This window comes from Salarias fasciatus, chromosome 5, assembly GCF_902148845.1.
Source record: "Salarias fasciatus chromosome 5, fSalaFa1.1, whole genome shotgun sequence".
Lineage (NCBI taxonomy): Eukaryota > Metazoa > Chordata > Actinopteri > Blenniiformes > Blenniidae > Salarias > Salarias fasciatus.
Window position 1 is genome coordinate 3,790,828 of NC_043749.1, and position 55,265 is coordinate 3,846,092.

The 55,265-nt window shown below is 42.5% G+C and overlaps 4 protein-coding genes across 6 annotated transcripts in view; 2 read left to right on the forward strand and 2 right to left on the reverse strand.

Moving 5' to 3' along the window:
• Positions 1 to 465: 465 nt before the first annotated feature.
• On the forward strand, positions 466 to 6,245 carry mdfic2 (MyoD family inhibitor domain containing 2). Its single transcript, XM_030090872.1, has 3 exons — positions 466 to 562; positions 2,661 to 2,879; positions 5,841 to 6,245. Exons 1-3 carry the CDS (start codon positions 466 to 468, stop codon positions 6,092 to 6,094), a joined length of 570 nt encoding a protein of 189 aa, XP_029946732.1. The 3' UTR covers positions 6,095 to 6,245.
• Positions 6,246 to 22,529: 16,284 nt separating this feature from the next.
• LOC115388667 (uncharacterized) lies at positions 22,530 to 37,648 on the reverse strand. Its single transcript, XM_030091894.1, has 11 exons — positions 37,524 to 37,648; positions 35,251 to 35,440; positions 35,096 to 35,187; positions 34,762 to 34,994; positions 34,042 to 34,278; positions 33,889 to 33,963; positions 33,567 to 33,783; positions 30,346 to 30,554; positions 28,952 to 29,024; positions 25,539 to 25,656; positions 22,530 to 24,154 (listed from the first exon to the last, which is right to left on the reverse strand). Exons 1-11 carry the CDS (start codon positions 37,537 to 37,539, stop codon positions 23,959 to 23,961), a joined length of 1,656 nt encoding a protein of 551 aa, XP_029947754.1. The 5' UTR covers positions 37,540 to 37,648; the 3' UTR covers positions 22,530 to 23,958.
• An 8,246-nt stretch (positions 37,649 to 45,894) lies between these two features.
• eevs (2-epi-5-epi-valiolone synthase) lies at positions 45,895 to 49,672 on the forward strand. Its single transcript, XM_030092493.1, has 5 exons — positions 45,895 to 46,031; positions 48,198 to 48,831; positions 48,912 to 49,151; positions 49,230 to 49,482; positions 49,575 to 49,672. Exons 1-5 carry the CDS (start codon positions 45,895 to 45,897, stop codon positions 49,670 to 49,672), a joined length of 1,362 nt encoding a protein of 453 aa, XP_029948353.1.
• A 2,229-nt stretch (positions 49,673 to 51,901) lies between these two features.
• The window catches only part of mitfa (melanocyte inducing transcription factor a), a 3,407-nt gene continuing 43 nt past the window's right edge, over positions 51,902 to 55,265 (reverse strand). Inside the window, exons 2-9 of one of the 3 annotated variants that reach the window (XM_030091563.1) lie at positions 54,611 to 54,829; positions 54,431 to 54,526; positions 54,228 to 54,331; positions 53,909 to 54,006; positions 53,651 to 53,707; positions 53,461 to 53,536; positions 53,106 to 53,253; positions 51,902 to 52,300 (exon numbers count right to left, since the gene is read on the reverse strand). In XM_030091563.1, coding sequence (XP_029947423.1) covers positions 51,902 to 52,300; positions 53,106 to 53,253; positions 53,461 to 53,536; positions 53,651 to 53,707; positions 53,909 to 54,006; positions 54,228 to 54,331; positions 54,431 to 54,526; positions 54,611 to 54,829 — 1,197 coding nt within the window. Of the gene's footprint in view, positions 52,301 to 53,105; positions 53,254 to 53,460; positions 53,537 to 53,650; positions 53,708 to 53,908; positions 54,007 to 54,222; positions 54,332 to 54,430; positions 54,527 to 54,610; positions 54,830 to 55,265 lie in introns of all 3 variants that reach the window. The other 2 variants (XM_030091562.1, XM_030091564.1) reach the window with 2 other exon arrangements.

Consider the following 55,265-nt stretch of genomic DNA (forward strand, 5'->3'; position numbering starts at 1 on the left):
TAATGCATTCGGTTGGTTTTATTTTTGTAGTTTTCTTGTGATATTTCCTTTTCTATGGTGTGAAACTTTGCATTGGGCTTCATTACCACTTCATAGAGGGAAATAGACTAATAAAGATGTTGCTGACTTGATGGTGTTGTGAGAGGAGCGCATCTCCAGGGTTTTTTTCTTTTTGCCAACGTCACTGGAACATTGGAGAGGCTTACAGTACAGCGGGCAGCGGGCCAAATGGACCCTGTGCAATGCAAAGGATAAATTGTCCTGGATGCTTTAGCGCTTCAGTTGTGGTAAACAGCCGCCTCCGCAGCCAGGACGGGGAGAGCCCAGTCCCGAGAGCCGGCGAGCCGCGGCAGCACGGCGTCAGGCGTTCAGTCACGTTGGGCCCCGGTCGTGTTCGCAGCCACATATTTTTGGCGTGAGCTAATCAGGTTTGTCACACTAAGTGCATTTTTTATTTGTGATGCAATGGAGCAGATGGCAGATGAAACGACTCTGAGAGCCGACGTGAAAGACAAAGGGAGAGCGAGCGGCGGCGAGGAGAGCTCTACGTGGGCGAGGGAAGGTAAGATGATGTGACTCAGGTCTGGAGAGAAGAAAAAAAGAAGTTCGCCGCTGAGCCTTTATGATTCCTGTAAATCTCTTTCATTGTGAAGCACATGCGTCAGTGCGTCCCGGTGTGAAGACACACGGCTGACGTTTGACTTTCGCAAACACTCGTCGTGAGCCAACAAACTGTTTGCAGTTTTGACGATTCTGTTGTGCTGCAAATCTGAGCTTGCATTTTAATTTTAAAGAGAAGATAAAATTATCCCGGGCGCTCGGAGGATCCTTGGTGTCTAATGAGTGAGCGAGGCTCGGTGGAACAAAACCTGAAAAATGCATAGTATGCCTGCAGGCCTTATTTCTCTATCAGTTAATGGTCATGGGCATGAACCAGCTGCACTTCTTACCTAATTCATTAGATAACCCGGGAGCGCTGCGCCTCCTCCTCGCCTTAAAACACTCACGTAGACGCCACTGATTTGGAAGTTTGTTTTTACTTGTTGTATTTCAAACAGCGATCCCTGTAGTCTTCACTTCTCATTGAATCCAGGAGACATGGCAGACAAAAAAACAATACTAATGAGATATAAAAGGAGGTTGCAAACTGGGAAAAACGGTGCATAAGGTAATTTTGAACTTTGTTATTTTATACATATTTTTTCTGGGTGAAAAAAAAAAAAAATGCTAATAAAATCTTAAAAGTGGCCAATACAGCCCTGAGCAATGTCCACTTGTATCTCTCTTTCAGGACTTTAGGTAAGACAAATACATTTTATTCAACTTTCAAAAATAAATTAAACACAAGGCATTGAATATTTCATGGCACAGAGAAAGCAACGGTGAATATTTCATTCCAGAAAGGTGGTGAAAAAGTAAACAGTGCGCAGCAAAGCACAATACTTCATTAATATCTATTTAAATCAAATGATAACAAAAAAAGACTCTGCCTAATTTTGCCAAATGGCTTCTAAGGCTGCAGTCTGGAAAACACATGCAGGGTTGGTTTGATATGTGTGTCTGATCACACCGATTCAATGGATCAATAGAGTCAAAGTGTCACTTACAGATATCAATCTTATGATTCTCTCAAACACATGAGCTGCATAACGTTTTCATATTCTGACTAAGAGTTGGAAGTGAAGACAAACACTGCTCTGAAGTCTAAACTCTGGAAGAAGTTGGCCTGGATGAGCATCAGTACAAAACCGACTGTGGTTCGGTGTGACTGTCCTTCAGTTCAGCCTGTCAAACCTTCTGAGGGGAGAACACAGATGTTCCACCAAGCTGGACTGCTGCAGCCAAAATGTTGCCGTGAATCAGAAACATAAAAACAAATTTGGGTAACACTTTACTTGAAGCCCCTCTTTATAACACATTATAAGTAGTTATAAACACTAATACATGATCACAATGCTTTATAACTCACTATACAGCAGTATACAGCATAGGATTAAGGTTAGGGTTAGGGTTAGGGTTAGGGTTAGGGTTTGGTCCTGGCATTGTGATCATCTATGAATGTTTATAACTACAGCTACACATGTTATAATGGCATTATAATGCTTTATGAATGTACTTATAATGTGTTATGCAGGGGGGCTTCAAGTAAAGTGTTACCCAAATTTGCTATTTAAACGGTGTCCTAATGAATCCAGCAAGCATCCTGCAGGGATGAAAGTCCTGTTGAGCTATTGCACAGTCAAAAAAAATGAAATGTCAGTGATATTTTAGTCATTATTTACACTCAGAGGTTACAAAGGATTGCTTTGCTGTTGTGTTCCATAGTAAACTTAGTGAAGTTCCTGTGTGTTGCTTTATCTTTTATTCTGTATTGAAATGTAGGATGTCTTGGTATCAGTTCACGCTGGGAAACCAGCGCTGTTAGCAGCTTTATTTATTTATTTTAGGAGAGTTTCTCTTCACTCCAGCAGCAGTGTAGGCAGGAGCAGAGCTGCGGTGAAATTTCCAGCCGTCCAGAAGGTGAACTGAGGACAGAGGAATAAAATATGTGTGTGTATCACTGGACTCAGAGCGTTAGTGATCTTTTGACTGCCCAGCCTTCAACAACTCTCTATATACTATAACCAAATATCACCTTAAATAACTTGTCTCCTGGACAGACAGAGTCCAGACCGAGGCTCAGATCAGCGACTGGAGGCTGGGCGTCTCTACGGAGGCCGAGCCCGGGGAGTCCAGCAGAGACTCGAAGCGGCCCAAGGACCGCGAGAGCGCCGCTTCGCCTTTGTTCTCCCTGAAAATGTACCTGAGGAGAGCGTCGCCTTCCCCGTCTCCCTCCACAGACTCTTCACTGTCTTCGTCTCAGCAGAGCAGCATGGGAGGTCAGTGACACCAGAGCCCAGACACACACTCGTCTGTTGACCACAGCTCCTCGGTAAACACTTTAAAATGACTGAACGGTGGAAACAGAGGCCCGCGTTGAGTCCTCGGTGTGACTGTAATAAAATTAACATTTCATCCGAACACAGCTTCTCCACTGATGAAATAAATGATGATTAATATGCAGAATAATAATGCCAAAGACCACAGACAGAATAGAAAATTTGACAAATTGCAAGCTTTATGCCTCGCCATGCTGTGAGAATGCTTAAATACAGTTCATATAATCAATTATGAAAATGTGTGAATAATTTAGAAACTGAAACTGCAGCAAAAAAGAGAAAGATTAATGCAAAAGGAAAAAAAAAAAATGCCACCAAAGTAGGCTCCCGAGTCTGGATGCAGCAGCAGAAGCGATCACGCCACAGACTGTTTATGTTCACACGCAGTTCTGTCAAGCTGGATATCAAATAAACTCGTAACTTTGTCACAGGCACACATTTTATTCAGATGAATGGCTCTATAAATTAGTCAGTATCTAAATTTGATGACTTTGTTTTCTTTTTTTTAAGAAATGATGAAAGCGATGCCATTTTCAGACTCAAGTGTTTTCATCATATTTGTCTGTTTGAATAAAATATAACGAAACAACAAGTGGCAGGAAGTGTAACTGACAAAACTTTGCAGATGAAATGTCATGTGTTTTATTATGTTAATGTTTTAGTCGTCATGGGTTTTGCATTATTAAGTTTTATACATCTCCAGTTTCCTCCCACAGTCCAAAAACATGCATGGGAGGTTAATTAGTGATCCAAGTTGCCCCTAGGTGAATGTCAGTGTGTTTTTAAAATATAATACGCACAAAAAAGGCATTGGACAAACTGAATTAATCTCCATTTAATCCCCCCCTCCCAAAAAAAAAAAAAATTAGAAGAAATTGCAAATGTTTTCTTTGTCAAAAGTAGATTGTTATAAATGTCAAAGAAAAGTATAAGTTGAATCTACTGAAAAAAATTAGGAAAACTGCCAATTGTTGTTATTTTAAAAGCCCCTGCTGATGTATTATGTGTGAAACAATGAATATGTTCCCCAGTAACACCTTTAGAATAAAAACAAAATTTAAAAATACAGGAGGATGTGAAATCAAGTAACAAACAGCTGATGCGGCAATAGAGTTGCAAATAAAAAATATGCAGGCAGCAATATGTGATCATTATCACAGAATACTGTTTCTCTTAATGTCCTTCAACATCTCCAAAAATTACTTAAAAAAATGTTTCCTTCTGTTTACTTTCCCCCGAACACTGACAGTAATTCCCTTCTTGAAACGGACCTCCTAACTTGTTTTTACCTTTATTAGTGTAACTACAGCCGTCACAATAAATGTAATTCCACCAGCAGATTTCCAGAAGCTCAGCCTTTACTTGCTTTCATAATCTCCCTATAATGTTTTGGATTCAGCCTTTTCCTGTGGTCACCAGGTATGAAGCTGCAGTAGTGGAGTGAAAGCCGGTCCATTTTTCAACTCTCGATGTTTTATTTTGAAAACCACTGCCTTCACATTGCCTATGGTGTGTCCACTTCCTGTTTTCCCCTTGAGACATTCATATCTGGACAATCTTGTCATATCTTCCATGGATGTTAGACAAGCTTTGTTTGGAGCAGGGGTGTTAAACTCACTTTGGGCCTCAAGCAGCATCCTTTCATCTTGAGTGGTCTGGACCAGTAAAAAGCACAATAATAACTTTTCAATTTGAACTTCACAGTTTTTCTATGTTGTGGTGCAGAATATACCGTACATGCAAAACCGTTCATTTAAGACAAAAAGTAATGCTATTTCAACATAGAGCCAATTTTAATGATAACCTATTGTGAAAAATACAGTGAAAAGTAAAAAAAAAAAAAAAAAAACTTCTCTAGCTGCTGCATGGCTTTGAGGCTAGTTAGCTATATTTTCTTTTGGGTTTCAGTGTTGTGTTGTGTCCACTGCTCTTCAGTTTGTTCGGTAGTTTGTCTGGATGTTGACATGCAATAGACAATAAATCTGCACCATATGTTGCAGCCTCAATGTAATCTCTTATAATTCTGTGCATCGGCATCGTAGTGAACCTTTCAATAAACTCAGCCCGGATTGTATTTATCAACTTCCACAGGGCTGTGCACAAATCATACACACACTCATACTTGTTATCGTCATGCTATAAAATGTTCAAATTTATTTCCCCGGTATTCCCACGAATGACATAATACAACCCATAAAAAGATAAATAAATAAAAGAAATTCATTGTTATCAGTGTGGCTTGACAAGAGGAAAGCAAAGAACAGTGATTGCCTACTTAAAAATCTCTCTAGGTACAGATTAGGATCAATACTCGGATCTTTAAATAATAAAAATATTAACTTCAGAGGAGCGGGGAGGCCCAGCTCCTCTGAATCCACGCAGGTCAGGAGGTCGTCCGGTGACACGCCGTCGGTGAGTAACGGTCAGTGTCATCTGATGATCTCACGCTTCATTGCACCCGTGGGGCGAACGTTTGGCAAGGGCTGCTGGGAAGACACACAGCATCGCTCCGGTGCGACCACAGTGCACGTTAGCAGCGCTCCTGGCAAAGTGTACAAGAGAGACTTCTGGTAATTGATTATGTCTCCAAACAGCTTTCTTGCTTGTCTCTCTGCGAGGGAGCGAGGCATGATTTCTTAAATTATGCATGTGTAAAGGAAGGAGAGGGGCTTTTAAAATGTTATAGGATGTAAGTGAGGAGCGGCAGCTCCAGAAGCAGCGGGGCTGATTTATGGCGGAAGACATGGCTGAAGCACTATTCATCACACATCATTTTCAAGGAGGTCACTGGAAAGTGTGAAATGACTGCAACTCTGTTAAAAAAAGACCAAAGAAAATTGATATTGACTCAAAAAACAGAGTTTGTAAAGTGACGGTTGCTGCTGGTGTGTTCCCCCTCAGTGGACTGTGCAGGGATGGTCCTGAACTGCCTCTTCTGCCGCTTCTACGACTTCTTCCACATGCTGCCCGACTCCTGCGAGAAACTGGCCCACCACTGCTGCCCCAGCTACACACACATCCTGTCCAACATGGAGTCCACGCCCAGCGACGACGACTCCTGCATAGACTGGGACTGCGGCCTGTTCAACTCCTGCCAGGACACCAGCGACTGCCTGGAGCTGGCCATGGAGGTCTCTGAGCTCTGCTACCACTAGCTGGACTCCCAGAATGACGGAGAGCGACCGGACGGAGGAGAAACACCGAAGACGCTAAACCAGAGTTAGACGAAGCACAAACGCTATCCGCTCATGTATGCATGTGGTCTTCTGAATGCACTGAAAGAGAGTCTTACTCCCCTGTTTGTATTTCCCGCAGAGAGACGCTCAGCTGTCCTGTTGCACTCTTTTAAATACTGAAGAATTAAATGATGTTTAATATATGCAAGACTTTAATTTCCCTCTTTCTGGGTTTCCTGTCAAATGGAAGAAAATATCATAGAACTGAAGAAGACGCTTCACTGTCAGTCAAACATGATTCTTTCCCTTCATCTGGTCAGATTGTGATCAGGTTGACATCCTGGTTGACATTAATCAAGCATACTGTCCAATTCAGTCCCACAATGCTTTGCACCACTGACGCTGGCTTTTTCTGACAGGCTCCACCTTATCATAGAACCAAACACGACAATATTGAACATGGATGTTGATCAAACTTCCCTTTCTTTTGATTGAACGTTATTCTTAAAGCCACTCTGTATGTGCCTTCACATCCTTCTCTACAGCTAAAATTCATTCCCTTTTTATTTTTAAGTTCTTCTAAATATTTTCACCTTATTCATGAGATTTTGGACTTTCTAGCATTTATCGCCAAAATTACTTTGAGCTGATTACATTTTCAAACTCTTAAAGTCCAAAAACAATAAGTTAGAAAAATGCTTTTCTGGAGAAAGAGAGAAAACACCAACAGGAAACTGAATTAGTCATTAAATATGGTAAATTCTACACTTTAATTTAGGCTGGAATTAGTTTTTGTGCCTTTGAAACACACAAATAAAAAGATATACTGTATTGGTTAACAGCTTGACGCTAGTCACAATCGTGAATTCAATATTTCAGTCACTAAATCGAATGCTGATGATACATTTTAAATAAACATCTCTTGTCCTAATTCAAATCCTTCAACATACCAAACAAGCACTTAAGTTTTAGGATCTGATATGTTTTCTTAAAGAAATGACAGAAGAACAGTGATTACATGAGAAACAACTCAGAGTTTGACCTTTAACCTCCTGTCTTCTGAACCTGACCCGTTTTATTCTGCAACTTCAGGACCTAAAGGAACCACTGGAAGAATTAAAAGAAGAAAAATAAATGTTCAAAATGTGCCAAACACTATGAGTGAGAAAAGTGAATACCTTCACAGCGTGAGTGAAGCACGGAGTGGAATCACAATGCATCGAGGCGGCAGTGTCACCACAAACAATTCACCAGCCTTGAGGCCTGCGAATTCCATCGCTGCCACGCACACACACACACACACACACACACACACACACACACACACACACACACACACACACACACTGACTGACACAAGCACTCCAGCTCCAACGTGATAGTCTTTCTGAAGTGTGAAAAAAAGAGGAATCTTGAAGCCTGTCCCCTGTTGAGCGTGCCTATTTCAGTTCGAGTGCCACTGGAAACACGGGAGCTGTTGGATCTGGCGTTTGTAGGACACTTGTCCTTGTCACTCCCCTCGACCTCCGTTCTCAAAGACAGTTCTCTCGAGTGGGAGATCGCTGTTTGGATCACTTGAATCTGAAATATGTCCTTGTCACATAATGGGGAAATGGACACGGGAGCGGCGCCGCCACGCCGGCGAGGGAACGGTACACAGGACAACATTGTTCTTGAGCATCATCTGTTTCATCCGAGGTCAGCGCCGGTCCAACGCAGCATCGCTGGATTACGCTCAATTACCGTCCCAAACATTTGTTTTCTACCGTTACATATAAAGACTGAGTGTCGTCGCACTCCGCAAACAAAGAGGCTATTATGGCGCACTCGTGTTTTGAAGTTACGGGTGATGGCGCTGCGCTGGTGCAGTCCTGAAACAGCTCCGAGTCGGTACTGTAGACTCACAGCAGTCAGTCCTACAGGCTCATCTATCAGCGACAGATCAAACCGAATGGACATATCAGTCACAGGTTCAACTGATTGACCTGAAATCCATTCTAGTGCTTTTTAATTGTGTCTTAGTAGCTAAATCTGTGTGATTATTATCACTCAGATTGCCCTCTAACAGACTTTTAACCGACTGGAACAACAGAAACAGGCTTCTGAGGAGACGGCCGTTCTGCAGCTGTTTCAGTGTTTGATGGCGCTGATGTTTGTCGGTTCAAGCGACCATCTGAAGTCAGTACTTCAGTAGAATCATGGGTCTGAGATCTCAGTTATTGAAGATGCTATGCATAGCATGACCCTCAGAGAGAAAGGCTCTGAACAGAACGTAATCACTATGTGATCAAGATCAAATCACAGTCATAGAAGGAAAAACCTCAGAATAATGACTTTACATTCCTCTGACTTGAAATATTTTGCTTATTTCCCTAACAAAGCCACCGAGGAACAAGTTACATCACAGTTTCTTTGAAAACTGGCAGCAGATCTTGTCTCGTTGACCACGATATTCACAGAAAGGCCTTGAGGTGGAGGAACAGCGAGTACCAGATTTTAACCGCTATGCTCAGGGTGGGAAAAAGTCCCGGCATCGTTAGAGCGCTGCATCCGTCACGTGAACCGGACGAACCTCATGGACGTCCTCAAAACAGCGTGAGACCAGAAGACGAAGCGCGGTGATCAGGACACGAGAGCAGCAGAGGACGGACCAACATGCGTCAGAAAGAAGCCGGCCGGTGACAAACGTGGTGAGAGACTGAAGAGAATCTTGTCTCTGGTATAAATAAAGCTCATCCTGCAGGCGTCCACAAATACATCAGGACAATGACTCAAAGGCTTCTGGCAGTCTGACAACACATTTTCTTGCTCCCTGGATGTCTCTGCTCTCCAGTGTAGTTTCAGCTGTGGATAATACAGACTGATGTCTGACGATAACAAACGAAAAGGAAGTTCAAATTTTGAGCATTCAAATTCTAACATGGATTTCCATTCACGAGTAATGAACCTCACTGAACATATAGATAACTGGACATACTCATAATATTTGGAAGCTAAAAAGTTCTTTTAAAAGACAGATAGTGGTGAGAGTAAATTCATAATATCTGCCGCAAAGGTAAGTTTCATATAATCCCGGTGATCTAAATTATTCTATAATTAGCCATACCAAGTCATATTTTATCTATTTATTATTTACTGGTCAAATGATAATAAATAAATATAGAATTATTATAAGCTTAACAGTCTTAAGCTAAATTTATGAGTCAATGCTTTACGAGTAGCAGTGTTTCAGGAGTGTTTTTGAAAAGTTCCACCCTGGAGCTGCAGTCATTCTGAGCTTTGTCGGGTAAACAGAGCTTCAAACTATCTAAAAATATCTGAATAACTGAAATCATTGGTGCCAATTAGATATGTAACACAACACGTTTATAACTTTAAAATGTTATGAAAGACTAAATTGTATTGGTTTATTGAATATTCTGCAACAACTGGATCAAGTAATGTCAGCTGAATCATCATTAAAAGATTACAATGTCTGCATTTAAATGTTCAAGGAATATTGACAACTGATATTGGGTTCAAATGTGGGTAAAAAAAACCTCATTTAAGCTTGGTGCATTTTGTTGAATTTGTTGATTTTAAAAGAAAAATGTGAAGACAAATGGCAAAACCTAATTTTTAGCATGAAATACCACATTTAACATCTTATTCAGTCTTTTCTGGAAAAAAGGGGTTGATTATGACAAAATGAACTATGAATCAGCTCATATGCTGCGTGTGAGATTCTAATACGAGATATGAAAGTTAAGTGAAACTTCTCCACTGGGTTCATTCATTTATAAATCTGAATTTGAAAGAGTCTGCAGTGGACCGAACTGGTCATTACTGTGGAAACAGCAGTATTTCACAATAGAAAGTGAGAGTTTCATTTTATATATTTAAATAAGTCCAGGCCAGCTATATAGATAATAAACCAAATCCTCCAAAAAAAGCCAAAAAATTACACTCAAGTGCTCCTAAAAATTATTTTAATTTTGTCCAAATTAAATGCGACAAAAAGATTTAATGCTTTTTTTTTCACATGAAACAATCAGATGTTGCTCATAACTTTGACACTGAGTGAAAGCCTGCAAAATGGAACTTCCTATAAGCGTGATGTGCTGTTTTATAGGCATTGTATAAAGTTAAATGAACAGTGTTGTCGCTGCGTGGGTATTTTCAGTCGGAATGAGCCCTCTGATGTGGTTCCGGCTCTGAAGTGTGGCCATGTTTGACCCGCTGAAAGCCGCACGGGGGCTCAGACAGAGAGCCAGCGCAGACGAATAAAGGTAGATACTGCACATGCTGTGCAAAATTGCATGTTGCGGGTTACACCAACAGGGAGCACTGCTTGTGACCAATTTTCTCATTACCTGGTGCAGCACAATTACAGAGCTGAGTGCTCCGGCTGATACTGCTCCATAAAACCTATTGGAGGTCCTTTGTGGCTTTTCGAACATAAAGTCTGTCTGCATAAACAGATGCCAGTTTTAAAGCAAAAACATCTGCACATCTTAAACTGGCTGGATCTCTTTCAAATTACCTGATGGCTCTGGGAGCAGCGCGAGCTACAGGAACTGTAATGTTTTTTAATAACATCCAAATTGCCTGTCCTATTTTTTTTTTTTTACTGGCCAGGTTCAAGCACTCGTCCCATCCCGGCCCGGCGGATGCGGACAAGGTCAGGCGGTTTTCACTGCCGCGCGGCACATGCGTGCGCCTTAATGGCCGCCGCGAGGACGGCGCTAACCCATTAGCTCGCGCGCGGCTCCTCCGGGCTCCAAAGCCTAATTCAAAACACTCGCGAAGAGGGTCAAAAAAGAAAACGGCAAACTCTGGAATGATTAAAAGTGAAGCGCATTGTTGCTAACAAAACACTTCAAACGCCGCGCTCTGCTGTTGTGTTTGGTGGAGCGGTCCGGTCGCGTGCCGCCGTGTTTACACGCATCTCCCGCTCGCTAATCGGATACAAGGCTTCCTCGCAGAGTTCAGGCCCTGATCGCTTCATTAGCGCGGAGCTGCTTTTCCTCCTGAGCGCACGGCGCTAATGCCGTCTCCCCTCAGACGCAGCGCCGCAGCCCGGAGTGGCCTCCCGAGGAAGCAGCGCCATTAAATATTAATGCCATGTGTTTAGAGGGTTTTTATTTCAGACAGTGGGTTTGTCAGCATCTCACGCGGCGTTCTTCGGGATTACGTCCACGTGGAAAAAGGGGTCCCGGAGCTTCGTGTTGCATTCAGAATAACTTAGGCCTGTATTTTTTTTTCTAATGGTCTTTCTGTGTTAATATTGCTGATTTCCTGAAGTGGACGAGAGTCCTGCTTTCTGCGCCGTGTAGCTGTCACCAGGCGGGGAATGTCTGGGGGCATTCAGCCTGACGTCACTTCAAATATTTGGTGCGTGTGTTTCCCGTGAGTTCCCTTTCTTTTCAGTTGGTGGAGAGATTATAACCTGAGAAGGCCGTAAACATCACAAAACACGATCAAGGTCGCCGCTTTCACTTTCACAGCCGCAGTGTGACGAGTCTACATTTATTGAGGATCCGTCAAGAATTTTGTCATCTGTCCTCGTTTCTTTTGTCATTTCTTCTATTGTCCTAGTTTACATCCCAATCTGACAATTACCCCCTCAAATGAACCTGACCTCGCCCACATATATGGAAGCCATGTGTATGTGAGCATCATTCCCAATTAGGTCAGGGGCGTTAATAGCACAGCCGAGAAGCGAACACTCCCCACAACATCCTCCAGGAATTGCCGGCTGACACTACTGACTGCCTTGAATCTATATTTGGGCCACGCGTGTGGATGTGTGTCACCCAAGACGGTGCCCGCCTAATCTCCACCACCCGGAGTGGAAGCGAGATGTGGGCCCATGGGCGGAGATTGGCGAGGCACAAAGGGAGCTCCCAGCAGACGCGGCGGAAACCAAGCCCTGGGCAGGTTTTTATGATACCTTTCAATCAGCGGGATGATTCCCAGCTGAAATGACAGGTGATTTGACTCAGCCTCCAATTAATGACCTCATTTTAACAATTAAGAGCAGAGGAGGACGAGGGAAAGCCCCGCCAAGGAAGAGACGGCGGAACGGAGCCGCGGGGCGACTTTCAGCGCCTTGACGGCGGGAGACGTCTTCTGTCTTGCGTGTGCCGAGCGTGACTGGGGCCCGCCGTCCCGGCTCAGGTGACCTCTCCTTCCCTTTGAGCCAGGTGGCGTCCTGCGGGGAGAGCACACAGCGGCGAGGAGCTGGCGCGAGGAGGAGACGGGAGGAGGGAGGAGGACGGGGCGAAGGGGTGACGGGAGGGTGGCGAGGGAGTGATGGAGTGCATCAAGCTGTGTGCCCCTCCCCTCCCTCCACCTCCTCCACCTTCTCCTGCCCCCACCCCCCACAGCATAGAGGAAATTAAAGAGCTGTGCAGCAGGAGGAGAGGAGCGGAGGAGGGTGGTGATTTAGAGCGTGGCACAGGGGGATGGGGACCCGGCGCATTGGAGTTAATTACTGAATAATGAGGAACAATTTATTGTGTTCTTGTTAGAGACATCAAAATGCTGCTGGATACTGACTACAGGGAGGAGCGCGCCTCTCCCACACCTCCTGCATCAGTTAAAAATGAGGGTGTTTAACTCAAAGTCATTAAAAGGCCCCCGCCTGGCTTCGCCTCACCTTATAATAAAGCCGGGGTGTTTGCGGGTCTCCTGGGCCGATGATGAGGGGACTTAACGCACCGCCCGAAAACACTCGCACTTTCCTCCAGGTCTTCTGAGTGTACATTCCAAAATAAAGACATTAAACTCAGGGTGGGTCTTCTCGTTTTCGACTGTTTGCTGCAGCTGACAGCTCGTTCTCTTCATTCACACAGATAACTCTCACCTTTGACAAAACTTCTCATTTTAGAGTGAGAACAAACAAAAAAATCAGAGGTGGAGCATACAGTGATGTAATAAGAATTGGTCCTTTAAACTGATCAACTAAAGCTATTTTTGATAAGCAGTTTGCAGAAAAAAAAACTGTTAAAATATACATATTTTCAAGAAATGCAGTTATTCAATTTCAGAAGGATTTTTTTAAAAATTATAATTCATTGCTGTGATAACAAACCAAAAGTATAATAGTGTCTTAAACTATTATGACATCAACCCAAATATATTATTACCCCTTTGGAAAGTTATTAACTTCATTACATTTTCTTCATTTTTGCATTTATAACAACTAAACAAAGAAACGGACAACGGGGTTTGGAGCCACTGAAACTGTTTTTGAAAACAGCTCCCAAGGTGGAACTTACTGAAGACACTTACTGAAGACAAGAAATTTTTTTCTGAACTGCTGCAGCAGCACATGTGCAACATGCCAAACAGTTGCTGATTGTCTTCTACACCCCCGAGCTGTTGATTGACCAACCAGGTTCTGATCCGCTCACATGTGATCTTAATCTCTTCCAAAGGAGTGGAAGAAGATCCAACTCTTCAACAACTGAAACATTCCTGGAACATCTTTTCTTCTTTTTTCATCCATAATGAACCTGATTGCATTTCTGTACACATGAAAACATAGAAATATGGAATAACATGGAATCTGAACAATCTTCGAATATTAACATTGATATGATGTGGAGCGGAGTTTCCATCTTTCTCTCATCTCAACATCAACAAAGCAAAACGATCACGTGTCAATGGAGACAAGTGGCCCCATGACACTCTGACAGCATCAGAAGAGCTCTGGGTTTTTGATAGACCGAATTAATCCAGGTTTGTCTTTTTTCTGGTTTGCAGTTTCCGATGTTTCTAGATGTGACATCTTGAAAAATCAGGCTATTGCTCCACAGATTAAGACAACAATGCAACACAGACAACAGCATGAACACTTGGACTAAAGAGTTTGTCCTCTAACACTTTTTGAAGTCAAATTATGCTTCATTTCACTCACAAAGAGAGAATAACTTCATACAGAGATGCAGCGCTGGCAAAGATGAAAGAACAAACCAATAAAAGGATCCAAAAGCTTCCAGAATAGTTTTTTTTTTTTTTAATCCAACTAGAGATGCCTACAACAGAGTTTACGGCTGATCCAACTTATTTAATCAATGTTTTATTCACAACAACAATCTCACTAGTCGGCCAGACTGAGAAAACTCAGCTGTCGCTTCTGAAAAAATGTCTCTACTATGGACACATTCGGTAATACTGTAGAATTATTATCATCTTCAGCTGGTAAACTGTGCAATTTTAGCAGTCTTATAAGTTCACAACCAGCCACACTGCACATCATGGAGCTAAGAAACTTTGGGCGGGACATGAAGTTTGCTGTGTGCAGACAATGGCAAAAATTCAGATCATTCAGCCAATGAGAGAGTTTGTTTAAGATTATTGTATGTGATCCTCGGCATTTTATGTTAACAATTAACAGATCGATTTTTGTCTAGACCACGACTTATTATTGATGATAAGTATTTAAATTAAAAAAAAGGCAAAGAAACATTATGCACCACATTACGCTGAGAAACCGCACTGCATGCAGCCATCTTGAGAGGAGCGAGACTTTTATCACCAATATCAGGTCGTGTTTAACCACCAACTGTCGCAAGACATCATTTCTTCAACATTAGTACAAGTACTGATCTATAGAGATCAATATATAATGTGAACGTGGGTTCACTGTGAGGTTTAACGAGAATAATGGATACTAATTCAAGACATTTTTCGTCTAATTTCAGAGGACATGCATGCCTTTTTTTTATCACCTCGAAATACACCCAGGAACAATGATTGTAGGAAATCTCAATTCATGCCTCGATTGAATCTGCTTAAAATGACCATTTTTAGTTCACAAGCTAAAATACTTGAGAGCAGAAGTCACGTCTGTTGTGTTTCCTTCATGCAAGCTGCATATTTTCTCATCTTTCTGAAAACAAGAAGGCACAGTGAGCTTAAATCTCCCCCTTACTGCTAGTATTTTCTGTTATTATGTTATTAATCTTTATTTATACAGGTAGTTGCATTGAGACAACCGGTTTCATTAGAAAGAGGGACATGTTTGGACAGAAGACAACATTTAGTCACCAACAGACTGATGTACAGTATAATACATACATAAAATAGAGTAAAATGGAGCTGAGACGGTTGACTACTTAAAAACAGGAACAAACCAGAGAAGCTTTCACCAAACCCTTCAGAAGGAGCTTAACTTCCTCCAGCGGGATCAAGCTGGTCATCTTTAGATCCTGCTGTATCCACAGTAAGTACCGGTCTGAGAATGGACAGCTGAGACCGAATAATACCAAAAGAGAACCGCAGACATCCAAAGACCCGGGCAGCGCTGTTAGCGTGGGAGTATGTGTCATCAAGACAGAAACTTAAGACCGCATCAGTAACAGCCGGCATCAGGAGTGCAAACAGTGAAAAATGTTGGTCCTAACACTGAGCCCTGAGGCACTCCTTTAGAAATGTCTGACCAGAGACCATGATGCTGCGCACGTGGTTTACCAGAGTCAACGAACAGGCCTCACCTGCGATGTCGATGTCAAGACAGTGTCAAATATTTCATGCCTTGTTTACAGGACAGTATTTTAAGGTAAAATTCTGTTGCATTCTGGGTGTTCGTTTACAAGACAATGATGCTAGTAGTGTAGTGTAATGGTGTCCAGATTATTATTCAGATCTCCCTCAGAATTAAATCCATTCCTCCTTTGCGTTTTGCCTCCCAAATGGGATCAAAACCCAATGTTTCAGTTATCCTGTTGACAAATAAACAAAAGTACCGGTCTGGTTTTGCTACAGCAGAGACAGCAGAGAGCAGCTCAGAATCAGACCAGCGGGTGGATCATGCTGCTCTGTGTTTCTTTTTAGTCGGGGGATGAAAGAAAGGCTAAATGAGGGATTGCATTCAGGTTACAAAATCCAGTGTAGCAGAGGCTGAACGTGAGTTCGTACCCGGTTACAGTTGCTATGCTGAGACTGATCTGTCCGTAGGAAGTGATTCAGGGGTGCAAAGACACGCTCACGACGCAGATCAAATCCAGAGGCTTTGAGATGACTTCATGCAAAGAGCATCTTTTAAATATATTTTCATGTCGCAAGAATTTCCTGTCAATAACTCTGTCGTCATCTCTGTAAACATGACACTTCACACCTCTCTGATGTTTTCTTCATAAAAAAAAAAAAAAGAAAAAACAACAAGTGAGCGTAACTTCATTTATTTGGAGGGAAAGTGAAAAAAGCAACACAGAATGTAAGCTGACTTTATCCTCCTGCATGGAGAGACCAGCCAGCTCCTCTTTAACAGCGAAGTGTCAGACTTGCTATCAGTCCTCGGCAGAGTGTGAAGTATCCCAACTCTTTGATGTGTTAAATATGAAATCTGACCATAGAACAAAGCAGCTGTCAGCAACCCGCACGTGTCAGGAGCAATCCACGCCAATTATTATTGAGTTTCTGTCATGCATGCATCTGCTGCGCAGACGCTGAGGTGTGTTACCGTATCGCAAGTGCTAACAAAGACTTCAGACAGTCTTCGAAAATAAACATCACAGGCTTCAGTTGTCTTCATCAAAAGGCCGCTGATGATCGCGGGCAAACACCGGCCGAAATGCACCTTTCTTCCCCCCTCTCTCTCTCTCTCTCTCTCTCCAGACTGCTGTGAGACGGGGGAAAAAAAGGTTAAATGATTTGCTGCAACACAATCGGAAGTGGCAGACTCGACTCGAAGCGCTGTGACCTACAGAATATGGCTTTCACTTTGTCAAAGGTTCTCCACATTAACAGCAACACAATCACTGGATCACAAATCACACAGTGTAAGTTACGAGAGTTGCACGCTGCGTCTCTGGTGACATTGAGGGGAGGGAGGCGGGAAGGTGCCGGGCGAGCGGGCGGCCATGCTGCGCTGCCCAAACAGAGCCGCTCGGCGGCGGAGCGATGCAGCCTCCGCCGTGATCCCCGCTAGACACACGAGTGCTACTTGAATGTTAATGAGGGCTCCTTTAGACACGCATAAATTAAATGATTAGATGTCTGCAATCATGCAAGGTCCTTAGGTGTCCCCTATTTATGGCATTTGAAATGTAGCTGCCTTTATTTACGACTTGTCTCCCCCTGCACGGGCTTCGCCACCTGAGCAGCCCAACGCTTTCAAAAGACGAGTTTTTTAATGACCTGCAAATGAATCACTCTGGCAGAATCGTAAGAGAAGCAGAGACCATCTCTCTTCTTCTTCTCTTTTCTTTTTTTTTGAAAACAAAAAGGGAAATCATGCCTTCCTCTGAAAAAGCTTGCGAGGGATGCAATAAAGCATATTTGTTTCCGAGATGCTGCTCGGTGAAAAACACGCCGCGGAGCCTCAGAGGACGACGGACGCAGCCACCCAACAATGAATCTTCCCCCGTCGTGGTTCACACGCTCTTCATTGTCGTTTTTCCACCCGCAACAACAGCTATTTTCATCTTCATGATTGCATTAATTACAGCATAACTCACGTCTCCTGGCTCCAGTGGTGTTTTCCCCACAGAAAACAGCGTGTCAAAGCTCCAACAAAGGAAGGGAACAGTACATATACTCGGTTGGCACTTCATTAATCAACATAAGGAATCAGCATGGCCTGACACCCTTCCAGCCCGGCCTGGTGCTAGAAGTTGCATTGTGTTCTCTTCAAATGGTTCCCCGTTTCGCCCGCACGGCAGACATGTGAAGATTTTAATGAGATTTGGCCTAATACTCAAAGAGATGCACCCTTATATATATATATATATATATTTATATAAATGTATATTCAAACAGCTCGGTGCAGGGACATAAAGCCATGAGACGGGCAGCCAGTGAGCGACTGCGTTTCTATTGAATCATCAGGAACGTTTTAAAGACTGCTCGGGGTCCGAGGAAGACCCCCTTGGGCGGCAATAATGAGAGCCACCTAAGTTCCAGTTCTGCATTCTCAAGCTGAAACCATTTTTTTTGTGTGTTTTTGTGGTAAGAAAGGGAGAGGAAAGTGTGTGTGTGTGTGTGTGTGTGTGTGTGAGAGAGAAATTTCTCTTAAGATTCTTCCTCTTTTTTTTTTTTCCTTTTTTCTTTTTTCTCCCCTCTATTTATTAGAATAATGAATTTCCGACTGCAGTGCCAGTTCCACTGAGCCTGCTTCTCGGCCTAATTCTCTGTAACATTTCCTCATTGCCGCTGGGGAACATTATATGAAGGCAGGGCTTACAATACCATCAATATGCCCAAGACGACAATCGGACGTCTCATAGATATTAATGGAAGTGCAAATTAAATCAAAGTTGGAGTGCAGCTATCGGGGCTATGATCAATGCCTTTTGCACAGTCAGATTTAATATGGGGTTTGTAATTTGAGTATCCAAACAAAATGTGCATCTTAATGGGAAAGATGAAAGTAATCCCACATGGGGAGGAAATAATACATTAGCTGCATTGTAATTAGAGAACTCGGAGTGCAATGTTTCCCCAGCTCGGTATTAATGTTGAATAAAAGCCTGATATATTTACGATGTGGAGACAGGATGTGGACATTTGGATTGTTTTTAGACACCTCTTGAGATGTCATTGGAGGCATCGCGTTGAAAAAACGTGCAATTATGTTGGGTAAATGTGTTAATACCAGATCTAATAAAAAAAATATATGGTGATACACCAGCTCTGTTAACACAAGTCAGGGTAAATAAAAGACAAAACCACAACAGGTACGCTTTGATCCGGCTGCATGAGAATATATGCTCAGATGTGTGTGAAACATGATTTTGGTAAAAGCTTCTTAATAAATCCTGATTGTTCACCTCACACCCGCTCAAATGAAATACGATATATTAATGCTGCGCACTTTCATTTATTGGCAATCCTTCCGAGAACGCGGCGCAGCCAGTTAAAGTGACCCCATGTGTAGTCGGCAGGTAGCACGCAGAGAGCAAACAGCAAAACAGCTTTTCAATGAATAACACATGAGCCGACAATGATCCAGTGCCTTCAGCGAGTCGAGCGCAACACACACACACACACACACACACACACATGCACATGCAATCACAGGAGAACACAAAGGACTAATCAAACTTGATGCAACCCCTCGTGATCCAAATGAAACAGCCCTTAATAGTCGCTGTTGTGCTGGAAAGTTAACTTAATTAAACAGATGTAAGCTTTGAATTTGTTTGCTGGTGAATAGGTTTTCACCGTTAGAGAGAGATGTATCAGTGCGTTTGCCGACAGGTGCGAGGGGGATCTGGGTATGCTAAACATGAGGCTGGCTCAGGTAGCAGGTTACCTCGCTGTGCCTGGAGGTGGAGGAGATGGAGCCTCCATCGCCCAGCGACTGTATAGATCCACACAATCAGGAGCCTGACTCTTCTCATACTTTGATCTGAATTACTGCCAGGTTTTCACATATAGACCCTGTTCACACGACCGCGTTTTCAAGTGAAAACTGAAAACGGAAAACCTTTACACTTTTCCGTTCACGAGACAGCTGTGCTTGGAGCCGACGAAAGCGCAACTTTTTGGAAAAAACGCCAACTCCGTGTGAAAACGGAAAACACAGCTTCTTTCCTGCTACTGTACATGTCCACCACGACCATAGGAAATAGTTTCTCTACGCAAACATGAGTAGATGGTTAATAACAATGAGGGTCTCCAGAGTGCCATGACTCTGAGTTCTCCTGAGACTTGGACATTTTATAGTTGAGAATCACCAGGAATAACAATCCAGCTTGGTCGTCTCTCTGTATGAATGTCCGTTTAGTTGCCATTGTTAAATATTAATAACGTGTGGTTTTATGTTTACGTGTGTATGGTTTCATTACAAAGACTTACTACTGCACCTACAGCAGTAGCCCAACATGAAAACTCGTTTTCAAAATGTTGCCACGTACACGCAAAATATTTTGTGAATGAAAATACAAAATCTATGCATTTCCATTTGAAACGTTATGTTTGAATCGATATTTAACCTGAAACATTCTGTTTTTCTATCAGGATGGAGAAAGTCCAGCTGGACAAGGCATCCCCTGGACCTCCACATTTGTTCCGTTCTTACTCCAACTTTGAGAACCGCTGGCTCAGCTTCAGAAAATGTTCACCAATTATGTAGCGACACAAACGCAAAGTGAAATGAAGGGATTTCAACATTATGATTGGGAATATGTGATATACACCTAAAAATATAGTGAATTATTAGTGTCAGTAGCTAAATTCTCACATTTGTCAGATGAAAACTACAAAAAAATAGACTTTTATGTATTTTTTTCATCCCTAATCTTTTTTTAAGAAATATTCACTCAGTTGAATGAGAATACACTCTTTTTTTCTCTCAATGCTTAGTTCGTATACAGAAGAAATGAATTGAAATGGGAAAAAACTTTATATGTTAATTTTTTTTTCTAAATTTGTTTTTTTTTTTCATTTCTGATACTAACTTTAAATCAAACTTTAGAAATCGCACGTTTTGCTCTATTTGAGGAAAAAAGATGTAACAAAATCTTAGCACAAGCTGTGACTTTCGAAGCTAACATGGCTAGCTGCTACTAGTTAGCATGGAAAAAAAGGCGGGAAGCAGATCAGCCACATTAATCAGTTTCTTCTCAAAAGCAAACGGTAGTGATCACATAGACTGACAGGGCAGAGCTTTGGTAGCTTTTCCATCATGTAATCAAAGTAACGCAGTCGAATCGTCTTGGATCGCTGCGCTCGAGGCTCACCAGCTCACCAAGCCACAGATAAACGCTGACATTTTCTTCTCGCTGCTGCACGGTCCCACCTGTGACGCCGGCGTCAGGGGGCTCAACTCAATTTATAAAGGGGCTAACATTTCATCTGTGAACACTCCACTGAGTGGCCGCGTAACAGGATGCCATAATCCATCAATAAAAGTGTATTGATATTGTCAAATGTTAATATGTCATCCATAAACCCCGGGGTCCTCTCCGCGGCGCGTCCTGCGCCGTGCTGTTGTTCAGCATCGACCCGGGTCCCCCTCTGAACGCTCGCCGCTGTAAAACGTTGCATGCCGTGACAGAGCGGAGCATTAATCAAAGCCGGTTTGAAGTGTGAGGGCGCGAGTGGCTTTCTCTTTTTTTTTTTTTTTCTTCCTGCTGGAGAACTGTTTAGCACAACAGGGCGACGCGACAACAGGGTCCCACTCTCCGGTGTAATGGTACCAAAAGGAGGTCATAAATAATGGATTCAAGATCACTTACACCTCATGAAGCAGGGAGAGAGTGTGTGTGTGTGTGTGTTATGGATTTGCCTCTTTTGGGCAGCACTTGTGAAGGAAAACAAGGCCTCTCGGAGAGCGCTTCAGAGGAGCGTAATGCGCTGCAAAACAACAGTTTAGATACAAAAGGATGAAAACTATTTTGAGTCCTTTCAAGTGGGGACATAAGCAAGATAGTTGCTCTACTAAGTGTTCAAATTCACCACTTACATCTGCATAAAATAAATATGGATATCAAATGAAAGCCTGTTTGCGAGATATGCAAATGTATGTTAATAAAATTACAATCCCGTGTCCATGAACTTTTTTATTTATTCACATCGCAGCTCAGCAACTGGACATAATTACATTTTAATGCATTTGAAATGTAACTGTCCACTATCAAGGCCCGATTAATTGAAAATATATTTATTCAGCTCTCCCTCCACTCTCGTGCGGAGTTGTTTGCACACTACAATTGAAGAGGTGTTCTTATATTCTGAGAATCGGGCTGGCATGCATGCGGCAGCTCTCTGTTATTACCTTTTTAGATGACAGCAAATAATGTGATAACCTCTTGTTGTAACTTTGTGTCCTTGTGTCAGCGCTGCAGCTGCCTGTCTTCATGCTGCCCCTCAGTGGCAACACGGCAACACAACCTGAGAGCCAGTGAACTCGCCCTCCTGTGAACCGACTCACCTCCAAACACGTCGCCAAAGTTTGGGATTTCACCACAAAATGCGAGGATAAGAATCCCAATAATTGCCAATGTGCCAATGCAGCCAGAGATAAATAGCACGGAGCAGGAGGAGATGATCAGATCTCACTCCATATCTTAATGGGATCCTCTCACACGCCATTCCCATTAATGACCAATCCCCCAATTATGTAAATCAGAGATCGGTCACTAACAGTGAGAACTTGAAGTTGCTCACATAAACACCAACAGTGTCACATTGCTGAGAGCGCTAATTGGCCGCTACTTTTCATATAATTGCTGCGGCTGGGGTCACATCCTTGGCTGACCTCTCCTTTAAGTATTGTTTTTCAGCACACAAACAGTTAATAGAGCAATTAAGATGGCGCTCACAAGCACCACTTGTATGGGGGGGAGGGGTGGGGCTGGGGGAGTGGGGGGGGGGGGGTCATTTGGAAAAACTGGGATGCGCAGGACACTGCTTCTGTTCTGGCGAGTGTGTAAAAGTAGTGGATTCATACTGAACAGTTTCACACACACACACACACACACTCAGTACAAAACCTTTATTCTCTTCAACCTCGCACTCCAGATACATTTCAGTGTCACTCTGACGACAACAGGTTCAATAAACGATGATTCAAACTTAACACAGAGAAATTTAGCCCACAATTACAAACAGAAAGGAAAGAAACATCGTCATACATCTCAATCCATATATTGCTGCAGTCACTTCTACAAAAGTTAGCGAGCTAACCTCCTTGCCCCAGCCTGTTCATTATTGCAATCCCAATTTTTACCACCAGGTGGCGTAGTGAGTCACTCCAGCACCAGCATGCACAAAATGCCCAGTAAGGTTGTGCGATTTTGCATTATTCACAGTATAATTTTTTATTAATTAGATCACACTGTGTCACTCTCTTAAACTAATGCCCTAGAGCAAAATATCTCTATGATACGATGGATGGAAGTAATTTCACCTGAGGTGACCAGTGGCTTCACAAGTTGGAAAAAAAAATAGCCTTTTATGCATTTTGGTCAAAAACCACTTCGGCCATCAGTTCACTGAGGTGTTGATGAGACAACTTCATGATTAATTTGTAGCAAAACTGAATGATAAATGTGTGAAATAAATGTGCCATAACGTGGTTTAAATCTACCAAAAATGTAGCTGAAATCACGATATCAGTTCTTCATTTGTTTTTTCAGTGTTGAATGAAGATAGAGAAGGAGCTGATCTGAGGATCCATCATAAATGTTTAAGCAAACTGTGCACAATAGCTATGTTACACTTATGTAACTAAAAAACGTAGAAGAATAGAAAAAGCACCAAATATATTGCTCATAAAATTAAGCAATCTGACATCATTTATTAAAAAAGAAGCAAACTTATGACTCATGAGAGCATCAATCCAACAATTCCTTATGTTTATTAGAGTTTGTATGACTTTGTGAATGAAGTTTTGAGATTTGGACACAACAGTGCTGAGTTTCATATTTTCAGAATCAACTTGTCATAAAACTATGATGACATGAAATACTGTAAAATACTACTTTTGCTTGTCAGCTGATGTAGAAACAGATTAAATTGTAAACACAATGATGTCTGAACAACTTCCACTAGTGAACGTCTAAAACCGCCTGAGTGAAGACAGACTGGAGGCTACAGTGACTCACTACTTCCCCCTACAGCACACATGTGACATTACATAAGGCTAACGCACTGTGCTTTAAGGACACTTCAGTTTTTTTTTACCAGCATTCAGAGTGAAAAAAAAAAAGAATAGAAACATTGAGTAAATGAAACAGGTTTAAAAGTACAGTATGTTTTTTCTTACGTCCAATAAAATGAGATACAGTGATGACGTCCAGCACACACCTCACTACTAAAGACCAAAAATTAATCAATCCCACTGTGAATGTGTGAAAAGACTAATCCCCGGAGAGTGAAGAAGTTTCTCATCTCTTCATCGAGCCCTTCTACCACAGACTTTGCCCACCCTCTATGACTAAGTTATGCCCTGTCATGTAGTCGGAGGCGTCAGATGCCAAGTAGACCACTGCAGCTTGCAGGTCTGTCACTTGAGCCAGTCTACCAGCAGGGATATCTGACAGCCAGCGCTGCACCAGAGGCCTCAGACTCTCCGAGTGGATGAGAGGGGTGTCAACAATCCCCCTGGAAACAGAGACACACACACAAAGTGAGAGTGAGAGAGAGAGAAAGGAAGAAAAAAAAAAGAGAGAGAGAGCGAATGGAATCAGAAGGCATCACAGTTCAGAGCCAGGAGTGACAGCCTGGTCTCAGAGCCACCTCTTTGGTGACAAAAATAAACCCAATTATCCTTTGAAGAAAGGGCACGGCGTGCCACCTCTGATGATATTTACTGTGGGACTTCTCAGGAAGAGCCCACGGGCGCGAGGGGACGTCTGGCATCCTTTTTCGCTCGTAGCCTTCGGTTCACTTCTTCTTCTACTTCTTCACGCGGACTGGAACGCGCTCTTTGAAGCTGAGGTTGTGTTTAGGTGGAATAAACACGTCAACAGGACTTCTGACTCCTCACGCGGTCGGCGTGACAGTGACTAAACGCCAACGAGTCCCGAATCATTGTCCGACGCGTCCCGCCGCCTTGATACGGAATCCCAACATTTGGCTAAATTAGCACTTCCAAGGAGCGTGTGACACCTTGGTTAACATATTCCACCTCAATTATATTTCTCTTCAGCCGCCCTGTTATCTGGAACCTTTCCTGGCAATCAGAGGTACTGTTTTCCCTCAGCCAATTTTCTAGATAATGCAGCTTATCACCGCTGCGGCTAAAGTTGCCAATGGAATCAGGCTCCAGTCAACCTCACGGGCGCTAATTGTGTCCCCCTTTTTTTATGCATATTTACAGACTGTCACTTCAAAGAAATCAGCGGCCCATTGAGACGCCCGGTTAGCGCAGGAGAGAGAGAGAGAGAGAGAGAGAGAGAGAGAATTGCTTCTTTGCAAATTAAAATTAGCAAACAAGCTGCCGATAAATAAAGCGGCGCTCGGTGCGTGTCTCTCTGCGTGAGGGCTTTGTTCTGGGGCTGTGACCGGGCCCGGCTCGCCCGGCGCCGCCGCCGCTCGGATTTGACTCGGGGAAGGCTGCGGCTGAGGGATGCTCCACTTAACACACCAAAACCCTCCATCACACAGAAAGCCCCTCTCCTCTTTTCTTCCCAGCGCTCGGCTTCACAGACAAATAGACACAAACAAGGCGCTTTTGTTGCGCCGACACTCGCAGTGAGGTTGCAAATTTGATTCCCTAATTGAACGGAACAATTAGAGCAAGTGTTTGGTTGATTCATCCCTCAAGACGTCATCTAATTAAGCACTGATGCATTGTTTGAGGACTTAAATTAGTGCATCGTTTCTCAAATGGGGCTCTCCATAATGAAAGCAAACACACTAATCAGCAGCTCCTTTTGCAGCGCGGCCATCAGGACCGTGTTCCGGAGAGCGAGGGGGGGGGGGGGGGGGGGGGGGGGGGGGGGGGGGGGGGGGAAAGGAGCCTCGGGCTCAGGTCCACACTCACGGTGAGATGCAGTTGACTCGCACTCCTCGGTCGATCCACTCGGTGCCCAGCGTCTGAGTCAGCTTGACCACGCCGGCTTTGGAGGTGTTGTAGGAAAGCTGCTTCTGCGGATGAGGAACTGCCGAGAAGAGCAAACAACACGAGGATTATTGTTTTAAAGTTCCACTTTTGGGCATTAGGCGGCAGTAGAGAGACCGCTGGGCTCTGTGGTCACTTTGTTAGTTAACACGTATGAATAGCTCCAGTCTTGGATGTATTTACTATTTGGATTCCGTTTAAACGACGATGCTTCATATGTTGCAGACAGTATGTGAAGTGTTAATGCTCTCATTGAATTCAGTGTTTCACAACAGCAAACACTTTTCCCTGACAGAATGAGTTTGCTCACCTCCCTCACATGAAACTTCTAAGAGCTTTGATCAGATATCAAGCAAACCTTTTTAGCTGTTTAGAACAATTAGATCTGGCACCTTCACAAGGTCAGATCCTCATTGATGGAAGTCCAGACGCGATGACTGGATTACAAATTTGAAAACTTAGTATGAAAGAGACATTTTTGTCACTTTTCTTAAAATGAAATTTATCTGGAGCCTCAACAACCTTTAGAATGAAAATGACACATGATGTTGTAAAGTTGCTCCATGTCTAGAGAAACTGTCTCATGTTGAATTGAAGTTCCAGAACAGTAACTTTTAATTGGATTTTTCACTATTTTTGTAGGTGTGTTTTGTGGTTTCTATTTTTATTTTATTTTATTTTATTTTGCGGTTTAAGTAATTTCAGGAATGTATTTCAAAAAATAATTTTCTTTATTGTGGCTATTTACCTTTTTTTTTAAAGCTGTTATTTTTGTCATTTGGGATGTTTTTCTTTTAAATATTTTTGCAATTCTGCCTTTTTTTAAATGCTCGATTTAAAAGACTGCACAAGTGGAAGGTTAGTTTTCTTGCTTTAAACATCTAAATGTTACCAGATCCAGATGAAAACCTGGCGATCGGCTGCGGAAGGGTTTTTTTACATGAGACACTGAACCCTAAATGTCCTTGATTGGCCGCCGCTACCACTGGGATGTGTGAATAATCAATAACACCGTGCAAAACATGTTGAAAATGCTCTAACGAGTACAACGTCCTGACTGCCTTTTCTTCCATCAGCTTATTTAAATAATTCTAACTAAAATATTGCGGAGCGTACCTTTAAAGAGGACTAAGAGCTTATATGCTTCATATCATGCGGTTCCTTGTGGATCTGCATAAAAGCGCTTCCATTAGCTGCTGAGGACTCTGCGGATGAAGCCATGTAAAATTAATTGCTTATAATGTCCAGTTATGCTCTGTCCTCGGCAACAAAGGCGGGGAGCCATTTGTTTGCCTTGACCATCACAGATGCTGCACACTGCATGGGATGCCGGGACAGGGGCTCATTTTCCGCCGCTTGATTAATCATCGCGACGAAGGCTCCAAGTTACATACAACTTTAGCAGTTAACCTCGTCACCCGCCGATCCGACTGCCAAATGGCTTCAGTGTGAGGCCGGGATGATGAATACCGGCCAGCTGCGGCGAGCCAGAGACCCCGTCCTGGGGAGAAAATGCCGGCGCATCCCCACGTAGGAGAAATAAAGCACCGGGTCGAGGCAGAAAAGTTGGATGAAGAAATAACACGTAAAAAGAGGGTGGGACGGCGGGGAGCCGGGAGGAGGGCAGGGCGGGAGGGGGCTTGAGAGCGGGATTGTGCGGGGAGTGTGGCGAGATAGCGGAGCAAGGTAAAGGCTGGGATGGGCCGGGCTGGATAAGGCGAGGCTAGGACCTCAGAGGAGCAGGCGAGGAGGAGCAGAGCCCAGGGCTTACACGCAGATTGAAGGTGAAATCCGACTTATCAGGACAGGAAACACAGCTCAAAACGCCTAACAGCACTAATCCTCGCTCAAGACCTGATGATACGGCCCCAAAATACCATTCAGAAAATGCCTTCATCCTTTAAATAAACCTGCATTGATGTTTTTCGCCGTCTTAAAGAGCAGTAATCCCCAGAGAAGGGAAAAGGAGGTAAAAGGAGAGCATTCTCCAAAGCCCTCTTTAACATTCACCCTGCTACTTATTGCCCATTTCAGGCGGGAGAAAACATGCTCTTTATCAGGCGCGCCTTTACATTCGGAATTCTTCTGAGCAGATAAGGAGTTCAAATGATGCTCTGTTTTCCCAGAATGGTGCTGCTGGGCGTAATGTACATTACTATGCGGCGCGGATCTGCAGGTATGAGCGCGAGAGTCCCAAATCCCTCAGTAAGGTCAGCGTGCAGCCAGAAAAGCCATATCAACTTAGAGTGTCTTTGAGCTGCTGGCCATCAAAAAAAATAGGTGTTGATGGTCAAAAGTGTGTGAATGTGTGTGTGTGTGTGTGTGTGTGTGTGTGTGTGAGAGAGAGAGAGAGCGGGCCCACAAACGCAGGCGTTCTCTCCCAGCAGATGGACAAAAAGCTGTCATTGTGCATTTTAATTGGACATTTACGGCCGCTTTTTGGGCTTCCACTTGGCGAGAACAGGTCCCATCTGATTACACATTATGACAATATTATAACAGATGTCCAGACCAATAAAGTAAATTCCTGAAGGACTGAACGTAATGTGAGTAATTGATCATTTTCTTTATGCCGGCCTCTATTTACCAGCATGCTCCTGTTTTACAGATTGCCCCTGCAGTCGGGACCGGGGCCCATATGGCAGCGGCGCTTTACTGGCGATTTGACTACGCTGCTGATGAAGTGTTGCTGCTCCTCTGGAGGAACCTGTTGGAGGCAGGAACATTACAGCACAGAGTTTACTGGCTTCTTTTTTTTTTTTTTTTCCTCTCTTTCTTTTCTAAACTCTGAAAGTGTCTTCCGCCGTTCAAACGAGGCCGCTGGCACAGGCTGCGGTTTCGCCGCTGCACAGGAACCCTCCCCTCCCAAGTTGGACCTCAGGTTGCCTTCCACATCCTCCAGACTGCTCCGCAGAGAGGGGATGTTTATTATGATGCAAAACCGGCTCGGCAAGACGCAATCACAACACTTTTGTGTTTCCTGCCGTGCTTACTGCATGCAGGGGTGGATGCATCTGCACCAAACTGGTTAAGTGGGGGTGGGGGGGGGGGGGGGGAGTTGCATAGAGGAGAAAAGCTGCCTAATCCGGTTCACCTTAAGTTCCTCACAAACACAGGGAGGAAAAAGAGGTAGTATCTGTCCCGACGATTAAAAAACTATTTAACACTCCCCCACACAGCCGTACAGAACAGATGTATTTAACTCAGCCGTGGTCCTCCCCCCTCCCTCCCTCCCCCGGCCCGGCCCGGCTCGGCTCTCCACGCCGAATGGAGAGATTAAAAGCAGACATGGAGGGGCTCTGGAGAGAAACCGGGGGAATAGAATCATCACTCACCTATTAGACTGGCCATGGAGGCCGTGTTGATAATCTTGCCGTATCCTTGCTTCAACATCACTCGACCTGCAGCCTAAGGCGAGGATTCACGCCGGGAGAAGAGACACATTAAACACCTGATTATTGAAGCTGCAGCACAGATCAACACAAAAACACTTCACCGTACACTGCTTTTTTTTTCTCTCTCTCTCTCCCCCAGCATGCTGCGGGATGTACTGTACATGTCTGACAGATGATTTCAGACTAAATTTAGATCCTACGGAGGAGACGGAGCTGGTCCGACCGCCAGTAATTAGGTCAATTCTAACTAGTTTGGACAGAAATAGACTGCCGAAGGAAGACGTGATCAGGAATCAATTTAGTCTCTTCAGCGTATTTTCACCCTCGTGTTTCACTCAAACAGAAATATATAAGGCTGGTTAAAAAGAAAACCTCTTTTTTATGTTTAACATAGCATGCATAATAAAGAATCATTTAAAATCAGAAAAACTCAATATTTTAGCCATGTGGCCCTGCATCATTGGCAATTATGGTGCGCGAGCGAGAGTGTGTGTATGTGTGTATGTGTGTGTGTGTGTGTGTATGTGTGTGTGTGCACTTCTCAGTTGATATCTCAGACGAAGCGATGGAGGCACGGCTGACAAAACGCTCCCGCTCTCTCAGCTGCAGAAACAATTAAAAGCCCAGTAATTCAGCCCAAAATGAGCCGTCATAAAAGCGGGAAGTGGGAGTCAGGTTTATTGGCTCGTGAATACGTTCAGCTCGGTGGAAGATTTTTACAGGATGATATGGTTCTGTGTCAATATTTGCTTCTTCAGGTGGTAAAAAAGGACCTCTTTTTAAAATTCTCCATAATAATTGGGTTAATAAACCTCAGTTTTGTTTTTTAATAATAAGATCTATAAGTGGATCCTTCATTTTATAGATTTTCTACATTATATTGTTGTAATTAATTATTTTTCCAATCAAGTACATACTGAAATATTTCACACTTTATTGACTGTAATAAAAACAATGTATTTTAAGGAAGCACTGCTTATGTTTTTCACATCCCTTTAGGAAGAAAACCTTCAATATTTAAATGATTTTTTTGGGCATAAACTGCTTGTTATTTCAGTTACAAAATTAATATTTAGGTGAAATCAGTGAGGCACAAAATTCACAGGGATTTATCTGAGCAGAACTTACATTTTATATGTTTTTTTTTTCTTTCATTAAAAATAAAATTGACTTTTTTCTCCTATTATTTTAAAAATTATCTGTTGTGCTAACAGTTCAATGTAATCCCAGTTTACTAATTGGAGTGGATCTGCAGGAGTAGATGCTCTTTTTGTCCTGTGTTTGTGAAGACGTGCAGCCCCTCGGCATGCGGCTGCAGTGCGTCTCCCTCGCACCTGGCAGCACAGGAAGGTTCCCCTCAGGTTGACGCTGAAGGTCCGGTCCCACTCCTCCAGGCTGGTGTCTTCGCTGGCCGAGTTCATGTTGACGCCGGCGTTGTTGCAGGCGATGTGGACGCCCCCCCACTTGGAGACGATGCCGTCGATCATCCGCTGCACGTCGTCGGGTTCGCTGATGTCGGCTTTGAGCGCCGTGGAAGTGATGCCTGGGATTTAATTTAAAAATATATAACTATATTTCAGTGCCTGCATACCAGAAAACAGGAAAGCTCATATTTCCAAAGGTAAAGAAATTTAAAACGTGTTGAATTTCCTGGATTGATCACTGGCTCAGAGGAAAAACTTGGACTTTTTATCTTTTATTAGGCTGCCATCTGCTGGTCAGATCTAGCAACTGCTTCCAAACTTCGTGGTTTCTATCAGTTTATTAGAGAATCTGATCAGTCTGCTGTTACTTAATCAGCTTAAAATGACAAATTAATGGTTTTTTTTCTAATGAATACTGCCAAAGCAGTGTCTATTCTGCTTCCGTCGGTTGCTTTGATGTCATTTTCGAATAGAAATATTTTATCAGTTATAACACCGAACAAATGGTGGAAAATGTTTCTGTAATAACAGAAATTAGTACTAAAAGAAATTGATAGCTGTAAAAAATAAATACATGTTTGGTGAAAGAACGAGTTTCTTTGGACTGGAATGTTGGTTTGTTGCATTTAAATGTTTCCACACAAAAACAACTGGTGAGATTAAGACATTTTCTTCACCTTGAGTGACAAATAATTGACTTATCAGTATTTCAACTGTGTAAATTCTCTGCCCAGGACTAGTGTTTTAAACAAACCAAAACAATATGAACACGTGATCAGTAAAATATTAACTGTATTTTCAGAACTACTTACAGAACATGATGTGCACAGAACAAACACATTGGGACTGAAAAAGCAGGTCATTGATTTCAAATAAATTCTGCAGGAAGTAGCCGGGGTCAGCACAGTGGAGGAAGACTTCCTCCTACAGTTTGTTCTCTTATTTACATTTTTAAACTCACTTATAATTACATTTTCTTACTTTATTGTGAAAGGATTAGTTAGAATTGTTTTATTTTAAAAAGCAATAATTAAAAGTTTTAGGACAAATAATGCCCAAAACAAAGTAAAATCTTCATCTTGTGATTTCATTCCAAATCAAGTCCAGACTGAACCTGAGCCAGTTATAGAGCAGTGCTTCCCCCTGGTGGCCAACAGCGGTATCACAGGTGGGTTGTGAGAGATTATTTACAATACATGTATATCTTTCATTCATTTTTCAATTTTGTATTCAGGCTAAATATCACTGCAGATATACACAGGTACATAATTTTTTTAGAACACAATTAAAAGGGACATCTAATGTGCTTAAATCCTGTCATTTTTCATTTATCAGACCCATATTCACCGTTTGGTCTTGAAGTCGTTTTTCCATTGAAAGGTATTGCTCCCTTCAATCACATTCACTGAAGGAAATGTATTAAACCAAGAGGAACATGCAGCTTCACGTATTTACAGTTTTTGTTCCTGATGTCTGGAGTGAAAACTGAGAACTTAAAGACTCGTTACTGTTTTATAATCATCTGTTGGTACTTCATTTCTTTCTTGTGTTTTTAGGTGTCACATAAACGTGGATGAGATACTGACGAAGTTTATAGACTTCAGCTTTCTACATATTGACATTGGATTCTATAACATTTCACTCATGAAGGACGGAACAGCACAAACTATTTCATTAAAAGATGTGCAGGTCATTTTTTTACTACTCATTGCCATTATTACACAATTTATACTGAATTGTTCTGCGTACAGAAAAATGTTTCAGGGAAATTCATATTAGTTTGGTATTTTCATCAGGTTTGAGGTTTGACTCATATTCTCCACTGGTGGGTAGGTAATTGAACGGACAAAAAGTATATAATGTTAGAAAAAAATGTAGAATTGTCCATTCAGACTCCTAAAACGTTGGTTAAGTAGAGATCCAAGCGGCCGGTGGAGCGGGGCGCAGGTGGCAGGAGCGCTTGTTTCGTTCGCCTACACCGTCAGCAGCGTGTGGTGTGGCATTATTTCACTTCCGCATTGGCGGAAGCGCTCGTTTCCATACCCGCGCATTCCAGGTGGGCAGTGTTGAAGAAACCAGTTTATTAAAAATAATCGTTGCCTACCTGTTGTGTTGTTTGGAATGCGCCTTGAATGCGCGGGTGTGGAAACGAGCGCTCCCGTCAATGCGGAAGTGAATTAACACCGCACCGCCCGCGGCTGGCAGTGTGGACGGACAAAACAAGCTCTCCCACCACCTGCGCCCCGCGCCACCAGCCGCTACTCCGAGTTATTTCATATTAATCCATAAAAACACATCTCATCGTGTTTAAAAAAGGTTGAAGGTACAAAAATATAGAGATTTAGGTTTCATTTAAAAAGGGCACATTTCTCTATACTAGGGCTGAAAGATATATCGTTATATCAATATCGCGATATGAACATTCAGGACATTAGTTTCTCAAAATCAACGATATCAAGATTTCCCCTGCTTGCCCTGCATGTAAGCTCACCCATGCACAGTTAAGGCCAGCCAACCACAAACCTCGTTTACTGGTTGACAGCTGATGGCAGAGGGCGGTTGCAGAATCTGCACAAACAAGTTTGGTGGTAGTGGCAGTGAGTTCTCATAAATAAAACTGCATTTTTTTAAATCCTTTTGTATTATGTTTTTAGTTTTCTGAAAAATGCTTAACTTTCACTGAATCCATTGTAATATATCGTATCGATATCGAGATATCTGGCATGGATATCGAGATATGCAATTTTTCCCATATTGTTCAGCCCTACTCTATACATATCTCCACTTCCTTGTTAAACATGGTTCTCTGTTGTTCTGGTACGATCTAAGTGACTAATGCAGGCTTAAACTGCGCCCTGCTTTCATTCAGTGAATTCAAAAAAAGTTGAATGTTTTTCTTGATTTGGGTCATAACTTGTTTTTGAGGGCGATGGCATGTACAAATGATCCAAACTGGTGAAATAACTGAAGTTCTGACAGAAAGTTGCATGTTGTAACATTTACCAGAGCAAAGGGAACAGAATAGATTCAAAATCAGTTCTTTGAATTTGCCCCAGATTAAACCATTGAAGCCATGTGAACGCTAAGAGACGTAAAAGCGTTGTTGGGCGAGCGTCGGAGAACACCGTTACCTTTCAGACGCAGCTCCTCTGCGACCTGCTGGGCTCGCTCCTGATCCAGGTCCACCACGGCCACTTTGGCTCCGGCTTCGCCCAGAGCGTGAGCGAACGCTCGGCCGATTCCCTGACCTGCGCCCGTCACGTAGGCCACCTTCCCATCGAGACGCATCCGATCCAGGATGGAGCAGCCCCTGACGCCTCGGAAAACCTCGTCATCTGTTATTTTACCCTAAAAGATAAAAAAAAAAAAAAAAAAAAAAAAAACACAGAACAAGCAGGCATGAGCGAAAAGCACTCAGGCCTTCAGATGTCGCCGAGTTCATTCAAACTGCACCTTCAGGCGTGAGCACTCGGATGCTGGCGACGCCCGGCGGATCAGACTGAGTCCATCTCGCAGAGGGACGATCACCTTTCAACAGAAGAGCAGTTCGGTTAGCATAGACCCAGAGGAATGCAGCTCAAACTGCGCCTGGAGTGTTGGACCTACCTGCTCCACCCGAGGGTCGTCTGCGACCACCTGGTTGAACTCCCGCAGAGCCAGCCCGTTGTCGTCCGCGGTGTCTTTCAGGTAGACCTTGGCCTTGTACAGAGAGTTGTCCACACACAGGAAGCCGTGCAGTCTCAGCAGGTTGCTGTCCAGGATGAAGTTGTAGTAGTTGATGTAATTCGTCTTGTCCGCGTCGATGAAGACCATGTCGAACTGCTCACCGGCGGCGGCTAGCTCCTGGAAGGGAGCGGGGAGGGTGTCAGAGGGGGGGCGGGCACCCCTCAGGTCCTCCACTTATTGATGGAAAAAATCAATGCTGAGAAAATTCATCTTTTTTGGGGGGAGAATTAAAGGGAACTCTCCAAGCAGAGTTCATTGCTCCACAGAGACTCATACTGAAGCTACAGTTCAGCCCTCTGGTGAGAATCAACACACTCATCGAATTTGTGACAGCTGACTTGTCATTTGTCCTCCGTCTCCACAAGACATTATAATTCGACCACTTAAATTGGATTAAACCTATGGAAGCCAGGAAACCGCGGATTGCATTGTGAGTAAGTGTGTGTCTTGTTTGGTGTTTCGGCCCAACACTGTGGAAATCTGGGTCTGTTTAAATGATGAGAAGCTGTGATTCAGTTCAATAAACACAGCCTGGTATTGGTAGGTAATTTCCTAAATGTCCTGCACACATCACAGGCTCTGCTGTGACGGGCGCCTCACCTTCAGGGTGTCCATGGCGGATCCAGTCTTGACTACAATCTTCTTGCCGTGTGGAGACTTGTCGAAAACGGGCTGGGCGAACTCTTTGAGGTACGGCTCCAGCTCGCAGGCCACCAGCCGGCCGTCCTCGGGAAGCCCCTCGGCCATGGACAGCGCGCCGTAACCCGTGAACATGCCGATCTCCAGCACACGCTTGGCCCGGCTCAAGTGGACGAGCATCTTCAGGGTCTGACCTGTCAGAACACACACACACGCACGCACACACACACACAGCCAGAGGAGGTCGTAACAGGGCTCAGTGGATACACCGCCACTGATAAACACGTTCACACACCTTCCACGTGTCCAGTGATACACTCCTTTGGAAGCCTGAACATGGTCTTTCCGTCTTTGTGCACCTGGTCCCAGTCATGAGTCACAGTTTTCCTACAGATCAGACTCGAGGTTAGATTTGAAAAAGCTTTACATTGACGGATTGTGAAGACACACCTGTACAGCTCCGCCAGCGGCTCGCTCTCCCGCGCGCTCATCTTCCCCAGGTAGTCGTCCAGGCCTCGGGTCATGTCCAGAGCCTTCTGCAGGAGGCTCGACAGCTCCTCGGGGACATTCTCACATGTGGCGGCGATGTTCCTCGCTTTGGTCAGAAGATCTGAGACTATTTCCACCGGTGTGTCAGGAACTGGGGGAAAAACATGTCAAACACTTTGTCATTCTTCATTCATCTGTTTTCTAACATCAGGCCCATGGACCAAATCTGGCCTGCAAGAGGCACCAATCCGGCCAATGGATATTCAACACAACACTGAGAGCCAAACGAGCATTAGTCTCAAAGCCAACATGCTAAACTCTGCAAAGTATCAATTATAGATGATTTACTGTATATGAGATCATGATAATTTTCTGTACAAATTTGGTTTAAGAAAAAAGTTATGTCACTTGAGAAGAAACGAGGGTCAGAGGTCAAGGGGAAACCTCTTCCCAGAATGTTCTCTTCATTTCAGTTTTTTATGATTTCCTATGAAAAATGTAAAATTTCACTATCAATTATTTAGCTGAAACACACATTTTGATGAGTGGATTTATTGCATAATTTAGACCAAATTATATAATGAACTTTGATGCAAAGCTATAAATGTAACAACAGTTGTAGACTGAACATATCTAAAGATCTGGAGGATTTATTCCCTTTAGTGCCTTTGGAGCCCAGCAGTTGTTCAGAGGTGGAGGACCTGGGGCTGGGTGGGGGGTTTGAGGTGGTGCAAAGTGATTTGAGCTATGCGAGGGGCGGGGGGGGGTCATCCCACAATTCCAACACCCTTACTTTATGCAAAGATTGAAAAAGAACCAAAAGAATGTTCAAACTACTGTTAAATTACATATTTTGTATAAACTGTTGCTTCAAAAGTACTGTGTCAAACTGTATCCACTCTATTAAAAGGCACTGTGTATATCTAGAAATCCACATCATTTAACCTGTATGTACAATATATCTGTTCACTTTATCCACATAATAAGTTCCTAAAAACTGACACTGTCCTCAAACTAATGTGAAGTAGGAATAAACATATGATTATTGATCCAAAATGGCCAAAGCCAGCAGCAACTTATGATTTAAAAGAGAGTAAAGGACATTCTCCAAATTGGATTCAAACAAGAGTAAAAAATACTTACTTGAAATAAAAACTCTACATAATGTAAATAGTACTTAATGACAGCATTTCAAGTATTTGTAATTGTTGACTTTCACCTTTATCTGTGTGTTACAAATAGAAAAAAGAGTTGGTTGTGTTCTTTATTGGAATATCCAAACAAATGGTAAATGGACTACACTTATGATCAAATCAAATGATGGCATCTTTAAGGGAGATCCAACACTCTGAATGAGATTTGCAGCCTTTAAACTCCATCTGGAGATTCCCTTTCAAAACACCTTACAGACAGACCCACATACTTGTTTAATGCTCAAGGACACTAAAGTCGACTAACTTTACTCAGTAACCAACACTACTCTAACCAGGCAACTGCAATAGATTCTTGAAACCACACCTGGATTTTGGAAGAGAGATCCACACCACATGCTTTTTAACTTTTAAACCTGACCAGGAATGTTTAACCTGTAAAACAGGACTAGGTTGACTAAAACGTTGACATGAAGCCAGTTTAACTAAACTCATAAAACTAGACAATCTTTAATCACACCTGCACTCTCTTTACTTGACTCTGTCTTCATTTCAGACAATGGATCTTTCATTGAAACTTTTTTTTTTTATATAATGTTAATACAAGACCTCGCCTCTTTTAAGATGTATACAGCAAGACTGTTAAAACTAAACCTGCATTATTTGGGTCTAACAGGTGAATTTCTCAAAGAATTTGCTAAAAACACGCAATTCCGCAACTAAAGCAGCATATTAAGGGTTAAACAGTTTTATCTGAACAGTCATTCATATTTTCGCAGGATAGCAAAGATTTATTTTTTTTATTTTTGCATAGAAGATTTCACACAGAACAACACCACAAAGTGATTTACAAAGAATAAAAAGTAATCCTCAGAATAAAAACGACGCAAAAAAAAAAAAAAACGCAAAATGCTCGCAGTTAAGAATGCGCCATGTGTTTCATGAATGCGTGCGTGCGCAGCGCGTGCAGCGTGTGTGTGTGTCCTGCTCCAGGAGAAGCAGCGGGGACACGCGGTGAGGACGCCCAGCAGACGCGCCTCTGCCGCGGCCGCTGCGCTCCGGAGCCCCCCTCTCGGTCTTTACCTTTGTCGGCGGACATGCTGGGGAACGTGGCGGGCCCCGGAGCTCTGCAGGGCGGGAGGAAAGTCGCTGAGGAGTCGGTGAAGAAGTTATATCACCCAGCGTGTCAGCGAGTCGCCTCCGCAGAGGGAAGGACAGAAAGTGGGCGTGGCCGAGAGGAGCGTCCCGCCGGGTGGGGCACGTGCGGGACTCTCGTCCTTTTTCGTAACGCACGCGCGTTATCAAACAGCGTGTCGTAACTCTTCGGAGGGGAGCCTCAGGGTGCCGATCAGGGACCCTAGGATTTTATGTAAAGCCTAGTTTCAGCTCCATGATTATAAAACGTAACTTTTAAAAAATGAAAAAGACCACATGTTTTTTATTTCTCAATTAAAACTTTTACTTTCACTTTTACATCCTTGTTGCAGTGGAATCCCAAAAACTCAGTCAACCTCACAGTGGCTAACTGATCATTATAAACTTGACAAAATTCAAAATACTGTTAGGTGGTACTTGTGGCATACTTTTTTTTGAATAAATATCATATTTTTTTTATTTGATGGCCTGCTCCTGGACTTCACATGTACAAATAACTTTTTTTCAGTTTGTTTTTATTGAGGCACATCTGTCATTTCATATACACATTTATAGAAAATGACAAGGAATAGACCAACTACTGAAGGAAAAGAAAGCACCAACAATAAACAACCACCCCCACCCCCCCTCCCCTTGAAACAAAATTAAATGTATCTCTTGTTCACAAAACGGAAATAAAACATTATTCTAATAAAAATTTGGCTGTCAAGAAAGGTGCAATATTTCAGTAAATCACTATTGGCATTCAGGTTTGTCAACATCTAACTAGTTTTCTTCTCTTACTCTACGGGATCTTTTCAGTTGTGCTATATGATAGCAGTTAATTCATCCAGTGTCTTTGTTGGAAAAAAAAAGTTTTATTTATGAAGGTAGTGATAATACTGAACCAGATTTGTGGATGATAGGTTGGATTGTTGTTTTATGTATTTACATAAAACATGCTTATGTATTAAAGCGTGAAAAGTTAACTTTTCAATCAGAAGAATAAATGTATAACTTATACCTACAACGTTTTTACAGCATGAAGCATGTTTATTTTATTTTATTTTATTTGTTTTGAAATCTTTGTATTGAGATTATGTCCTAGCTTTTGAGCATATTCCACTGCTTTGTTCTATGACTTATTTTATTAGCATTTTTAATCTAACTTCATTTAATACATGTGTATGCAGATTTGTTTTTACATCACTGAGAAAAGTGCTGTTTTATTTTGAAAATTGTCATTACAATTATTTTTATATGCAGTGCATCTGAAGAGACTCACTAAAGGTTTCTGCTTGCATCTTTTTGAGCTATGAATATTTTCAGAACGGGATTGTATTTTCTTCAGTCTTCTTTTGTTGTCCTTAAACCAAGAAATTATATAGTTATTAGTGTTTCTAGATTATTATGTAGCCTTTTTTTCTGGTGGTTGGACAGATTTCCAGTGAATCAACACTGCATGTTGTGCTGTGCATCTGATGGCTGCATTTTTCCAACACAAATGGTGGAGAATGTTTTGAAGATGTCCGACCAGAATGGTGCACGTTCGACGCTCCAACTGGAGTGGCTTCATCCTGGTGACAGCAGAGGAGAGTCTTACCTGACCTGGGGAATGTCTCTGCATGTTTGACATTCTAAATTATTAGAAAAGTTGAGTGGTCTGTCAGCCAAACAGAAGCTATGAAGCTAGATGTTAAGTCAAAACATTTCACCTAAAAAGCAAGATTTAAGTTGATATTAATATCTTCATCATGTATCATCAAGGATATTTTTCTTTATTTTGACAGAAATTGTTCTCTTTGTTTGTTATCATATAGGGTTTTGTAGAAAACTGTTTCTTGTGATAATCTTTGATAAATCAAAATGTACTACCCGGTCATTTAAGACAAAAATGAACATTTCCAAAAAAACAGTTTGGAAAACGAACTTTTTCCTACTGAAAAACTGTCAGCAACTTTGACCGTACAGCGTTCAAACTACCAACATTCAACAGTTTACGGAACGCAACCATTTTATTTTTTTTTAACTCAGTATTGGGATATGAAATATTAAGTCACTGGCTTTTAAAGGGTAAAATTCCTGAAACTATTTCAGTTTGGTTCTTTTTCAGTAGGAAAACAACCAAAGCTTTATTGTCATTAACAGCACAGCACAGTACAGTGTGATGAGATGGCATCTGATGAGTAGGAGCATCGGACTGCAGCAAACCAAGTTACTCTTAATAAGTAATTAGCTATATTTACTAGTTACTTATTCTCCCTTACTAAACTGGTTCCACATGTCAGGAGCCTGAGATTATGTTTAGAATAGAGGATAATGTTAGGTTTAGAATAAGAATCAAGACTAATGTTAAGCTTCGAATAATGGCTGGTTACGATGTGTTTATTGAGAGAGGGACAGGGAGTATAGAGGTTAGACAAATAGTGCGAGGGAGTCAGAGCCAAGGAGAGGCAGCCAGAACAGGCTTGCCTGTAAGCTCCAACTCCCCCGACAGAGGAGAGAAGAGTGAGAGGATGCTTTTTATTTGTTCTGTTCCTATTGTTTGTTAACACTGGTCTGTGTTGTTCTTATGAGTTTTAGGATGCAATTTTGAGTCTCAACCTCCAGAAGAAGATGGTCCAGGGAGGCCCGAACCAGCCCTCACTGTTAGCTTTACTAAAGAGAAAGGTCTTAAGCCAATTAAGCCTTGAAAGCAGAGACCATGTCAGCCAGTGACAGAAGGAGGTCCTGCAGACCTGTTTAATGTGGGAGTTAAAGAATAAGGGCCTGGTCAAAGGTCACTCCCAGGTTCCTCACAGTGTTACAGGGGGTTAAAGTCAGAATGAAATAAATGGACACTTGACAGAATAAATTACAAACAGGAAATGCTTCATTATTTCTAAATTATTCGAACATTGGTGTGTGATAATATGAGACAAGACACCAATCAAATGTGATTTGTAACTGAATATAGTATTTCTACATTTGTAAAGGAATAATAAATCACAATAGATCGATCTCAATAGATGTCTGTTTCCATTTAAAAACTGCCTTTGAATGAACAGCCCATAATTGCTTAGTTTTTTTTCTTTGTTTTTATATTGTGTTTTATACACTCAACAAAGATATAAATGCAACACTTTTGTTTTTGCTTCCATTTTTCATGAGATGGACTTAAAGATCTAAAATTCATTCCAGATACACAATATTACCATTTCTTTCAAACATTGTTCACAAATCTGTCTAAATGTGTGACAGTGAGCACTTCTGCTTTGCTGAGATAATCCGTCCCACCTCACAGGTGTGCCACATCAAGATGCTCCTCAGACACCATGACTAGTGCACAGGTGAGCCTTAGACTGTCCACAATAAAAGGCCACCCTGAAATGTGCTTTTTTTTTTTTTTTTTTGCTTTCTTGGGGGTCTGGGGACTCAGAACCAGTCAGTATCTGGTGTGACCACCGTTTGCCTCATGCAGTGCAACACATCTTCTTCGCATAGAGTTTATCAGATTGTCAGTTGTGGCCTGTGGAATGTTGGTCCACTCGTCTTCCAAGGCTGTGCCAAGTTGAAGAGAACACCTCTCCAACGTGCCAGACGCCATCGAATGTGAGCATTTGCCCACTCAAGTCTGTTACGGCGACGATCTATAGTCAGGTTAAAGGTGCTGTAGGCATGATTACACATCTCCGCCATCTTGCTTAGGGTTACCTAAGTAAGATGGCGATTTGACCCATCTAAGATGGCGATTTGAAACCCAGCACAGCCAATCCTGTCCTGTTTTCTCTGACATCACGCCCTTACACAAGGGGCGACGAACGCCCCTCGACCAATCAAGGTTAGAGCCTCGGGGCTCTTCTGATTGGTCAAAGATACCTGGAGCTGTCGAGATTCCTTTTCAGCTCAGAACAGAGACAGATGGAAACGCTGCGCCCTCGCAGTAGTGCAATTATGCTACACTCCTAAAGGATTATCAATGGATACTCTAACATTTAATCCAAAGAAAACATAGAAAAATTAGCATTGACTAGCAAAATCCTGCCTACAGCACCTTTAAGACCCCGATGAGGATGACGAACATGCAGTTGAGCTTCCCTGAGACGGTTTCTGACAGTTTGTGCAGAAATTCTTTGGTTATGCAAACCAATAGTTTCAGCAGCCGTCTGAGTGGCTGGTCTCAGATGATCTTGGAGGTGAACCTGCTGGATGTGGAGGTCCTGGGCTGGTGTGGTTACACGTGGTCTGCGGCTGTGAGGCCGGTCGGATGTACCGCCATATTCTCTGAAACGCCTTTGGAGACGGCTTATGGTGGAGAAATGAACATTCAATGCACGAGCAACAGATCTGGTTGACATTCCTGCTGTCAGCATGCCAATTGCACGCTCCCTCAATGCTTGCGACATCTGTAGCATTTTGCTGTGAGACAAACCTGCACATTTCAGAGTGGCCTTCTATTGTGGGCAGTCTAACACCTGTGCACTAATCATGGTGTCTGATGAGCATCTTGATGTGGCACACCTGTGAGGTGGGATGGATTATCTCAGCAATGCAGAAGTGCTCACTATCAAACATTTAGAGAGATTTGTGAACAACATTTGAAAGAAATGGTAATATTGTTTATCTGGAATGAATTTTAGATCTTTGAGTCCACCTCATGAAAAATGGGAGCAAAAAACAAATGTGTTGCGCTTATAGACATTTTAATCCCATATCACAGCAAATTTTCCAGTGTTGAATTAACTCTGAAAGTGTTAAAGAGTGGTCTCTATGTACACTTTTGTAGTGTTAAAATCTCAACACTGACCAGTGTTAATTTTCTAATGCTGACACTCTGTAGAGTTATATTAATATTCCTCTCTGTTGACCAGTCTTCCTATTTAACTCTATACAGTGTTAATTCTTAGAATGAACACTTTAAAGTGTATATTTTAACACTTACATGTAACACTACAACAGTGTATATATGAGACCACTCTTAACACTTTCAGAGTTAATTCAACACTGGAAAATTTGTTGTGTACTTTGTACTACAGCAAAAAAAAAATAAAAAAAATAAAATAATAATAATAATAATAATTTCAAAGGTTGGTATAGTACTATTCTACTGCTCAGTCCCACTCAAGATGGAATTGGGCTGTACTACATCTGGCCCCTGAACTAAAATGTGTGCGACACCCCTGTCTTAGAATACAAACTGTAATTGTACTTGTCAAGTTCTCTGAAGTTTATGCTGATTCGGACTTGAACAGAACATTTTCTTCACCGGAGTGTTACACAGTTCTTTAGATTCCTTTAGTATTCTTTTAGTTTTCTTTAGAAATCTTTAGGCTTCTGTTGGTTCTGTAGTGGATTTTACCAGGTTTCCTTTGTAAGCTGTTAGCCAGTTTCTTACTAGTTTGTAGTTCTTAGAGTCCTCAGTCGGTTCTCAGGTGAAAAGCCTTTAGAAGGAAAAACAAAATGTAGCCCAATTACTCCTAGTAGTGTTTAAGTCTTTTACAAAGTTAATTCAAAGTAATAGAGAACTAATAATGATTTGGCCATAAAGAACCAAGTATTTTTAGCAAAGGTAGATTTTAAATATTGAACTTATTCAACACAGAGGTAGCAAACAAATGCAGTAATAAATCAAATGCTTTTCCTCACAACATGCTCTTACAGTTCCTTTATGGTGACTTTTTAACTTAAACTTCATCCACATTTTAAATAATTATTAATTCTTGTTTAAATCTAATGAACAACACAAATTTTGCACTTCTATGGATAAAAAGCACATTAAACTTAAAGTTGGCGCTCACCTGGTTGATGTCCCCCGTGATTAGTTCCACCTGGTCTCTCTCCTCCTGGGGGATGGGAGGTGGAGCCAGCTCACGCCTCGCTTTGACAAAGCAGTACTTTTACCTATGAAACAATTAACTGAAAACAAGAGTGATTCACTAAATGTTAAAACATTTTGTCAATTAAAAGCTGGAGCACTGTATTAAAGTAGAAGCCGCTTTCATAAATTGACATATGTGCAGTTAATTGCCCTCTCTTGAGCTTTTTTGACTTGACTGTAAAGTTAGACTGAGAAAGTTAAACTTTATGTGTCGGTTGGTTGAATTTAATGAAAATACTTTGAGTGTCAAAGAACGTGCTTGTGTAACTGCACTTACGTTCACCTGAGCTTGAATGGAAAAACACTGGCTCTCTGTGGCTCCTGAAGCTTGTCGGTACACGTGAAGATGAGAGCAATTCCAAGTGAAAGTGTGAAGACATTAAGTTGTCAAGCGGAGAGTTAATTTGCTACCGCTGAAAATTCTTGTCATTGTTTCAAAATTGAAGATTTGAAATTTAATCCAAATGCAACTATTGGAGGAAAAATTGTTCTGCTTTCCAATGTTTTTGAAATGAAATAGGGAAAAATGAAAGCAACCACATGCTCACATAGTTGTATAAATTGTAATTAAAGACATTGTAGATTGTTCTTAGAAAGCAGTATAAGAAACAATCTCGTCGTTTCCAGGAACAGAAATGTGTCACATGTTTTTTGAGCTGTTGCGTCATGTTGTTCCAGTGTGGCGTAGCGGTTGGATCTCATGTTAATGTCTAACAGAGATTTCACTGAGTTTTCACTTAAACATGATCCCTTCTTCAAAAGTCTCCACTGGAATTGTGCTGCCATGGTTTCGTTATAGGAGAGTTTGCACGGCCACTGCATCATTCGTTGGTTTTCACTCGTTTTGTCTGCATAATCTGGATTGACTGCTCTCCATGCGGCTGCCTGTTGCTGTTTCTTTACTTTGCCAAATGAAAAAAGATCATAATTACTTTAGCCCTTTTTATGGTGCTTTTTTGTTTTATGATTTTATAATCATGACCCATTTTTCTGGACAATCTACTAAAAAAGATCAAGTTACACATCAGGAAAAAAAACTTAAGACCTCTTATTGGAGTTCCTGTTGATCTGCAGTTTATTACTATCATAGCCAACTTTTTCTCTGAAGACGTTATTTGGCCTTGAAAAGCTAAACGATATATAATGATTGCTTTATCTATAGCATATGCAACATGCCAAAAAAACTAAAGACAAAAAAAAACACCCTTGATTTATCGTCACGGGCCATCTATCACCCCCTGAGGGCAAAAACATCTGAGGCGTTGATGAATTAGTTAACTGCATTCTCAGATTGACAGATTCTCAACAACGCCTGGGGTCAACAGAACACGTGACAGGCTTTAATGCCGACTGATGGACTTCAGCGAGGGATTCCAGAGTCTGCACAGAACGTGACTTTTGATTTGAAGTGGAACACATCATGGCACAGAGCAGGGCACTGGCCCTCCCGCTCCCGGTGTCATTCATTCCACCAAAAACACACCTAAACAGCACAGTTATAACCAAATGAAATTGATACTGACAAAACAACAACAGTAAACACAATCACGCTACCAACAGTGCCTTTAGCTAACTCGTCCCAAGACACCACTACACTAATTCAGTGGTTTCATTTGTTTAATTCGGCGCTGATTTTCATCATCACAGTGATTTCAATTAAGAAATGAGAAATTCTGACTTTGTTTAATGTACCCATAAACCAAAAATATGTTACCCTTCTGATTTTTCTGCACGTTACACAAGTGACAGGATAAACCTGATGCTTTGCTTCACTGTGAGAATGTGGATCCTCCAGACACAATCACATTTTCTACCACGAGGCTGATCTATGTGTTCGCAAAAAGTAGCCACATCCGTGAGAAAAGGGAGTAATTAAGACAATCTGCAACAAAACAAAGATGGAGGGTAAACAAACCCAAAATTCAACACTTTGTAAAGTGTCTTTGGAAGACTCAGCAGCTCTGATGGAAAGGAAATACCTTTCAAACACCTTAAAACATACCAACAACCACGATATTGCACGTGCAATAAAAAATTGGATGGATAAATGTGCATTTATTTATTGCATGCATGCAAACTAAACTACTCTAGAATTCTCCAGAACGCTTCAGTTTGACCATATAAAAGTTTTCATGAATGTCATTCCCGATCATTCCACAGATTTTCTCAATACATCAGCTAATTATATGAGTCTGTATAATCCATAACATGTCCTTATATATTGGCAAAAACAAAACAACAAGTTAAAAGGAAAAGAGCCAGTGAAACTGGTACAACCACACAGTTACACAAAACTTGTGTAAGTCCACACGTGATGACACGGAAAGCATACGGTTGCTCCGCCCAGTGTGCGGGGCATCCTTTAAATGTGACATGCTTCTTAACGTCCTCCTGAGGCAGCAGGCTTATTGAAGCTCTCATTGGTTTCCTTCACGCCTGTAACCTCCAGCCATCGCTGCAAGAATGGGAAAAGCTCAGCATCAGGACGACACAGCCAAAGAAACAGAGTACAGTCTAGTCCGGGTCAAGGGCACGTGGAGATGCAGAGGGGGGAAGAAAATCAATAAAGGCACGGCTGACTGTGTCTCAGCTGCTAAAGTGTGAGTATAGCATCGTTCCATAACCTCTTGAGTGAGGTGCTCACCACTTTTCCAGTAGCCTGCTCATGATTGTTGTCTGGAGTAACCACCACTTTTGAGCCAAATGCTTTTCAAAGTGTTTAATCAATAGCCTGAAATCCACTTCTGGATGATCACAGTGAATACATTTAAACTGTGCATTTACATTTTGAATAAAACTGTTCTGATGTGACACAAAGGTAAAGTTAAAACAAAGGAATCTCCACTAAAAAACGTTGAAAATGTGTTTTCTTATGGCAGATCTGCACTTAGTGACCTCCTATATTGTTTTCATTTAGGGTCTTCAAAGGTGTGTAGGGTTTCTAAGGGGTTTGCAGTTAAAAAACAATTGAAAAAGCCAACATGATCTGTTTGTATCGGATTGTGTTTGAGCCAGTTTCTCAAGTGTCTCTGTGATGGCTTTTAGAATTGTTGCCATCGTTGACCTTTCATCTACAAAGAGCTCGACACCCATCACTCTTTGCACTCGGCACAGTCGATCACATAACGGCCATCATGGCTTCCTCTTGCAGATTTACATTTACATAATTGTTGGTGAATAAGCAAACTGCAATCAGCTGATATGGAAATCTACTGCCGCCGCGGCTGAACAAAGGGTCACGTTTATGATATTAAAAGATGTTTTCAGGTTGTGCACTTTAAGAGGACTGACACCTTTGGCCTCAGGTCTTTCATGTTTCAACACCTTTAGAAGTGGTTCTCAGGCAGGAATGTTGGCTGTCAGGTAACCATTAACACCCAGGAAGAGTCTGATTGAAAGAAGATGCACTCATTCAATTAGGAAGAACTCATCCATGCTCAATATTGATGCACTAACTGATGATTTGATTCATGGTGATTCTCACAGTTTTTGGAAGAGGATCAGAATTACACTAGGACTTTTGAGGAATAAAGTTTCACTGTTTCGCACAAGCAAATAAAAATCAGTTTATTGCATTGAGCCAAACAGAGGGAACTTGGCATGTGGAACATATCGATTCATTTTGAACTCGTTGAGGCAATAAGACTATTTTGAATATGAAGAAAATAATAGCAGTCTGTGTATGAGTTTGCATAACTGACCAGAAATGACTTTAAAGTGGCTTTTTTCTAACTTTCTACAAACCTCAGGATCCTATTTGACGAAACTGCAGTTAATAAAGACAGGACCAGTTTGGTTTTAAATTTCTGTCTTTTTCATGGCTGAATGCTGAATTGGTGCTTATATCTGCTCTGTCCTGCAAAGCCCCACCCAACACGGCGCCTTAGGCAAGATTTCACACATCTACAAGGAGGACTGTGATTTTTTTTTCCACAACGTAAAAAGGCAGATGAGAGCATGCCTGTAATAACACAGTTAAAGCGAGACTTCAACATTTTGGCAAATTGGCCCATTTAGGGCAATTCCCTAGTCATTTAGAACAGCATACTTACTGTTTTGTGAGGGCGAGCTGTTGTTTATTCAGCGGTGGGTCTGAGGAGAGCTTCACGGCGGACATAATGGAAGTGGATGGTACATTTGCTTCCCTCGTCAAACTCATCAAATACACAATCCAACAACCCCAAAACACTTTGGTGGATAAGTTATAATCCGCACATTCACTACGCTGTGAAATATTAATGCAAAATTAGGAGATTGAGTGGTTTTTGAGAAGATTGCTAAAACGGAACTACTTACTAAACATGGCGTCTGGGCGTAGTGATTTCAAAAGAAAAAGTAGTTCCCAGTATTTGCTTCAGTGTCGTAACGTTACAATATTATTTGTAGGTGTTTCACAGCGTAGTGAATGTGCGGATTATAACGTGTCCACCTAAGTGTTTTGGGGTTGTTGGATTGTGTATTTGATGAGTTTGACGAGGGAAGCAAATGTACCATCCACTTCCATTATGTCCGCCGTGAAGCTCTCCTCAGACCCACCGCTGAATAAACAGCTCGCCCTCACAAAAAAAGTAAGTAGGCTGTTCTAAATGACTAGGGAATTGCCCTAAATGGGCCAACTTATCAAAATGTTGAAGTATCGCTTTAAGATTAAATAACATTAATCAATATTCTGTATTTTTCAGAACTTCTTTTTCAGGTGCATTATTTTCATTCAGGTCAACTGTTTTTATGCAGCAGATCTCTATTAAATGTGCTTGGTTTTGCAGCTATGAGAGCACCACGGAGAGGGGAATGACCTGGACCGTGGTCAGCCCCATCGTCTTTACCTATAAGGTAACCGAGACCCGAGGCCTGCTGGATCCCTCCAACGACACCCTCCTGCTGGGCCACGTCACGGATCCGCAGCAGCTGGAGGACATTAAGAAAGCCAACAAACCAATCAGGCGCTTTGTGGTCGTCGACCAGGAAGTGTTCAAGATCTACGGTCCCAAGCTGACCGAATACTTCGAGGCCAACGGTGTTATATTCAAGGTCATGGCTTTGCCCACCACCGAGGAGAACAAATCCATGGAAATGGCCCTGAAGATCCTCCACGAAGTCAACAACTTCTCCCTGGACCGCCGCACTGAGCCCATCATCGCCATCGGAGGAGGGGTGTGCCTCGACATCGTGGGCCTGGCCGCCTCCCTCTACAGGCGGCGCACGCCGTACGTCAGGGTGCCCACCACGCTGCTCTCCTACATTGACGCCAGCGTAGGCGCCAAGACGGGCGTCAACTTTGCAAACTGCAAGAACAAGCTGGGCGCCTACATACCGCCCGCTGCTGCCTTCCTCGACCTGTCCTTCATCCAGAGCGTTCCTCGGCGTCAGATCTCCAACGGCCTGGCAGAGATGTTGAAGGTATGCGGGAGCGTACCGGTCGTGGTCAGGCGGCTTCGGTGTTTGTGATCCCTGCAGCTCTGTGCTTTGTAACTCTGCAGATGGCCCTGATGAAACACAGAGGGCTGTTCGAGCTTCTGGAGAAACACGGCTGTATGCTGCTGGACACCAAATTCCAGGCTGAGAGCTCCCTGTATGGGCACAGTGGCGTGCAGGTGGCGTCGCAGGCCACTCGCACAGCCATCGTGACCATGCTGGAGGAGCTGGCCCCAAACCTCTGGGAAGACGACCTCAACAGGCTTGTGGACTTTGGCCACCTCCTCAGCCCAGCACTGGAGATGGTAACCGATCCTACATGGAGGTAATGCGAAGCTGCTTTAGTTCTCTCAGCTCTAACATGTTTTCTCTGTTCTCTGCAGAAAGTTCTCCCATCTCTGCTGCATGGCGAGGCGGTGAACATCGACATGTCCTACATGGTTTATGTCTCCCACGAGCTGGGTCTGCTGACAGAAGAAGAGAAGCAGAGGATCATCAGGTGCATGGTGGGGCTGGAGCTGCCGGTCTGGCACGAGGCGTGCACTCTGGAGCTCATCCAGAAGTCTCTGCAGGACCGGCTGAAGCACTCTGGAGGCCTGGTCCGGATGCCTCTGCCAGTGGGTCTGGGCCAAGCAGGTGAGACATCTTCAGGACTGAAAAGAGCGTGTTGAACTTGTAGTGCAGAGTACAAATAAAAAACTTGTGCATTTTCTTTCCTCTGTCTTTAGAAATTTTCAACAACACACCTTATGAGGTCCTGCACAGAGCGTTTGTCCACTGGTGTGACGAGCTGAACATCTCTTCGGACGGCAGCTGCGAATCCTAATCTGCACTTTGATCTGAAATATTGTATTGTTTACATGTAGGGATGTGTATAGGAATTAACCTTTTACATTAAGGACAAAATACAAAAAAAAAAAAAAAAAAAAATGAATAGTATATTTTTTGTTGCATTTTAAAATGTGGGGAAGCAGTATTTCTGTTGATGTACTTAATTATTGTGTCTTAACAGGGTTAGACCTGTTAATAACCTCAATGTGTGCGTGTGTTGAAGTCATTTCAAAACCAATCTTGGTAAGCTAGACCACATCAGCAGGTCAAACTGGCGAATAACACCAGTAATAAAGGTAATTTCATAGAGAGAATGAAAGTTCAAATATCACACTACCGATGTGCCAGAAGTAACCACTTCCTGTGTCAGATTCATAATGAAAACCCTGAAATGTGTCATACAGACTGCAGCCATGTGGTTGGTTGAGGCCAGACCTTTTTTATTCACCGTTTATTGTTGGGTGTATGTTATGTATGTGTATGTTGTGTAAAATGCATTAACTATGTTTCATTAAAGATTTTTTATTCATGATGCCTTTTTTGATACTAATTCAAAATTCACTGCAATCGTGTGACTCGACGAGAAAGAGCTGCAAGGAGGAGTGGTGAAAGCGCCATTATCAATAACACTGCAACAGTTCCACAACACCTTTCTACAGAAAATTATCATTCATTTTCAACACTTTATCTACGTTTTTCATTGAAAACTTTTGCTGCATTTTGAGGTTCTGTTTAGAACTACAGCACTGTAAACGTAATTTTTCAAAAACACACGGACGCCGTCTGTTTTTGTGAAATCGCGCTAAGGCCATAATCAGTAAAGGCAACACAGACAATAACAACAACAGCAGCCTTTGTTACCGTTTGTAGCGTATTGTTTTCTGTGCCTACTAGTGGCCTAATATGAAAACTACACTGCTTTCAATGGTTCTCTCCATTTTGGGTAAATAAACATATATTTTTTTTAAAAAAAAATGTTTCTGTGTAAATGCAAAATTTTTCACAAAAAAAAAAAAAAAGCATTTTCAATTGAATCATTTTGTGTGACTGAGGTCTGAGCTGGATAAACAGACCTGTGACACCAGGCTGTGTGTGTCATATTTTTTCCAATAAAATCACAATTTTTAACACAGCCGGAGAGATTGATTCAGGTTCATGTTGTGAATTATAAAAGTTTATTCTAACTTTTGTGTTTGTGTTGTAAAGTTTGCATTCATCCTGTCAGTTTAAGCAAAATTCATCTCATAATTGGCCCAGTATGGTATTTTTAAATTCATGAAAGAACATTGCTCATACTGAGAAAAAAAAAATGAAATAAATAAAGAGCAAACCAGATGCATTTGTGGCATTCTGGCTGCTGATTTTTTTATAGCCAGATTACATGTTGAAGCTTGCATTGAATACAGAACAGTTCTGTGCACAACACATCTTCACCTCCACAGTCAACTATACCACAGCTCACCGGTTTTCTCTGAACGTCTCTGTAAAAACACTGAAACAATATTAAAAATCAATATAAAGCACTTTTATTATTATTATAATTCATTTGTATTTTACAGTCATTATAAACAAAATCAAATGATGTTTGAAAAATCTTTCAGTTTAAAAACAGGACAAAAATGTTTTTTCATTCTTTTATCGTCATCATTGATGGACAATTAAATGAGCTAAATAAATAAATTAAAACGATAATAAAATACTTAGCAATAACAACAACAACATTATTTTCCTTGGCTTGATTTTTATAACGAGTGTCAAGAGTGAAATAGGGTGAAATAAATAAGAGGATTTTAATGACTTCAAAACTAATGACTAAAATCCAAAATAGAGATAATACTGTTAAATGAAAATTAGAAGTGGAATGTTAGATATTCAAAATATCCGCGTCTTATTGTCTTGCTCTGTGACTGGATTTTTGCATATGTGCACTTTTGTAAAGAACCAAATCAATACACAAAGAGAAATTTTAAAAAATCAATTAAAAAAAAAAGCAAAAAAAAACTTGAAAGGTTTCAATGTGTAGATTCAGTAAAGACCTTCAGCTGTTTAAACGTCAGGAGCTGCATGGAGATTTGATGACTGCAGAGAACCTGAAGATCCTGGGTCACATTTACAGACAAAACTAGAACAGAGCTCAGCAATAAAATGTCAAAATGTAAGAAAAAAATATATGAACATGAGATAAAAATAACATGTGAGAGTCAGTGTGGCTCCCGGCTCCGGGCTAACAGCCGTGCTCCTTCTCCTCCATGCTGGAGCTGGAACTGTGGTGGCTGTTGCTGGAGACGTCCGGGGACATGGAGGACAGCAGGGGGTCGCTGGGGGACAGCGGCCGCAGCGAGTTGTCCCTCACCAGCTCCTTCATTTTACAGGTCCGGGAGTTTCCGTAAGGGCCGGCGTCGCCGCCGTCCGACGGCATCTGGTCGAAGGTGATGGTGCCGTTGTTGAGGTCCAGCGTGGTCGGAGGCGACATGTCGGGAGCCGAGCCGTGCTGGTAGAGATCTGAGGGGCAGTCGCCCAGGACGGGCTCCTGCTTGATGGCTCGGGCCATCAGCTCGGACGTGCACACGGACGGCGACGACACCACCGTCAGACCGTGAGCACGGGCCTGGATCTCCAGCTCCTGGACCAAGACGCAAAGTTACAATATCCACACGTTAGGAATTACAATTACACTTAGTTACCTGTATTTTGATGTGAAATGGTAAATGATGTAAAGAAAAAATGATCGATGCAGAATGTCGAGGGTTTTTTTTTAATGAAGGGGCGTTATAGTGATCATTTAATGAATTTATATTTTGAGAAATGATACATACTGTAGAAATTATAGGAAATTTGACCTCCTTGCACCTTAAAATCTCATCAGTTTTTGTGAAAACTTGACCCTCACATGATAAATTTGAAAAAATGCCAAAATCTAAAACTGATTTTGGAGTGTGTCTGTGTTTTCCATCAGATTCCACGAGTGTCAGTCATGCTTTTTTTTATTTATTTAAATAAATCTGTCGGCTAACACTGACGCAGTCCAAGCTGAGGCGGCATTAGCGAGTTGCTCTCTAAGATCGTGACAGTGGAGAGATCAACATTGGAAAATCCCTCCCGGCGATCCACCGCCTGCCCAAACCGGGGTTCGCCCACAGTTAAATGTCAATTCTTTTCTCCAGTTCCTCAAACATTTCGCTCCATTTTCTGATGCAAGTCTTACAATTTCGGGCTGAAATTCTGCTGTGCTGCTTTTTCTTTTTGGTGACGTTTTACCTGCTGTAACAGTGGTTTTTCAGAGGTACTGTAGCAGCATTCTGTTGTCATACAGTGCCATCTGGTGGTCACACGAGGAATATTTTGATATATAAGGTACTTCTTAAGAGATGATGCATGAGCAACAAAAAAAAAAAAACAGTGCATTTCAGACGGTGTTCCAGATCCACCTGTATACGGAGCATCAGGTGGCGGTTTGCGTGCTCCAGTTTCCTCTGCCTGCACTCCAGCTCTTTGGCCCTCTGCTGCTCCCGCTGCAGCTTCCTGATGTAGTCCACCGAGGCCTTCAGAATGGTGCCCTTATTCCAGCGCATGTCTCTGGGGAATACAGGAGACAAAGGTCTACAGTGAGCATCAGCTGACCAGCTGACCAGAACAGCACAGGATTCTTAATGGCTGCGCTCCCAGCCAGAAGGCCTTTGCACTTTAAACAAACTCTGGCGGCATGAAGAAGAGCTTGTAAAAAAAAAACAAAAAAACAAAAAACAACACTCATCACTCCACGGTCAACTGTCAGATACTTACGGATCGTTTGACTTGGGTATCAAGGTCCCCAGCTCTTTGATCCGGTCGTTTATGTTGAACCTCCGTCTTCTTTCAACTGAGATGAAAACAGTACAGAGAGAATACGAGATACTGTCAGTGAAGCTACTGTCACTAGAAGGGTGTGGATTTGAAAAAATACATTTTTTTTTAAATATTTCACGAGACTCACTTAAGTTGTGGTTGTCCTTCTTCTGTCTTTCTTTAGCCAGAGCCCGTACCTCAGCCTCTGTGAAGCAAACAGCAGCAACACAATGTGAATGGAGGAATTTTGGTTTGCTTTTTTTTTCTTTTCTTTTTTTTTTTTTTTTACAAAATCAATGTACTGGCTTCTCCGTCGTCGATTCATATTGTGTGCGATTTAGTCATCCACAAAATACGTGCCGTACAGACTGAGGAGAGCATTTTGAACTTGGTTGGTCTTGCTTACCTACTGGAAAGCCCTCTGGCCTTTGATAGCTTTCATACTGGCCACAGGATCCAGGCTTGTCCAGTACTTGCTTCATGCCAGGAGCTGGAGTAATTATTTGGCAAATAGTCAACTTAAAAGTATCCTGTGCACTTCCAAATTGCACACAATATTGACATTTGTCCACAGTGATTGTACATTCTCATAGGAATATGTCCCGTATTTTTAAGTCAAGTCGATATTAGATGATGATTTACGGCAGGATTGTGTAATGAATATAAATATTAACATTTTTTAGCGTGTTTTTCTAAATCACATTGGATTCTGTCATTTACCTGTGAATTCCCTTTTGATGTTGGGCGCACAGGAGCCGTTGATGCCGAGGCCCGGGAGCGAGAGGCCCTGGTTGCCGTACACGTCCAGTAAATTCCCAGAAACAGGCAACTGCAGTGTTACAGACAGTTCAGTGAGGAGATGGGCTTCAGAGCGGGAAGTTGGTTCGAGTTAACACGCAGAGCGGAGCGGAACGTGTGGATGAATTACCGGGTTGTTCATCTGGAGCCCCGGGTCCATCAGTCCCAGAACGTCATCGCTGTAACTCGACTCCAAGCTAATAATATCGTCGATGACATCGTCCATCTGCGCAACACAAAACCAGACTTTAATTGACGGGCGGTCGTCGACGCGGCGCGGCGTCCGTAGTGCCAGGTGTGCCAGGTGTACCTCTTTCTCGCAGTTGGAGCCCAGCGTGAGCAGGGCCATGGGGCTGTTGGGCGCGCTGCTGCCCGGCCCGGGCGGCATGCTGTGCTCGGGCGGCTGGCTCGGGCACTGCTGGCCGCCGGCTTTACCTCCGCCCAGGGTGGAGGACAGGTACTGCCTCACCTGCTGCCGCTGGGCCTGCTGGATGTGGTACTTGGTGGGATTCTCCAGGTGGGACTGCACCTGGGTGAGCCACACGGAAACCGGATGAATCTCAGCCTTACATATTAGAGCGTCGATCAAACAGTGCGTACAAATGTGAAGAAGTTATCCCAAAATAAGTCAAGTTGTGTTTGTGTGTTGCAGCAATGAACATTTACCAAATAAATTGTAAAAGTTTTTCAATCTAAATCACACTTTACACAGTTTACACTTTACTGAGAGGCATAATCTGGTTTCCACTTCTTCATGTTGTTGATTTCATTTAGTAGAAAGTCATGAAAAGTTTTCTGGGTTGTGCTTCATGAAGTACCAAAAACAGTGGCATTATTTTATCAATCCTCTGTTGAAAAGTTGAAATCAGTTCCAGATTGTTCAGTAAGGATATGATCACAGCTGAGCAGAAATACGAATCAGAATGAAAGTTTGGATTCATGAATAAAAACAAAACATCCGTCAA

Bases quoted from the DNA above. Each gene is read 5' to 3' on its own strand.
- mdfic2 (XM_030090872.1), top strand. From the start codon at position 466: ATGGAGCAGATGGCAGATGAAACGACTCTGAGAGCCGACGTGAAAGAC. The intron at 563-2,660 runs GTAAGATGATGT...TCTCCTGGACAG, and splicing joins CTCTACGTGGGCGAGGGAAG to ACAGAGTCCAGACCGAGGCT. The intron at 2,880-5,840 runs GTCAGTGACACC...GTTCCCCCTCAG, and splicing joins TCAGCAGAGCAGCATGGGAG to TGGACTGTGCAGGGATGGTC.
- LOC115388667 (XM_030091894.1), bottom strand. The intron at 34,995-35,095 runs GTGTGTGAACGT...GTGTTCTGACAG, and splicing joins TATCACTGGACACGTGGAAG to GTCAGACCCTGAAGATGCTC. The intron at 33,784-33,888 runs GTGCAGTTTGAA...TTTATCTTTTAG, and splicing joins CCGAGTGCTCACGCCTGAAG to GGTAAAATAACAGATGACGA.
- eevs (XM_030092493.1), top strand. From the start codon at position 45,895: ATGGGAAAAGCTCAGCATCAGGACGACACAGCCAAAGAAACAGAGTAC. The intron at 46,032-48,197 runs GTGAGTATAGCA...TTGGTTTTGCAG, and splicing joins TGTGTCTCAGCTGCTAAAGT to CTATGAGAGCACCACGGAGA. The intron at 48,832-48,911 runs GTATGCGGGAGC...GTAACTCTGCAG, and splicing joins GCCTGGCAGAGATGTTGAAG to ATGGCCCTGATGAAACACAG.